We start from the raw sequence: 72,089 nt of genomic DNA, 5'->3' as shown, positions 1-72,089 counted from the left end.
TAGGCGCGGGGCCCCATTCCGGGGAATTGGCCGAATCGGCCTAAAGCTGGCCCCACCTGTGATCAGCTGGCGACTCTGGGTTCTGCAAAAATGCTGGACAGAGCTGCCTCGGCATTTCAAAGGGGCAGAACCTCAGAGCTGAGCTGGGAATGAGCTGCTGAGCTGTGCGGCACTGCCCTTTGAAGTACCCCCACTCCCCCCCCCTTGCTGCCTCTATCTAATAGAGGCAGCAAGGAGGAGGACTCAACTAATCCACTAGTTGACTGATTATCCAATAAGCATTTGCTTATCAGATAGTCAATTAGTCTTTAACATCCTTAGTACACAGAAGTGGCTCCCAGGTCTATACCATGTCTGCGTCTCCAGAAGCTCTCAGTGTCTATATCTCTTGGCTGCTGTGGCCTGGCATGTTGGCCACAAGTCAAGGCCCATCACCAGGAGGTCATTCCATCCCTATGGCTTCCCAGTGTTTCTCTCAATTCTTGGCCAGAGCATCCTTCTCAGGAGAGGTCCTGAGGTGCACTGTCTCCTCTTCCTCTTCTACTGCCCTAAAGTACTTCCTTATTAGTCACCTGCCTGTTTGCAGCTGAGATTCATCCTTCATTCTTCCACCCAGCTCTTCTGCAGCTGAGCCTAATCCTACACTAGGCCTGGTCCACCTTCCCAGTATAACCAGTTAATTCTCTGCCATTGTGGGCCACACACCCCATCACATATCCTGCCTCTCAAGGCTGTCCCTTCTGTGGTAGCTACCCAAACAGACAGCCAAAGCGTGACCACCTCAAAATAAATGGAGCATCATCGTTCATGGAACTAACTTGGATTTTATATTTGCCTGCCCTTCCCCTGTTAAACCTTCATTTTGTGTTAATGAAATCCTCATCCAGGCTACTTGCAAATCCACGCAGCATGGGGAAGGAAGCTGTCCAAAGGAAAGTACTTCCAGGAGCTGAAGATCAGGGAAGCAATGCCACAGGGAATTCACCAACAACAATTGAGCATCAAAAGAAGATGCATCAGGGGAAATCAGAACTAGAAGCTGGAAATCAGAAAAGATAAAGACATGAGAAAACCAATGCTAGGGGGTTGGAATAAAATGATAAAGGAAATAGATACTCCAGGATGTTCTGCTCCGAAGAACAAATCCGGCCACTCCAGAAAGGTATGCTATGGGATGTCAGTGTCAGGCATCGGGAACACATGGAGATCAGAGGAAGTCAACAAGGGAGGTGGGGTTGGAGAGTTGTTTGTGCCAAGGAAGATGCTATAAACAGAATTACCATTCTGGCTGGGTGTCTGCGTGTGGCACATACACAGAAAGTCCCTCAGGGGTGTGGAGTTTTCCAGGTAGGAAGGATCCTTCTGTCAGAAAATAACTCTGAGAGGAAGTTGAAGAGTATGTGCTCTTTGCCTTAGTAAGAGGAACCTCTTTACACCTGGGCTACGTCTAGACTGGCATGATTTTCCTCAAATGCTTTTAACGGAAAAGTTTTCCGTTAAAAGTATTTGCAGAAAAGAGCGCCTAGATTGGCACGGACGCTTTTTCGCAAAAGCACTTTTTGCGGAAAAGCGTCTGCGCCAATCTAGATGCACTTTTGCACAAAAAAGCCCCGATCGCCATTTTCACGATCAGGGCTTTTTTGCGCAAAACAAATCTGAGCTGTCTACACTGGCCCTTTTGCCCGAACGGGAGCAGCATAGTATTTCCGCAAGAAGCACTGATTTCAGACAGTATGAAGTCAATGTTCTTGCAGAAATTCAAGCGGCCAGTGTAGACAGCTGGCAAGTTTTTCCGCAAAAGCAGCTGCTTTTGTGGAAAAACTTGCCAGTCTACACACAGCCCTGGAGTTTCACTGGAGGGTAAAGGAATCTGCTTTGAGATAAAAGCACAAACATGTGATATACACTGTGATGTTTGGTAAAATCCTACATCTGCTCCAAGCTCCTTCTTTGCAAACTTACTGATGCAAAGGTACTTACAATAGATTATTTTTTGCATCAGTCTGAACTTTCACGGAGGGCATGTCTACACTAGGAACACTCCAGGAGCATGCCTGTGTACTACCATAGCAAGATGCTTCTAGTGGGAGCATAGCTAATACTGACAAAGATGTGCTTCTATCAGCATATCTTACACCATTCACCCCCACTCCCCAAAGTTTTATCAGGAAAAGGGTGGTTTGGATGGTGTAGCTGCATCTACATTATATAGTTCCATCAGCACAGCTAAGTGAGGTAGGCTACGTCTACACTGCAACGCTATTTTAGGGTACCGGAGTATCCCGAAAAAGCTATCCCGCATCCGCACAGCAAGCCCATTATTTCATTATTCCGATATCCCTATAAAAATAATTCTAGTAGGCTGAGTTTGCTGCCATTTCACCAATTTACTTGCAAGGTCATTGTAAGAATTTCTCTGTTGCATTTCTGAGCAAAGGATGGACATTTGGTGAATGCACCACCAAGCAACTGGATTTCCTGCCCACTGTCTTTCAGACAACTCACAACAAAGAATCTCTTTTGTGGGGTTTCAGAGCAAATGTTTCACTTATATTTTAGCCCTAAGTACTTACTTACTTACTTACTGCCCGTTACGCCAATGGCGCATAGGGCAGCAACAAAGTCCTTCCACTTCTGTCGGTCGCAGGCCAAAGCACCTATTGTTCCCCAAGTGTGATGATGGTCTTTTAATTCTTGTTCTACCGTTCGACGCCAGGTTGTTTTTGGTCTTCCTCTCTTTCTCTTCCCATCTGGTTTCCAATGGAGTGCAATTTTCGTAATAGATCCGTCTTCTCTTCGTAACACATGACCTATCCATTGCCAGCGTCTTTTCATAATTATAGTGGCCATGTCTTCTTGTTTACACTGAGACAGTAGATCTTCATTGGAAATTTTATTTGGCCAAAATATCCTGATTATTCTTCTAAGATTCTTGGTATGGAATGTAGACAATTTAGTAAGGTCTCGTTGTATCATGCGCCAACATTCTGCTCCATAGAGAAGCATTGGAAGAACACAGCCCTAAGTAGAACTGTGTAAACTGGAGGTCAGATCATACCAAAGACCTCAGGGAGGGAAAGGATCTGGATCTGAATCCGAACTTCAGCCTGGATCTTGTATTTTCCACTGTTCCCTATCTCTATAAGAGGCCTAACCAAAGGCGTGCAATTTGGCCTGCACCTGTACTTGAATTCCCAGACTTTGGCCTAGCTCAAGTGTGAAGTTGAATCTGTAATGAAATCTGAAACCACAAACAATCTGGAAAGCTTGACACTTAGAAACAAAGATCCGCCCCTGAAAAGTGGAAACTCCGCAAAGTTGCAGCCTTATGAATATGGCTACGAAGCTGTTAAATAGTTTACTTTCAAGACTGCATGAAATCAACTGTGTTTGCAAAAATGTATGAGCATTTTGAATGCCCACTTTGTGAGAGCATTTGCAGTGTGTGCAGACTGCCAGCCATGCAGCTTACAATTTGAACTTCATTAACATTATGCATGCAAATTAGGGTTTTTGTGGGCAAAATTAATCATACAAAAATATTCTAATAACAAAGGAAGCCTTATATTCCTGACCATGGTTGTTGAATAAATATTGCCTTTTCTGGTTCAGCAACAAACACTATTCCCATTCCCTTTGTACAGCCATAAAACTACCCCACTATTGCTTTTCCAAACTGGTGTAGCTGGCATTTGGAATGCAACAGCTGGTTAACTCTGCAGTGATCCAAGAGCAGCAGAAGACAGGGAGTGCAGAGAGGCCTGGTGTGTTGTGCCAAGCACCGCACTCGGCAGCTGCTTTGCATTTTCACGCGAGTAAAATGTTTAACTGCTTCGGTGCTGAGTGTTGTGTCAGGTACAGGCAAACAAAGTGCAGAAATGAGTGCCATTCTCCAGGGTGACTCAACCTCGGTAGGTCTCCTAATGGTTCTTTGGTTCCCACTAGCCATCAAAAGGATCCGGGACAGAAAAATATCCCTGTCATAGCAATGAAGTTAGAATGACGCCCTGGACTGGAATTTAATCTGCCCCTGTATCGTATGATTGTTTTTGAAAAATAAGGCTCTTAGTCTAATTTGTGAATAGAGGATGGCTCTGATTGTGCTCTAGTTCTTTTCATCATTACTGATGCAGCCTGCAGTGGCTACAGTGAAACTCACCTAAAATAGATGTGTGTGCAAATTTGCAGCTCATTAAAATGATCACACACAAACTCTCCCCGCACACTTTGGGCCTGATCAGTAACACTCCTTGATACTTTCATCTTGCTCCTCTGCCAACACCCCTGCATGCTGATGAGCAATTGCACTCATTCCCCTGTTTCACCAGCCCTCAAGCCCAGAGTGTTGAGTGTATCAATGATTCCATGTTTTGGTGATGTTCTTACGGGGAGACCAGATTAGGGTACCGTTATTTACAACAGTGAGCATTTGATTACATAAGCAGCCCCATCAAAGTCCATGGTATTACCGGAGTGAATAAAGCCTGCTCAATCTAGCCCTGAATGTGAAGTAAGCCTGCAAAATTATTTATATTATAATGATACCTATTAAGATCTGAGCTAAGACCAAACAAACAAACAGACAGACAGACAAAAAGCAAACAATCCAATTGCACTACAATATTCTCATCTAGGTTTCTTTCAGATGTGGAAATAATCGTTATTTCCTTTATAATTGTATTGCGTCTTGTAAACTCAGTATGTTGATTTCCAACATTTCCTGAGGGATTTACATTGAACTTAGTAGAGGTTCAAAAGCTTCAGAGGGGTAGCCAAGTTAGTCAGCATGGGTATGTCTACACTACAGTGTTATTTCAAAATAGCTTATTTTGAAATAGTTATTTTAAATAGCTTATTTCGAAATAGTCTGTTTGTTTGTTTGGTATTTCAAAATAACGCATCTACTCACAAAATACATTTCAAAATAGCTTTTCACTATTTTGAAATAGCACGTCCACACTGAGTGGACGCTGAATCGCATTTAAGGCCGGCCGGAACCAGGTCCGGAAGGGCATCAGGTCAGGAGTTACTTTGTGTGGCTGCTGCCTGAGGCTATCTGAGGCCTGTGCTTAAAGGCCCCCTCCCTCGCCGGACCTCAGGTTTCGCTGCTTGCTTGCCTCCCTCCATGAGGAACAGCAAAGCATTTTGTCTCTGAGTGCTCTGGTTGCCCTCACTTGGGACACCACAGCACTCTGCAACATGGAGCCAGAGCTGCCCATGGGCACTCTGGTGCTTCTTGTGGACACACTGCTGGGAGCCTGGCTGCACTTTCTGCAGGTTACCATCTGGGAGGTCCATCGGGGGGCTGTCAGTATCCAAGAGGGCCCTGTGGGAGAACTTCCACCCTGAGGAGCACTAAGAGCCTCCCTGGTCCTCCCCACTGGGGGCTTGTGCCTCGTTCCTCCCTCACATCCTTCCACTTACCCCTCCCTAACTCCACTTCCTGATGTCAAATAAAATACACAAACAAAAACTATCTTTATTTAATTAAACTGGGGGGGGGGATGAAACTCTGGTGAGACGGGGGAAGGGAGGCGGGAGAGGGGAAGAGAGAGGCTGCAAGAGGGAAGGGGGAAACCTGGAAGGAGGGAGCTGGAAGGGGGAAACAAGAGGAAAAAGGGGGAGGGGAAACTCAGGGTTGGGGGTCTTGCTGGACCAACTTGATTTTCATGCAAACCTGCTCCTGGATTCGCATGTGGCCTTTGGTGGCCAGGCTGGCAACTATCCTGCCATAGACAGATGCATTCCTCCATCTAGTGTGGAGATCATGGACTTTGGGGGCATCCCCCCAAACCTAAATAAGGTCCATGATCTCCACCCAGGACCAGGAAGGTGCCCACCTTCTCCGGGCCCTGGCAGGCTCCTGGGAGCTGGCAGCCCTGAGGCTGCCAGTGGCTTGCTGGCTCTTGTTTTGGGGCCACTGGGTCAGGGCTGGCTCTGGGCTGGCAGGCTTTGAGCTGGCACAGGCACTGTGGTAGGGGCAACCCCTTTAAGGACTCTGGGGGAGGGGGGAGAGGAGTGTTCTTGGTTGAGGCTGGAGTGGCCACCAGGGCATGTTGGGAAGGCTGGAGGCCCCCTATTTCGATATAAGTGTCTACACAGCACTTATTTTGAAATAGCTATTTCGAATTTGGCGTTATTCCTCATGGAATGAGGTGTACCAAATTTGAAATAAGTGCTCCGCTATTTTGAATTAATTTCGAAATAGCGGTTTGGCTGTGTAGACGCTAGTAAAGTTATTTCGAAATAACTTTGCTGTGTAGACATACCCTAATAGGAAAAACTTAAAAAACAACAAATAGTCTAGTAGCACTTTAAAGAATAACGAAACATGTAGATGTTACCAAGAGATTTCGTGGGCACAACCCACTTCTTCAAATGACCAGAGTGTAGGAAGTCCAGATCCAAGAATAAATAAGGGAAGGGGGGAGGGGAAGAGAAGGAAAAAAATTGAAGAGGAGGAAGAAAAAAGATAGTGAGTAGATAAGCTTCAGAGGGATAGCTGAGTGAGTCTGTAACAGGAAAAACTTAAAAAACATCATCAACCAACCAACTATTTAGTCTTTGAGGTGCTAATAGACTATTTGTTGGGTTTTTTTTGTTTTTCCTGTTAGTCTCAGCTGCAACCAGGAAGTATAAAGGCAGTAAAACAAAGAAAAAATAAAGTGGGGGGAAAGTTCTGTGATAGTTTTCAAATCTCAGGAATGAGTTGGCTTGAGAATTTGGTGCAGCTTTAGCTTCTTCTTGGAAATTGCCCCTGAAACTAAACCCCAAATCTGACCAGCCCAAAACTTGGGAGGGCAAATTGAATCCATATCAGGAGCCGGTTTTGAGTTCTCTACACAGCTTGCACCTTCCAAATAGGATGGATCCTTGCCTTGGAGCTGTATTCATTCAGACTTTGGGATATTCATACTAAGCCTGTCTCACTTGGCTCTGGGAAAAAAGAGAAAAGTGGTACTTAAAATACACATTTTTAACAATTTTAATTTTGAGAAAATGTTGATACATTATGAGTTCTCCTTCAGCTGTTATTTACTAGACATGTGTAGAGAGTATTTATTTATTGCCCTCTGAGGCCACTAGAGAGGAAGGAAAATGCAGTTAGTCCATCACTTCCCCAGACAAAGAATCAGGCAAACTCTTAATAAAGTATCGATGGCACCCCAGGGGACGGACAGAGATACTCATCATGGATTTGCATCCCAGCAGCCAAACTGACAGACTGCATAAGTTACTGCAGAGGCCGCCTGGTCCTGTCAGTGCAAAGAGTGTGATGAGAGAAGAGGGCGAAAACCACGATTTGTACTGCCATGTAGTTACAAGCCAAGCTGTGCATGCAAGAATAAATGAAATTAAAAGATTAATTGAATAAGTGAGTGCAGACTAACAGAGTCTTCTTCCCAGTCTCATTAGCCAGGTTTCATATATATATAATCTGTCTTTTTGTAAATTAAATGTTTCCCTGACTGAGCATATGCCCTGACTGAGAGCCTGGACACTTTGTGGTCCTCAAAAATCCATGGCTCTTTGACAAGAACCGGAGGTGCTGACCAAATACAGACATGGCTAGTTACAAAAATTAGCCTAGGAACTTCAGCTGAATAAGCTATTCTTCTTGAACTCATGTCCTAAATGGCTGTTAAACAGCAGCCTTACTCCACTCCAGAGATGGCTGCATTTCAGTAATGAGCAGAGTAATTCCCATTTATACAGCAGAGGGCTTTGAAAAATGCCGTATAAATAAGGTATCTTCTTAAATAAATTTTAAAAAGCAGACACTAGATATTTCTTCTCTACAGTGAAGTTTTGCTCGGGCTAAATTCTGTCCTTTTCAAACCTGTGCCTATCCCCTATAATGTTAACAGAAATTGCATTTTGCAAAAGCAATTATAAAATTCACAAAATGGGCAACAGAAGGATGGCTAACGGGCATAGGTGTCTGGTAGCCTAGGCAGGGGAAGGCTTTGCTTTCCTAAACTACCAGGCACGGCTCCGCCCACACTCCTCCCCCAGAATGCCTACTGTAGTCATTTGGGGGGGAGGGGAGTGTTGCTGCCCCCAGTGCCCTCCCTGCCCATGCTCCTGGCCAGGGAGGCTGGAGCCTCATGGCCTCCTCCCTCCACTGGTGCTTGGGACAGGGCCTCAGCAGAGGGGGTGGGGCTGTAGGTGGAGGCATACCTCCCCTATTCCCAGTGGCACCAACCGCCCATGCTAATGGGGAGAGGGGACAAAAATTGGAAATGAAAACCAAAATTCTTTAAATAATCGAAGTGTTCCTGTGATGCTGTCAGCAAGTGAATAACGCAATAACGAGCTGTCGTTATTTAATTATTATCCTTCATGATTTGTATTACAGCAGCAAGGTATTGAAACCAAAATGATGGGCCTTGAAGTGCTGCTCATGGCCCATCACGGTTCTGTGTGTGGCCTGAAAGACATCTTGTTCACCTTTGCCCATGAGCAGGGTTGCCAGATTCTGCTGGCTTTCTTCCACATCGTTTTTTTCCTATCCGTATTACTAAAGTGACATGCATGTAAAGCCAGGGCAAGAGAAGCGAGGTGCATGCTGATTGCACACAGCACTCAGCACACAGCTGTGTGCTCCCTCAGCATCCAATCAAAGCACTGCTACGGTTCAATCTGCTCACCCTGCAAATCGAGGTATGCAAGCACAGTTAGCAAAACTGTCCTATCCAAGTATCAGAGGGGTAACCATGTTAGTATGAATGTGCAAGAACAATGAGAAGTCCTGTGGCACCTTATAGACTAACAGATTTATTGGAGCATAAGCTTTCGTGGGCAAAGTCCCACTTTGTCAGATGCACGTAGTGGAAATTCCAGAGGCAGGTATAAATATACAGGCATAAGAAAAGAGTTCCAATCAAGAGTAAGGTTAGATATAACAAGGTCAGTTCAGTCAGGGAGGATGAGGTCCCCTTCTAGCAGCTGCTGTGGAGGTGTGAACACCAAGAGAGGAAAAACTGCTTTTGTAGTTAGCTAGCCATTCACAGCCTTTGTTTAATCCTAAACTGATAGTATCAAATTTGCAGATGAATTGTAGCTCTGCAGTTTCTCTTCCTTAATAATCAATTAGAGGGAACTTTACTGAGCAATGCATGGCAATTCCACCTCTACTCACCCACCATCTGCTTCCATGCCCAACCTTCCCGATAGGTTCACCCATGTGGAACCATAAGGAACACAAAAAAGGGACTGCTGTGATCTTACAAGTTTTCAGAGTGGTTAAACATTTTGGGCACTTTTGTATTATTCTCCCTGTATGTAGTAGTAGCTGGAGACACCCTGAACTTCAGGTTTTCTCAAAACATGCAAATGGTTCTCTAGCTTGTGGGGATCTGGACACTAGTCAGTGAGGGGTGAGGGTTATGGTTTACTTCTTGTTCAGTAGAGCCTTTCTCTGTTCTACATTACAGGAGCAGAAAAGCGTAAGCCATATGAATTACTGTGATTCTGCCATTGAGTCAAGTTGAATCAAGTTGTCGCTGAGACATTTGAATGTGAACCCTGTTTCATACACACCCCTCAGTCTCTCTTCACTCTGCTTACAGGTTCTTGGTGCTGACTGAAGTACAACTGCTCTCCTGTGCTTCCAGTCACCGAGTTTGAAATGTGCTACATACAAGCTATGTAAATCCAACACATTCTCAGTGCTAACAGCAGAGCCTTTCTGCTCAGAAGGTCAGTTGAGCTTAACAGGGCTTTGGCAAAGGGGTAACATGCGTTGGAGATGAAAAATAATAAAAAAAGAACTGTACTTCAAAAAATAATTTTTTGCTTATTTTGTTGAATTGTGGTCAGGCAAATAAAACAGGGGACAGGGTCTTTGCTGAGGTTTCACTGTGACAGGCTGTGGAAGCCTATCCTGTCTGTGTAGGAACATCTGGTATTCTTGGCCTCAGCGCTCCAGGTCTTCATACCATATCCTGCCCAACACTGCTGAAGTAAACCAGGTGTAAGTGGTTTCCACAGGACAGCCAAAACCACATCTTAGCCTGAGAAAACGTGTCTTGAACATAAAGGCTTCCTTCTCAAGGGCCGGAGCTCCCTTTTCCCTACTGGGAGTCAGTAAAAGTGTTTACAGAGGCAGGCGGCCCAAAGGAGTTTGAATTCAGAAATCATGAAAGCTCCGTCCTTCGCAAAATAAACCTTCAAAGGGGATTCAGAACCATCAGCAACAAAACCCTTTCTATTCTCATCTGTGGCAGCCCCCTCCATTCCTTCTTCATGTTTATTTAGCAATTTAAAAAATAAATTCATTGCTTTGAGCCCAGGGAATTGATATTTCAAAGTTTAGGCGGGGGGGGAGGGGTGTTCTTCCATGTACATTTCCCATAATATTCATATTTTCTTTTTCCCTTTTGCTATTTTATTTTAGCTCTTGTTGATAGTTACAGCCCTTGCGCTCCTATTCTAGTTGACTGGTGGGTTCAGTGGGGAAATGTGAATTGACAGAAAGCCAAATCTTCTTCTCCTTGTTTAAACAGCAGGGTCTCAATGAAGCTCATAATTGAATAACTATGTCAACAGGGATTTGGCCCAAAATAGATATGTGGGGCCACATTTGCAAATATCAGCCCCTATATTATTCCTGCAAAGTCTGTACATTGTGCAGTTAACTGCATGTCCTAAGTATGGGATATGAAACTTCTTTAGAGTACAGTTATAGCGGAAAGACAAGTCTATTTAATTTGCAGTAGAGTTAGGCATTAAAAAAAAACAACACACCATTCTTTGTAAAATAAAATAAAAACAAATGCACTGTAATCTGTATGAGGTGCCTCAAAAATGTCTGAGCTGGTTGAAATATATGTTACAAATAATAGTTGTTTTGAAGCTTCTTGGTTGTCTAGTAAATAATTCTGCCAGCGTATGTACTATTTATGACCTTTTGCCAAATATTCAGGTTTTCAATGAATGATTTTAAGCCGTAACCAGCAATTGAATTTGATTATTAATTATTTGTGGGGTGTGATTGATTATTCAAGTCACATGGTATAATATTGTTTCCTGATGACATGGTTGAAACTGTTGGGATTGGTCCTGCTTTGGGCAGGGGGCTGGACTAGATGACCTCCTGAGGTCTCTTCCAGCTCTATGATTCTATGACAGTGATGGGCAACGTGTAATGATTTCATAGGTGCTTTCAGTTGAATACAAAATGATGAGTGTCTCAGGGTTCAATACTATCTTCATGAAACCTGGCAGGTATCTTGTAAATAACAAGGCATATGATACCACATATTGGAGCAAACTGAAATCAATATTTTACTTGTTCCCATAAAATAACTAGGAGTCACCAAAAGAAATTAATAGGTAGTAGGCTTAAAACAAACAAAAGGAAGTTTTTCTTCATGTAGCTCATAGTCAACCTATAGAACTCCTTGCCAGAGGATGTTGTGAAGACCAGGACTTTAAGAGGGTTCCAAAAAGAACTAGATAGTTTCATGGAGGTTAGGTCTGTCAATAGCTATTAACTAGGATGGGTAAGAATGGTGTCCATAGACTCTGTTTGTCAGAGGCTGGAAATGGATGACAAGAGAGGGTTCACTTTATGATTCCCTGTTCTGTCCACTCCCTGTAGGGCTTCTGGAACTGGCCACTGTTGGAAGACTGGGCTAGATGGACCTTTGGTCTGACCCAGTATGGCCATTCTTATGTTCACCTAAATATTGGCAAATGTGTATGTTTATTATTCATCCAGTAATGATTTGTGCTTTCAGAAGAGTGGCTGTTAAGCTACATTGAAAGTGGCTGCTCTCTGACCACATAATGATGGAAAGTGCTGCTGTAAATCATCTCTTTTCAAGCAGTCCTTCAACCACGATGAGATGAGCTACTGTGTCCCACTAGTGATTCCCCTCTATGCCTAATTCAGAGTTGATGAGTTTGTCACAGCCTTAGCTAGAGAGCTGTACCTCAAGATGTCACAATTCATGTGACGAGCTCAGTTCCTGATGTGTTTGCCAAGATGGCAGCTGTCACAGGAGGACAAGACAATGGAGAAGGGTCTCCCCTTTACTAGCCATCTCCCTGCCAAAGGCCTGATCCAAGTTCCACTTAATTAGACATCGGCTTAATTAGACTATGACTGAACTGCCATCACAGAGACTTGGTGGGATAAGTCATATGACTGGAATATCAGTATAGAAAGAGAAAAGTATAACTTGTTCAGAAAGAAGAGGCAAGAATATATATATATATACACACACACACACACACACACACACACACACACACACACACTTGGCCTGAGATCCAGAAGGAGGCAGGAGTCAGATCAGTTCAGATTTGACCACCAGACAGGAAGAGGAGATGAATTAGGAGATGAATTAAGTGATGCTAGAACAAATAACAAAAATATCTAAAACACAAGAACCAGTAATAATGGGGGACATTAACTACCCAGACCTTTGTTGAAAAAGTAATACAAACGCCTACAACATTTCCAGTATGTTCTTGGAATGTACTGGGGACAACTTTTTGTTCCAGAAAGTGGAGGAAGAAACCAAGGAACAGCTATTTTAGACTTGATTCTAACCAACAGGAAGGAATTAGTAGTGAATCCGAAGGTAGAAGGCAATTTGGGACAAGTAATCATGAAATGATAGATTTAATGAATCTAAGGAAAAGGAGGAGTGAGAGCAGCAGAATAAGGGAAATGGACTTCAAAAGAGCAAACTTTAACAAGTTCAGGAAAGCAGTAGAGAAGTTCCCATGGGAAGAAAATCTAAGGGAAAAATCATTCAAGAGAACTGGCAGTTTCACAAGGAGCCAGTATTAAAGGTGAAATTGCAAACTAATCTGATGAGAAGGAAAGAGAGAAAGAATAGTAAGGGGGCAATATGGCTTCTGAATAGCCTATGAATAAAAAAGGAATCCTACAAAAATTGGAAACATGGATAAATTGCTAAGGAGGAGGCATTCAAAAGAATAACACAAGCATGTATGGAAAAAAGGCTAAAGCGCAAAATGAGTTACGTCCCTAGCAAAGGACAAAAAGGACAATAAGAAGAGATTCTTTAAATACATTAGGAAAAAGAGAGATACCACAGTGAAGGAGGAGAAGAGACCCCAGGTGAGCTGGGGGTGGTGGCCTCGTGGGTGGGGGGAGACAGACAAGAGGCCCTGGGTGGACCGGGGGAGGTTACCTAGGTGGGAAGAGAACAGGCCGGGGCAGCCTTGAGATGCCTGGGGGGGGGGGGGGGGGAGGGGAGGAGAACAGGCCCCAGGTGAGGGGTGGTGTGGGGGTAGAGAGAACATATCCCTGTCCCCCTCCTCCCCCCACACACACACATCTCCAAGTCCCTGCTCTGAAGGACTCGGGCAATGCTGGGTAACTCTGCTAGTAGGGTTATAAGGAATAGTTTTGTCAAGAAAAAATAATGCCCAGACAACCTAATTTCCTTTTCTTGACAGGGTTAGTAGTCCAGTGGATATGAGGGAAGCAGTACTAGTGCCACATTTTCATTTTAGTAAGGCTTTTGACACAGTCCCACTTGACAATCTAAGGAAATGTAGTCTAGATAAAATTACTGAAAGGTGGGTGCACAACTGGTTGAAAGGCAATATTCATAACTTAGTTATCATCATTTCACTGCCAAACTTGGAGGATGCACCTAGTGTGGTCCTGCCAGGATCAGTCCTGGGGCTGGTTCTATTTCGATACTTTCATTATCGAGGTGAACATTAAAGTGGGGACTATGCCTATAACACCAGGCTACGAGGATTTGCAAGCGCTTTGGAAAACAGGATTAAAATACAGACTGGCTTTAAGGAATTGGAGAATCGTTCTAAAACAAGTTGAAATTCAGTAAAAAACAATGCAAAATACTTAACTTGAGATGGAAAAGTGATTTAGGTCTAGTGGGTCTTTCCAAAGCACAGGGGGTTGGATTTGATGACTGCTTCAGGTAACGTTCTACCTTGTGTTTCTATGATTCTATGACTGCAATCGGGCAGAGGGATAGCAGGATGCAGACAGCTGTTGAAAGGGAATGGCATTACTGCAGCATACACCTAGGATCTAGGAACATACACCAAAAAACGAGTCGTTAATTAACAAGGTGTAGTTGGAACCACTTTAGGTAACAAGCAAATAACTTCATGCACGGCTAGTGGTGGAGTTACTCAGTGCTGTCTGTAACTTGAACATTGGAGGCTTGTCTAGACACACAGGCAGTGCAGAGCAAGCCAGGTGCAAAGCTACAATTATTTGTGTGTAGCATGCTGCCATGCACTGAAAGTTCCCATATGTGGCTTGATCTATTCTGCTTTGAAATGTGAGTAGATCAAAGCTGATGAGGGAAGTTTTAGTGTGCAGTAGTAGGGTCCACATTGACAGTGGTAGGCACATAAATCTATACTCCAGCTCACACCACCTCCTGCTTGTTTAGATAAGCTCTTGCTCCAACCCATATTTACAGCAGGATGTATGCAACGAAAAAACATGAGAGCAGTCCTGAGTACTGCACACCTCTATTCATACACACCTCCTGACTCTGGTCCAATGGACAGAACTGCTGCTGAGTCCATGGCCAAAGACACACAGTGCAGAGAGGTCTGCACGTGTCCTGTTCTGCACTCTCTGGTTCGGGGAACATGGTCAAGGGCAGGATGAGCCATGCAGCTTAACCTTTTGCCTAGCACATCCACCTTTTCATCAGAGCAAAAATCTTTGGATGGAATAAACATTCACAGAGGAGCACTTGTTTCGCCTCTTCCCAGGGGAATAGTGTGCTAAAACGTAATTCCCCCCCCCCAAAAAAAACTTTTACATTCAAATTTTCTAAGCAGCTCTAGTGAAAAACTTGACATTGCATTTCTATGGCCCATGTGCTGCTTTGAATGAGTCCAACAGTATCTGCTTCGCTCTTCTGTGGTGCTTCATGCATCAGGGCAATTAATCCTATTGAACTAGATTGTCAAACTGGTTAAGCATGCAATTGTTTGCGCAAAACACGTGTCTATCTACCATGCAGGCACAGATTGGTTATAGATAACTAATTAAATGCATTTGCACCCAGACCCCAATATCCATGCACAATTGTCAGAGTACTCAGCTAAAATGCTAATGAATTTACTCTGGTAATGCATCCAAGGGAGCTGAGCCATTGCCCATTACCTTTGAAAACTCATGGTGATTGGGGAAGTCCCGACCAACTGGAAAAAGACAAATGTAGTGCCCATCTTCAAAAAAGGAAGAAGGACAATCCAGGGAACTACAGACCGGTCAGCCTCACCTCAGTCCCCTGAAAAATCATGGAGGAGATCTTCAAGGAATCCATTTTGAAGCACATGGAAGAGGGGAAAGTGATCAGGAATAGTCAACATGGATTCACCAAGGGCATGTCATGCCTGAACAACCTGATTACCTTCTATGACAAGGTAACTGGCTCTGTGATATGGGAAGGCGGTGGATGTGATATAACTTGACTTTAGCAAAGCTTTCGACAGGGTCTCTCACAATTTTCTTGCCAGTAAGTTAAAGTATGGATTGGATAAATGGACTGTAGGGAGAACAGAAAGCTGGCTAGATGAACTGGCTCAATGGGCAGTGATCAATGGCTCAGTGTTTGGCTGGTGGTCAATATCAAGCAGTGTGCCCCAAAGATCAGTTCTGGGGCCAGTTTTGTTCAACATCTTTGTTAATAACCTGGATGAGGGGATGGATTGCACCTTCAGCAAGTTCACAGATGACACGAAGCTAGGGGGAGAGGTAGATAAGATGGAGGTAGGGATAGGGTTCAGAGTGGCCTAGATAAACTGGAATATTGGGCCAAAAGAAATCTGATGAGTTTCAACAAGGACAAGTGAAGTGTCCTGCACACAGGACAGCAGAATCCCAAGCACCATTACAGGCTGGCAACTGACTGGCTAAACAGAAGTTCAGCAGAAAAGGACCTGAGGATTACAGTGGATGAGATGCTGGATATGAGTCAACAGTGTGCTGGTGTAACCAAGTATATTGGTGGAGGAGCGCCAGGTTTTTTGTGAGTCCTCCATTTTGTTTTCCTCTTCAAGATGGGCTGCTAGCCTTTTGGTCACCATCTCCTGTCAGGAAAGGCGGGAAAATGGGTTACATAACCCTAATCAGCCAAGTAACCAGAGGGTTGATAGTTACGTAATCCTAATCTACCCAGTAACCAAAGGATTCATAGTTACATGACCCTAATCTGTCCAGTAACTAGAGGGCTCCTAAGGGGAGTTCACCCTCCCCTCAGGGCTCTTTGTGTGCATGTCATCAGGACAACCCAGCAGTACTAGCAGGTTCTTTGGCTTTGCAGGCTGTCTGGGCCAGAAGCCAGCCTGGTTGCTGACAGCACTTTGTGGTGCAGCAATCTAGTTTCACAGGTGTAACGACTGCTAGCTCAGGGTTTATTTGTTTTAGTTAGGAGTCCGCAGCAAAGCCAGTCATACACACATGCATACACACCATCTCGTCCTCCAGTCTGCACACCGCACGCAGGACAGAGTGTCAAGTATAGAATAAAGGAAGAAAGAAGACTAGATGGAAGAAGACTGTCCACTTACCTGGGACTCTGCAACTCCGTCCTGTCTCTGCTGGTTCCTTTCCCTCACCTACCTCTTTTCTTCAGACATCGAGACAGTGGTAGGACTGTTTAAATCATTCCTGTTTGGGGTTCTGGCTTCACGCCAGGCTTCATTTGTGACAACCAGATCGTATGTTTACTTTCTAAGTTCAGTATTTTGTTAAATAAACCAGTTATTGCTTTAGCTATTTTTGTTTGACATGATTAATGCACGGTGATACAGATACGGTGCAGGTGTAGAAACTGTGTCCCAATAAGCAGGATTCAGTCCTGGTCTAACAAGAGGCTAACAGCATTTTAGGGTGCATTAGGAGGAGCATTGCCAGAAGATCTAGAGAAGTGATTATTCCCCTTTATTCGGCACTGGTGAGGATCTGGAGTATTGCGTCCAATTCTGGGGTCCCCATTACAGAAAGGATGTGGACACATTGGAGAAAGTCCAGCAAAGGTCAACAAAAATTATTAGGGGGCTGGAGCACATGACTGATGAGGAGAGGCTGAGGGATCTGGGCTTATTTAGTGTGCAGAAGGGAAGAGAGAGGGGGGATTTGATAGCAGCCTTTAACTACCTGAAGGGGAGTTCCAAAGAGGATGGAGAGAGGTTGTTCTCAGTGGTGACAGGTAACAGAATGAGGAGCAATGGTCTCACGTTGCAGTGGGGCATGATATTAGGAAAAGCTATTTTACTAAGAACGTGGTGAAGCACTGGAATGGATTACCTAGGGAAGTGATAGAATCTCCATCCACAGAGGCTTTTAAGTCCCAGTTTGACAAAGTCCTGGCTAGGATGATTTAGCTGGGGTTGGTCTTCCTTTTAGCAGGGGTGGGACTTGATGATCTCTTGAGGTCTCTTCCAACCCTATGAGTCTATGATTCTATGAAAATTAAAGACCAAATGTGGATTGCAACTGTAATTGTGCGCCAAAACTGTCTAAAATCTGGGACAGTACGTACAATTTCATATTGTGCTTCATGTCATAACAATAATCTCTACTGCCTTGGAGTATAATTGCAATGAAGAACTTTTTGTGATTCATTCAATGTTTATTCATTCAGTAAACGGCCCTTTGCTGCATTTTTATACTACAAAGCAAAATGAGATAATTGCTTAAATGGTCCAGTTGTGACTAGCTTCTGTCCTCTGGCTTGTTTGTGTGTTGTGGTTTTGGAAACGCAAACTTGTTTAAAATTAGCTCCCCAATAAATCACAGTAACAATGAAGTAAGAGTTTTTTATGTTTGTAATGATGATACATGTCGTAGTTTATTTTTTCCTGTCAGCCTTGATTCTCCCAAATTCAGAGGTCTGCTGCAGTTAAATTTCAAGAGCCTAGAACTTGGGAGGATCCCTGGGAGGATCTCCAAAAAGGAGAACTTCAGAGATTAACAGACGAGACCCAGTAAGCTAAATTAGTCCAATGGATAGAGCCAGGTCTGGGCATTGGAAGACTAGTCCCAGTCTATCTTGGCCGTGTGACCTTGAGCAGTTTGATTCATCTGCCCGTTCCTCAGTTTCCCCGTTTGTATAAGGGTGTTCACAATTATTTCCTTTGTGAAATGCTTTGAGATTTACAGATGGCAAGAGCTTAGTATCACAATTACTCAAAGAACCTCCAAGGGAAAGACCACAGTAAACCCATCAATTTGTTTTGTGCAACACTCCTCGCCTCTCCAAGAATATGTTTTCCGGCTCATTCAGCTCACTTCCCACTGTGGTAGGAGAACAAACAGAACTCAGCTGTAATGAATCTATAGAGCATTCTTCATTCACTCCTTTCTGAAATGTGCAGTAACACTGGTTGAGGTGAGACTGCTTAGAACAGTGTTTCTCAACCTTTTTTTATAAAATACCCCTTTTTCAAAAAAAATGTGCGGTGTAAAAAGTACAAACATAATAAAGTGCTGTAAAACTTAAAACAAAAATTCCGTTTTCTCCAAATTTCAGTTGTGTTGACATACCCCCCAGACTCTTCTCGAGTACCCCTAAGGGTACTCATACCACTGGTTGAGAAACACTGGCTTAGAGGACTGCCATCCATGGTTTCCAGGTATGTCTGCCTAGTTTGAAATCTCAACTTGCTACAGGCCTGCAATTGCATTTATACAGACCATTGCTCTATGGAAGCTTTCTGCATGAAATGATTGAACATCTAGCATGGGGTTCTGTATAGATACTGCATGCATGGCTTAGCCACATAGGAAGTGTACATACTGTACATGCACAAGAAACACCTTAACAAGTTTCTCCCTACATCAGATATTCATTTCACAGGGCAATGGTGATTTATGAAGCACATTTTGGTGTGCAGGTAACCAGATAATGTCTCCATTTAGTAGATGGAAAGCATGCTTCCCTTTATCAAATGTATTTTTTATTGCTTTAAAACCTGGCATTGCTTTCGGAGTTTATTCTTACAGCAGATTTGTTCTTTTTGCTGTGCTTCATTGTAAAAGGGCTTCCCTTTTTTTAGCTCACTAGAATTTTCAGTTAGGTGGCTGGAGAACACATGTTGCATTTAAGAAAGGAAAGGAAAGACAGGCCTATGTAAGGCAACTGATTAGCACTCAGGAAAGCTGGGCTCAGTTTCCACTGCTTAAATACCCATCCTGTGTGCTTCAGTGCAAGGCACTTTGTGTCCCTATGTCTCAGTTTCCCCACTGTAAAACAAGAATAATAATACTCCATTTCCACTCTGTGCCTTATTTTATCTATTTGATTGTAAATTCTTCAGTGAAGAATCTGTATCTTAATCTATGCTTGTACAGAACTTAGCATAATATCAAAAGGGGTCACTAGCACATACTGCTCTATGAACAATAAATACAGATCCTTTTGAAGAAAGCATTGCACATATTCCTACAGCATTTCCTGATGCAGTCTCAGGCAATGTTTTCACTATCAGGAAGATAGATGCTGCAGCAGTTGATCTTTCAGAGTTCAATTTAGTGGCCTAGTAAAGACTTGCTAAATCAAATGCTGATGGCATCCCCATCGACACCAGACCTCATGAGAACATAAGAACATAAGAACAGTCATTCTGAGTCAGAACAAAGGTCCATCTATCTCAGTATCCTGTCTGCCAACAGTGGCCAATGCCAGATGCCCCAGAAGGAGTGAACAGAAAAGGGAATGATCAAGTAATCCCTCTCCTGTCACCCATTCCCAGATTCTGACAAACAGAGGCTAGTAACATCATTCCTACACATCCTAGCTAATAGCCACTGATGGACCTAATCTCCATGAATTTACTTACCTCTTTCTTGAACCCTGTTAAAGTCCTGGTCTTCATACCCTCCTCTGCCAAGGAGTTCCACGGACCAACTGTGTGCTGTGTGAAGAAAAACTTCCTTTTGTTTGTTTTAAACCTGCTAGCTATTAATTTCATTTGGTGACCTCTAGCTCTTATGTTATGGGAACAAGTAAATAACTTTTCCTTGTTCACTTTTTCCACACCTATCATGATTTTATACACCTCTGTCATATCCCCCCTTAGTCTCCTCTTTTCAAAGCTAAAAAGTCCAAGTCTTTTTTATCTCTCTTCATATGTTCCAAACCCCTAATCATTTTTGTTGCCCCTTTCAGAACCTTTTCCAATACTAATATATCTTTTTTGAGATGAGGAGACCATATCTGTACACAGTATTCAAGATATGATATTCTCTGTCTTATTCTCTATTGCTTTTTTTTAATGATTCCTAACATTCTGTTTGCTTTTTTGACTACCACTGCATATTGAGGGGATGTTTTCAGAACACTATCCAAAACTCCTGCTCCTTGTGAGGAGTAAGGGCACTCAATGGGAGCATTTCTCTCGTTGATCTCCCATTGTGGAGACAGCACTGAAGGTCACATTAAGATACTCTGACAAAAAATGTAGTAATGGAGTAGCGTATCTTAATTTGACCATCCAAATAAGTATAGACAAGGCCTCAGAGACACTGGAAATGAGCTCTTTTCAAACACAGCCCATGGACATGATGAAAAGAACTGCCTCAAATCATTCCAACTTTTCTCACTATTAAACAGCAGTCACAGCTCCTTCTCTTTTTGATTTTCTTTTTTTTTTCTTTAACCTGGCAGCCTCAGTCAATAAGCCATAAGCGCCTAGCTAAGAAGAACTGCTGTCATCAGACGAAAAGGCCTCCAAGTCCACTTCCCTAACAACCTATTTTAATAACAAGAGCAATAACGGGATTTATTATGCATGCGGCTCTCTGCAATCATTTCTGAAGAGAAAATTAGTTTGAAGCCTTGGGCGACAGTTGAACTCTCGGAGGCGCCTAAAATAAAATAAGGAAGGGGGAGAAATAATAATAACTGGGAAAAAGTGTGGTGGGGGAAATTACTGGAACAAGCTTGTTGGTAAACTTTATCTCTGACTTGCTCTCCTCCTGCGGGAGGTTAGGAGCTCTGCCTCTTGGGTTCCTGACAGTTTCCAAATGCTGTGATCTCAGGCTCCCTTTGACCCTGTACGCACCAACTGGAGGTGGGCAAGACAGATTGCTGCACTGCATGAATTGGTGCTGGATCGCCCTGACGTTCAGATTTACTGCACAAGTGGAGCTGCAGTAAATTGCAGAAGCCTCTGCACCGAGGAGTAAATCTCAGCTGTATGGATAGGGATTAAAACAGAAAAGGGATTGTTATGCTGCTGGAGAGGGGAGAAAGGGAGCAGCCAGCTGGTAGCACACATTAACCCTTCAGCAGAACCAGCCTTAGACATGTGCCAAAGGGTGGCTTTGTGGATCTCTGTCCTATCAAACTCCACAATAACCCAGCAAAAAGGATGGCTTCGCCCTCGGCAGTAATCACTCAGATCCACCCACACATACCTGGAAATATGATCACGGAAGCCCAGTGCACTCAGGGCTCACAATGGCAAATGCTCTGATTTAGACCAGGGAACTCTTACCAGCTGCGAGTGAGCAACTCCAGCTGGGGATAGGGGCACAACTAAGAGTGGCTAAAGGAAGGAATGATTTAGCATCTCGCCACTACAGCCCCCATAGATTTCCAAAGTCTGCCTCAGGCATGAGATCCCCCTCTTGTCACAGGGTCCCACAGAACCTAGGTTTGGTTCTGCCCTGAGCTGTCCCACCTTACCTCAATGCTTTCCAAAGCTAGAATTAATAGGGGAACTACATGAGGGATGGGGGTTATGCTATGCTCCTTTCACCCAGGAGCACAGGACAACCATATTCACCCTTCCAGATCTCCAAGAAGGAAAGCTGTGACCCATGGATCCATTTGTCATAAACTGAGTAGCTACACTACATTTATCTCTCCTAGTCCACCTCTGCACTGCTCCTTTTCACCAGGTAAATCTGCTCCCATACCTCTGCAGAAGACCACCAGCGTGTAGTCAACCTATGGAACTCCTTGCCAGAGGAGGCTGTGAAGGCTAGGACTATAATAGAGTTTAAAGAGAAGCTGGATAAATTCATGGAGGTTAGGTCCATAAAAGGCTATTAGCCAGGGGATAAAATGGTGTCCTTGGCCTCTGTTTGTCAGAGGCTGGAGAGGGATGGCAGGAGACAAATTGCTTGATCATTGTCTTCGGTCCACCCTCTCTGGGGCACCTGGTGCTGGCCACTGTCGGCAGACAGGATACTGGGCTAGATGGACCTTTGGTCTGACCCAGGACGGCCGTTCTTATGTTCTTATGTCACCACAATGTTAGGAGTTTACAAGCTCCTGAACTGATGGTGAATTCCACCATGTGCATGGGAATGTCACTGAATGGGAGACATCAAATAGTCTTTCATGGGGACTGGCTGTGCCATTGCCAGTCCCAGTTAAGTTCAGAGTGCTATAAAAGCTGTAATGTAACCTGACGCAGCATAATTGATGTGTCTAGACTACAGGGTTTTGTTGACAAAAGTGAACTTTTGTCGACAAAACTATACCTGCATCTACACTGCTGCTAAGTTCTGTTGACATAATGTCGATAGAACTCAGCAGTTTTGTCAACAGCTGTAAACCTCACTCTACGAAGAATAATTCCTTTTATCGACAGAGTTCTGTCAACAGAAGGCATTATTGTACCTACGCTGTCCTTTGCGTCTACACTGCCATGTCGACAAAGCGGCTTGCTTTGTCGACAGAACTGGATGTAGTCTAGACGCTCTTTGTTAACAGAAGCTTTGTCGACAGTATCTGTCAACAAAAGCCTGCATTCTAGACGTACCCAATGGGTGGTGGAAGATGGATAGTAGCACCTCGAGAGGGGACATGGCCAGGATGGCTGAGGCATGCAATTAATTAATGCATCGCTGCTGCAATGCCTTCTGTAACAAATCTATAAAGTTCAAAGCAGAGATTAAAACTACTTTCCCCCGACAGTAGCCCAGTGAAGACAACACTAGATCCATCATTTACTGTCTCCTTCATATGATTTCCCCATGAATCCAGTACTGCTCACTGGTGCAAGGAGGTTCAATTTCTATCAGCAAGAGGAAACCTGGGCATATACATCTGCAGAATGTAAAACCAGTAACAACATGTGCTGTGCTTCCACTAAACTAAAAGCAATTCCTCCTTCTCACAGGAATATGTGAATGGCCATAGTGGATTAGACAACGGGCCCTGTAGTCCAATATTCTGTCTTCCAACTGTCGTGCATGCAAGATGATTCAAAGGGAATAAACAGGGCTATTATCAAGTGATCCATCCCCCTTCATCCAGTCCCAGGGTCTGGCTGTCAGAGGCTTAGGAACATCCAGAGCATGGGGTTGTGTCCCTCATCATCTTGGCTATTAGCCACTGATGGACCTATTTGCCATGATTCTTTTTTCAGTCCATTTATACTTTTGGCCTTCACAGCCTCCCCTGTTAATGAGTTCTACAGGTTGGCAGTGCATTATATGAAGTATTTCCTCATGTCTGTTTTAAACCAATGGCCTATTAAATTAATAGGTGAGCCCATTTTTGTGAGACATAAGGGGTAAATAATATGTCCTTATTCACTTTCTCTGCACCAGTCATGATTTTATAGACCTCTATCATATCCCTCCTTAGTCATCTTTTTTCTAAGCTGAACAGGCCCAGTCTTTTTTTAATGTCTTGTATGGAAGCTGTCCCAGACCCCTCGTCATTTTTTCGTTCTTCCCTGTACTTTTTCCAATACTAATATATCTTTTTAGAGTAGAGGTGACCAGACCTGTAGGCAGTATTCAAGATGTGGATGTACCATAGATTTATATGCCATTTTGTCTTATTATCTGTCTCTTTCCTAATAGTTTCTAACATTCTCTTAGCATTTTTGCTTGCCACTGCACACTGAGTGGATGTTTTCAGAGAACTAGCCAAATGAGTTCAAGATCTCTTTTTGGAGTGATAACAGATAATTTAAACCCCATTATTTGTATGGATACTTAGGATTATATTTTCAAATGTGCATTGCTTTGCACTTAACAACAATGAATTTCATCTGTCACTTGGTTGTCCAGTTGCCCAGTTTTGTGAGATCCCTTTGTAACTCTTTGCAGTCAGCTTGGGACTTAACTATCTTGAGTAATTTTGTATCATCTGAAAACTTTGCCACCTCATCGTTTATGCCTTCTTCCAAATGTTCTACTATATATTTTAGAGAGTTTGTGCATCTGTCTGTCTATCTGAGATCCAGTTCAAGAACTCCTCCTAAATGGGAAGAGCTAAGACCACCACATTTGGTACACAGCTTCCTCTTATCCTAACTTAAAGCAAGTTCAGGGTTTGTTTGTGCCAGGACAATGGGGTGTGCCTGGAATTAAATTGTTTTTCATAAAATAGGGGAGGGTCTGGATCGAGGGACTGTTATGCTACACAATGACCACAGCACGGGGCCAGAGATGGGGACTGGGACAGCTATAACCCCACTGGGCGAGCAGGGGATAGCAGTGTAGAAAGGGACAGCTAGCTACTATATTTTTCGGAGAGTTTGTCTGTTTGTGTGTCAGTTTGTCTGCTGTCCCCCAGCCAGGAGATATGCCCTCCTGCCCTGACTGTGCCCACTGCAGCTGCAGTGGTCATGGACAGATACTTCTCACCTGGCCCCAAGCTGCTGCAGTGAGGACTGGGGTTGTCCTTCTCCCCAGAGCAGCCTACATACTGAACCTCTCATCCCAAGCCCCACCCCAGAGCAATGATTTAAATGACTAAAAACAAAACTTATTTGATTTAAGAACCCGAGCAATGCCAAGTAAATATTCTAGTGTATAAATGTGTTGAATATCTCTGTTCCCAGTATAGATCCTTGGAGGAAATTGTATTTACCTCTCTCTGCTGTGAAAACTGACCATTTCTTCCTACCCTTTATTTCCTGTCCTTCACCAGTTCATGATGCTTGAGAGAACCTTCACACTTATCCCCCATGACTTTTGACTTTGGACTTTCAGATAGCCTTTGACAGGGTTCCTTACTGAAGATTCTTAATAAAAGTATACTACATATACTGGGTGATTTTATCCACATTTGTTGACCTTCCTGAAGGAATTATAATAGATTGAAGCAAAATGCAGGACAATGTAGCACTTTAAAGACTAACAAGATGGTTTATTAGATGATGAGCTTTCGTGGGCCAGACCCACTTCCTCAGATCAAATAGTGGAAGAAAGTAGTCACAACCATATATACCAAAGGATACAATTTAAAAAAAATGAACAAATATGAAAAGGACAAATCACATTGCAGAACAGAAGGGGGATGCGGGGGGGTGGGAAGAGGGAGGAAGGAAGGTAAGTGTCTGTGAATTGCTGATATTAAAGGTAGGGAGAGTGGGATGTTTGTGAGTTAATGGTATTACAGGTGATAATTGGGGAAACTGTCTTGGTAATGGGTGAGAAAGTTCAAAGACTTGTTAAGTCCTTGTTGGTAAGTGTCGAATTTTAACATGAATGACAGTTCAGAGGATTCCCTTTCAAGTGCAGATGTAAAAGGTCTTTGTAGCAGAATGCAGGTGGCTAAGTCATTTAGAGAGTGTCCTTTCTGGTTAAAGTGGCAAGAAACTGTTTTCTCTTTGTGATCTTGTCTGATATCTGTTTTGTGGGCATTAATCCTTTGGCGAAGTGTCTGAGATGTTTGTCCAATGTACATAGCAGACGGACACTTTCGGCACATGATAGCGTAGATTATATTTCTGGATGCGCAGGAATATGTGTTCTTGATCTTATAACTCACTTGGTTAGGTCCAATAATGGTATCAGCAGAATGAATATGTGGACAAAGCTGGCAACGGGGTTTGTTGCAAGGGAAGGTACCAGGGTTGGTATTAGTGTGGTATGTCCTGTGGTGGTTGGTAAGAATCATCTTGAGGTTAGGTGGTTGTCTATAGGAGACTATGGGTCTGTCTCCCAGAGCCTCTTTGAGTATGGTATCCTGTTCCAATATAGGCTGTAGTTTATTGATAATGTGTTGGACAGGTTTAAGTTGGGGGTTGTAGGTGATGACAAGTGGTGTTCTATTGTTGGTTTTCTTGGGTCTGTCTTGAAGTAGATGGTTTCTAGGTATTCGTCTCTAAATGACTTAGCCACCTGCATTCTGCTACAAAGACCTTTTACATCTGCACTTGAAAGGGAATCCTCTGAACTGTCATTCATGTTAAAATTCGACACTTACCAACAAGGACTTAACAAGTCTTTGAACTTTCTCACCCATTACCAAGACAGTTTCCCCAATTATCACCTGTAATACCATTAACTCACAAACATCCCACTCTCCCTACCTTTAATATCAGCAATTCACAGACACTTACCTTCCTTCCTCCCCCTTCCCACCCCCCCGCATCCCCCTTCTGTTCTGCAATGTGATTTGTCCTTTTCATATTTGTTCATTTTTTTTAAATTGTATCCTTTGGTATATATGGTTGTGACTACTTTCTTCCACTATTTGATCTGAGGAAGTGGGTCTGGCCCACGAAAGCTCATCATCTAATAAACCATCTTGTTAGTCTTTAAAGTGCTACATTGTCCTGCATTTTGCTTCAACTACCCCAGACTAACACGGCTACATTTCTATCACTATAATAGATTGGTGAGGCATGACTTCTCTTTACAAAAGCTGTGTTGACACTTCCCCGGTATATTATTTTCATTTATGTGTCTAATAATTCTGTCCAACCAATATATTTCCAGTCAATTTGCCTGGTATTAAAATTAGTCTTACCACCCTTTTGGTGCCAGAATCCCCTCTGTATCCTTTTTACAATTTGGTGTTGCATTAACTATTTTCAGTCATCTCAGACAGAAGCTGATTTTAGTGATAGACTACATACCACAGTTAGATCTTCAGCTTCATACCCGTGTTCCTTCAGAACTCTTAGGTAAAAACTATTTGGTCCTGTTGATTTATTATTTTTTCTTAATTTTTTTCAAAATCTTTTCTGTTGACACGTCAATCCATGACAGTTCCTTCGATCTGTCACCTAAAAAGAATGGCTCAGTTATAGGAATCTCTTTCACATCCTTTGTACTGAAGACTAATGCAAAGAATTCACTTAGCTACTCTGCTATGGCCTTGTCTTCCCTGAGTGCTGCTTTACCACTTCTGTGGTCCAGCATCCCGATTGATTGGCAGGATTCCTGCTTCTGATGTACTTTAAAAAATTACTGTTATTTTTTGTCTCTTGTTATTTGTTCTTCAAATGCTTTTTTAGCTGTCTAATTATACTTCTATATTTTACTTGCCAGAGTTCATGTTCCTTAATTTCCTCAGTAGAATATGATTTATTTTATTTTTCAGGATGTATTTTTGTCTCTGCCTGCCTCTATTACTTTGTTGCTTAGCTATGGCAGCATTTTTGGACCTCTTACTGTTTTTTTAAATTATTGTTTGGCGAGTGTTATTTAGTCTGAGCCTCTAGTTTTCGTGCAGCTTGCAAGCATTTTACTCTTGTGACTATTCCTATTAATTTCCATTTAACTGGAATTGTCACTTTTGTGTAGTAGCCCTTTATGAAGCAAAATGATACAGTGGTGGGGTTTGGATTTTTTTGATATTTTCTTCCCTCCAAAGATGTGAAATGTAATTACATTATTGTTGCTATACCTCATGGTTCAGCAATATTCACCACTTGGTGGAGGACTAGCAATCTAAGCCAATTAACACATAATGGTGCTCCTTTAAAAAGGTAAAAAAACAAGGGAAAGAGATGTGTGCATATATTTGAAGTCTCCCTATGTGTGCATGTGTACATGTATGAGGTCTCCTTCTGTGTGTATGTATGCAAGATAAAGGCAATTTTTTTGGCAGGGAGGGGAGCGAGCAGGGTGCTGGTTTTTAATTCTTGATGATTTTTTTAATGTATTTATTTATTTATTTTTTACTTCTGGCAATGCATGAGTTCAGCTTCTGGAAACACTGTAACTCCAGATGACTGAGACCATAATTTCAAACCTGCTATTAGTTGCTCCTTGCTTTTGGGGCTATGGTTTGAGGACAGATTACTTGCTTCAAATCTGAAGCTCTAGGCCATCCCCTTTGAAATGTGAGCAGAAGCCAGAGAAAACAACGTGTGGTTATTGTTTAAAAAGACATGTTAGCATTAAAATAGATGAGTGCTTAAAGGGAACATCAGAGAACAGGGTCTTCTGCTGAATTCCACTAGGCTCTTGGCTAACCAAGCAATTGCATAGCGATATTTATGGCTTGTATATAAAAAAGAAAATAAACTGTGGCCATTTTGTACCCACATCTTTAATGTTTAACTGCTTATTCATTCTCAATAGCTGGGTTTAATAAGACAGTTATTGTATGTTATTTAAATACCAATTGATTATTAAAAACATATTTATTTATAACTGCATATTAAAAAGTACTTAGGGATGTTCAGCCAATCAGATCAGTAGAGTGGCTGATGAACATTCCTTCCTAACCCCATCATTTTATATATAGAATGGAGGTTTGACTTGTGCCGCGGGACAGAGCTAACTGCCTTTATGGGTCATTTCTTCCTTTGATGAATATTTTGTATCTCCCATTATCATTAATAGTACCTATGAGTTCATACTGGACAGAAAAAAAATTGATCCTCTTCAATGATTCCATTGACTTTGTTCCAATCTGAGGTTATGTGTAGGGCCATGGAATGTTCCCAGTTTTAATCAAATGTGCCTAATATATTCTTTGAGTAAACTCTTCTTTTGCTGCTAAGAGAGAAATAGATCCTGGAGAGGCCTTCTGTTTGTACGGTGTGCTGTGTCATAAACAGCGGCTCTGTGAGGCTGCAAACTGAAATCTTGTTAAGAATTACTCACCTACATATGGATAAATCACCCCTTGATTTGCACTAGTTTCATACAAGGTAATTGTAATAAAGATTATACTCTTTGTAGCTTACTTTTGCCCTGGAAGTTCACATGGAGAGTGGGATAATGATAACATAAGGGACCAGGAAAATGCAGCCACTTCTGGGATGGATCATAGCAAGTATTAAACAGCATGCTGCAATAATACAAAATGCTGTGGGTAAAGGGAAAATTAGGTTAGACAGTGCTTAACTGCCCAAACCGAGCTAACCAGGACACAGACATTAACAGCCTCTCTCTTTGGAATAGTGGCAAGGGGGTTTAATCAGTCGGGCAGTGCAGTAATTCCTAAGCAGAGTTGTTCCATGCTGCAGAGGACATTCCAGGAGGAATAGATGAGCAAAACAAAAAGAAAGCACAAGGGAGTCAGGAAGCATGGGAAGTGCAAAACTTCTGTATAGAGAACACTGCCTACTGGAGCCCCTGAGATCTACAGAGCCAGCCTCCCTGGTTTGGAAGGGAAAGGCAACACAAGGATAAAACAACATGAATAGAACTTAAAGATGGGTTTTTCCTCATTGACTTGTCTCCTGTGATTTTCCTGTGTGAGAGGGCAATCTTTTTCTGATTGCTCCCTCTCTCTCTCTCCACTGCTTCCAAGCAAATCCATTTGGTCCAGAAATGCCCTAGCCAAGCTTGATGTTTCTAGAATCCTTTTCCAAATACAAAGTGCCACTGCTGTAGTGGATACAGATTCTGTTACTCAAAGAAAACTTTAAAAGTAAAAGAGGTCTGAATCCTACCCCAAAAGCAAGAAAATCTCATACAATGTATATAGGTATCTGCTTAGGAAAATGGATCCTAAACACAGGGAAGCATTAAAGAAGAGAAAAATTAGAGAAACCAGGCTTGTCTGAGAAAAAGGAACCCTGCAGAAGTATGATCTCAACAAAATAAGAAATTTGTCAAACTCCTGTATTTGGACAATTACCTGTGTGCAATGAAAATGGCTTGTTTTCCCCACTTGTGATTCCCATTAACAGCTGAGTGTACATAAGGGAGTCACATCCTCAGATGGTATAAATCAGCATTGCTCTATTGAAGTCAATGTAGTTACATCAATTTACACCAGCTGAGTGGAGGAGTTGACCTTGGGGAAACAGCCCCTGCAATGATGCATTAATGCAGTGAAAACCTGACAAATCCTGTTGCACTAAAGTGCTTTTCTTTTAATAGGTTCCTTACTCTTGAGGTGTTCATTTAACTGATGTGAGCATTTTGTGACATTTTTTGGTTCAGTAACTGTAATGTCTTCAATTTGGAGATCTGTTGATAAGGTCACTTTTCCATTGTATTTTCTCTGCTTGGGTTTGTTCTTAGAGGAGGTTTGTTCTTTAACCAAAGAGCTTTAAAAAGTTGGGGGCAGTTGGAGAGAGAGAAAGAATAAATAGTGTGTCACTATATTTCCACAGACATCTAGATTTGATGCATGGAAAATGTATTTGTTCTATTAACATGGATTTGTGTAAGTTTGGTTTAATTAAATGGATTGCTTTTAAAATTTCAGTCCACATGGGGGCCAGCCTTACTATTTTTGAAGTCCATGGAAAAGACCTGACTTACAGCGAGAGCAACCTCTGACCAAGATTTGCAGTTTTGTGGCAACCTCAGTGTATCCCTCAGTCTTAGGTGATTCTTAGGGGCACATTACTGTAGCATCCCAGCTCTAACATCCACCTGAATAATTTATTATGAATATGTTATATGATGAATGTCACCCTTTTATCTGCTCACAAACTGTGAGTGAACTGATCCTGAATGCTATTACCATATTATTTGCTTGCTAGTCACCCAAGAGTTTGTGTCAACAAATTTCAGCCTTGCAAATTGTTCAATTGGAGTATTTGCTGTTTGTGTGATGTGTGACTGGTCATGTAAATCAATAATGCTGTTTCCTAGCCCTGCCACCATGGCTGCAACGGATCCCCTAGCAGCAGAACCATTGAGATGTTATGGGTAGGGGGAGCCAACAGCCATGCCAGGCCTCTGAGCAAGGTAGGAGGGGGTGGCTTTGTACTCCCAGAAGGGGTAGGACTGGGGACAGCCAGACCTCAGCACCAACCAGAGCACGCCATGCTGATTCCTTCCCCTCCCCACAACTCCCAACCTTTAGTGCTGCCCAGAGCTTGCTGCACCAGGCTCCAGAGGTAGCTTAAAGGGCCCAGGGCTATGGGTGCCATCGCTGCTACAGTAGTGGCTAGGAGCCCCAGAGCCTTTGGAATCATCCAGCTCTAAGGTAGTTGCTCCCTATGACCTCCCTCACCCTTTCGACAGGCCTGGTTGGGGTAAGGCTTTGAGAAAACTATGCTGATCCATCGTCCCCCGGTCCTTAGTGGCTAGGGTTGTCACCTATCCAGCTTTGCCCAGAGCTGTCCTTTTTTGGAAGGTAGCTGGCCAGGGAAATCTGTAAGGATGCTCCATGCAAACTGCTGGTTGTGCAGTTTTATGGACTCAGACTTTCCCAGCCCCGGATACCCCAGAGAAGACCCTCCTAGTAATAGGAAGCAGGCCAAGGGCCACAGAATGCACCCCAACAACTGAACAGCAGTAGTTTCCTCAAAGCTGCTCCCAGCTGGAGGAGAAGGGTTCAGATTCCCTGCATCCAGCAACCTACTCTGCTCCCTAGCTTAGAATGTGTCCCTTTAGCGCTCAGAAATTGTTTGAGTTCATCAGTAATATAAACATGTCACATGATCAGCTTTGTCCTCATTCTGCAGTTAGAGAGAGAGCAGCCCTGAGAGACACTTGAGAAGAAGGCCAGCTGCTCAATCACATTGTTCTTGCACCTAGAGAGCCCTGTACTGGGGTAAAGCATTTACAAAACCAGAAATGGAGGGAGGGGGAAGAGAGCTGATTGGGAGTCCATCCACCAATCACTTGTAGGGCTAGAAGTGGGTCATTCTTTCCCTGAAAAGCATTCTGGGTAGGGAAAAACTCTATAAAACTCCTTAGAGTCCAGCTGGAAGTGGCAGGGAAACCTGGAGGAATCTCGATTTGTTGGAATTATAATAGGAAAAGAGCATGTGTGAGACAGAAAGCTTGCTATTATATTTTTTAATTACTCCAAAGTTTTTTATCATGCTGCTTCATTGGACCGTCATTCTGCTGCACTGTGCTACAGGAGCCAGTTAGAGATTAATGCCTTTTCTGAGGCATTTAAATTCGATAATGTTTTTGTTTTTCGACAGAGATAATCCCAAAAGAAGCACCTAGATCTGAACTTTGTATGAGCTTGGAATTAAATTTTGCTGTTGACTCCCAAAACTATAATGGGCTCACTCCAAAACCTGGATTCAACCCCCATTCCTACATACTTCAGCCTCTGCAAGCCTTGGAGTGTTCAGAAACCAGGCCTGAACATGAATTTAGCAACTAGGCCAGGCTCTACTTTTGGGAGAAAAGGTAGCAAGCTCTCCTCATGCTAGGCCCTCTACAGGTGTACCATGAAAAAACAGTTGTTGTTCCACCAGCTTGCTAAAGGAATACACATAGTAGAGTTCAGGCAAGCTACCTTCATGTGAAATACCATTTCCACTTATTAATAGTGTGGTGAGCAGCATTCACCTACAGTTACTCTGGAGGTTTATGTGAAGTGAAGGGTGAAATAACTCCACCAAAAGGCAAAGAGTGAAGCATTCATTTTCTGCTCTTGAACATCCCTGTAGGGACTACACCTGCACTCTTCACACAGTATTTTCCTGGCTAGCTGAATTATTGTGTATCACCTCTCTAGCCCTTTGTATTAATCTCCATTGACTGTGAGAAGAGCTTGTCAAGTAACTAGGGAGAAGAAAAAAAGTCTTTTAATCCAAAAGGCACAATTCTTAACAGCACCTTGCGTACGACTACTACACCAAGTGGAGAATTTGTCAAGAATATAGGGCTGCTGCTAATTGTCTGAATAAATTACAGCTTTGGAGCCAGGAAGCCACAAATCATGTCACTGTAGCACTAAGCCATTCCTTTATGGAATAGGCCTTTTACAACCTGGGAAAAAAATTAAGAGACTTGCCTCACAGGAAAAAAAAAATTAAAAAAGGGAGGGGGAGAGAAGGAAATCTGCTTTGCAGCCTTGGAGCAGCTGCCTCTGAGAACAGGTCTCCCAATCTGTTAGTTTCGAGCAGCAGGATCTGATACCAGCCAAGCTGCCACTGTAGTAATGCTAGAGGTTGAGTCCTGTGAGGTGTTAGAGCAAGGAGCAGGAGCATAAAGAGTTGGAAATTTGGAAAGTGAGGAAGTCACCGAACATCGATTAACTTGTTTGTGGGGGCCATTTGCTGGTGGCGTTTGCCTTCCAAAACACACCCCACCTCCCCTTTCTGTGCAGTGAGGGCATGTCAGCTCCAAAAGCAAAAATACATACCGTGCCTCACACAACATACAGTTGCATGAGATTCACCCTTGTGCCAAGGATCCATATGTGGTGTACTGAGAGCTGTGTTAAAATTGAAACTGTCACTTTACATTTCAAAGATTTTTTCCTATGTCCTGCTTGTAGATTAGAAAGAGCTGTGGGGAAGGGTGCAAGCTGGACCTATGAGCGGTCAGTCTGCAGTCAGCTTGCCTAAAGTAAGAGGTGGTGAATTAGGAGCTTTCTGTTTTAGGGAGCAGCCTGCTTTGACCCTGTCTCTTTGGGGTTACTATATGTTGTTTTCTTGGCTCTAAGAAGAATTGTAGCATAGTGGGGATTGTGTTCACCCTGCTTGCTTTGTTATGTTGTGGGTGCTGTTCTCTTGTAACTCTGTATGTGTGCGCGCCTCAGTTTCCCTGGTCACTACACTGGTGTCCATCTGGGGATGGAAATGTTGGGTGTGGCTCTCACTGAGGGGAAGGCTGCCCCATCTTTGCACATGCACAACAATAGCTCAGGCTGTCTTGTAACCTGAGCCTGGTTGGGGGGGAGCAACCAGGTGACACCTTGCCCTGGAATCTGAACAAAGGAGGGGGTAGAGCTGCTTCCAGGCTGGGGGCCAAGTTGCTGGGAGCAGGGCCGGACGGAGGCATGGGCGAGCCGGGCAGCTGCCCGGGGCACCAACTGATGGGGGGCGCCTGATGGCAGCTGTAAGGGGCGTGCGGCGTCCCTTACAGCTGCCATCAGGCGCCGCGCGCCCAGCTCCTGCAGTGCCATCCTGCCTGCATCCTCGCCGCGCCGGCCAGCAGCACCCTTCCCCCCACCGCCGCGGGGCCCTACACGGCCCAGTGCATGCACCAGCAGTCACAGCTGGACTGGGCCGCGCTTGCGCCGTGCACCCCGGGGGTGGGCCTCAGGCTGCGCGCCAGTGGTCCTAGCCAGGCTGCGCATTCGCCGTGCACCCCAGGGGTGAACCTGCGCACCCTAGGGGGGCAGGCCTGCTCCCCACGGGCAGGCCCACACATGCTCCATGTGCATGGGGCGGCATCACATGCCTGTGCCCGGGGCGCCAGAATGCCTCGTGCCAGCCGTGGCTGGGAGTGGGAGTTCCCTCCACTGGTGGAGAATACAGGGAGGGGGCCCCAAGGCACTGGCCCTGGGTCCTCCTCTCCCCAAGTTGGATTGTACTGGCTGGTTCTGGTTCCTGTGTTAACAACAAGTCTGTGCTATGCTATGTCCCTGTCAACAAATAAAACTTCTCTTCTACCTGCTGGCTGAGTCAGATCTGGCTGCAGATGGGGGTGCAGGGCCCAGTGACTCCCCCATGCTCCGTGATAATAATGTAATGCTACCCTGTGACCTTCCTGCCAGGGTATTTGCAGTTATTTAACTTCTACATGGGCACCATGAAACATAATACAAGGCATTATCCTTGCATAAGCACTCTGCGGAGGGGTGCTTTTCACCCTGACAAAGCACAATTTTTGGACCAAATGTTCAGGCCAGACCTCAGCATAGTGCAAATAGGTGCATTATCAGAATTTTGTGGCACTCGTTGCTATCAGAGATAGGATACAAGGCAAGAGAGCGCATTTGTCTCTTCTAGTTTGCAATTGCAGTATCCTCAAACAATGAGGGCTTGATACAAAGTCTGTGCCAGGCAGATGACAGTCTCCAAATAATTACAGTGGTCTTCAGATGAACGTTTATGTGAGCTCATGTAGTGTAAAAAAATTCTTATATATATTTTTAGAAACCTGTGCTTATCTCCATCTGTCTGCAAGTCCATTTGTTCATAAACTCCTCTTAAGCGGTATGAGCTAGGACTACCAATTTTGGTATGCCGCTTCTTCTCCTAACTTAAAGCAAGGTTAAGGTTTCCTTCAGCCAGGATAATGGGATATGCCTGGAATGTGATTGTTTCATATCAAACAGAAAGGGAGGAGTGTGATAGCAGGGATAGTTATATCCCAGAATGACCATGGGGGGCAGCAAACATAGGAGGTTTTTACACTCTTGCATCACAACAGGGGCACAGCAAGTGTCCCAGTGAGCAGCCGTTAGCCAGCAGCATGACCTCAGTCATCCCACCCTGCCATAGGGAGCATGAGCCAGGTGGCCTGCATGGCCCCAACTGCCCTGGGCCAGCCCCAGAGAGTAGCCAGCAGGTGGCCTGTGCCCCCACCCATCCCTGATCTAGCCCTGAGGAGAAGCCAGTGGATGGCCTATGCCCCCCCTGGCCAGCGCCAGGGAGAACCTAGTGGGTGGGCCATATGCCTCCCCCGAAAAACTGGCCCTGGAAGAAGATGGTGGGTGGGGTGAAAGCCTGCAGGAAGGGTGTACTCCCCCCCCCTCACTCTGAGATGACCCCAGAGAGAAGCCGGAGGGCAGGGTGCACAGCCCCTGCCACCCTACGACAGCCCTGGGGAGAAGCCAGCAGCCTCCACCACCCTCTCCCATGAAGCCCCCCCCTTTTTTATCCCCCTCCTCCTAACCCCATGCCCTGAATCCTTCACTCCCCCCCAAGCGCTGACTCCTGCTTCCCTCACACCGCCAGCCCCCTGCCCTGAAGGACCTGAGCAATGCCGGGTAAGTCTTCTAGTCTACTACATATCTGAGAGAGTTTGTCTGTTTTTCCAGGCTCTCCTCCTAAACAAGAAGAGCTAGGACCAAGGTTCCCTCTATGTTGTGTGGCAGCATGGCCCTGCAGCTGCTTAATCAGCCCTACAGAGCCTCCTGGCTGGGGAAGGGCACTTCTCCCTCAGCGACAGCAGCAGCTCCCTGCTGAGGACAGAGCAGCGAGTCTCTCTCAGCCAGTAGGGGTCCCCCCAACAGGCTGGATGCCACTTCTCCTGGGTACTGCTTAAATATTACTCGTATGGCGCCAATGCTGGCATTGTTTCGGCGTCAGGCTAAAGCCACCCTTTTTATTTGTGCTTTTATTAATGTCTGAGTCTGTATGTGTGTGTTCTTTATATGTTTTTAGCAGGTTTTATATCCCTCTGGGGTCTCATATTTTAAATTTGTATATATATTTGTATTGTGTTTAAACATTTTTTGTGAGCCGCCTTGAATATTTTAAATAGAAAGGCGGGGTAAAAATATTTAAATAAATAAATAAAACCACCCATCGGCAGTGTCTAGACTGCAGGGTTTTTCGAAAAAAATAGCCTTTTTTCGAAAAAACTTCACCTGCGTCTAGACTACAGCTGCGTTCTTTCGAAATTAAATTGAAAGACCGCAGCTTTTCTTTCGACGGCGGTACTCCTCATTTCACAAGGAAGAACGCCTTTTTTCGAAAGTGCTTTTTCGAAAAAAGGCATTCTTGAATGCAAACAGGGCTTTTTCGAAAGAGAGCATCCAGACTGCCTGCGTGCTCTCTTTCGAAAAAGCGGATTTCTTTTTCAGAAGTACTGCTTGCAGTCTAGACGCTCTTTTTCGAAAGAGGCTTGCAGTCTAGACGTAGCCATCATGGGTAATGCTTACTGAGTAACCACTTAACATCCCTACTTCTAACATCCTTAGTTAAAACATAGCGAATGATAAGTTTATATAAGGATGAAGAAAAAATACACTTGCTTGAATTCCCATTTAAAAAAAATACTGAAATGAACTTCATAAAAATAACACTGCATTTTTGAAAAATAAAATCATTAATAAAGCATATACATTTTCCCTTTACCACCCCACCTCCCCAAAATGAGTTAATGACCTGGGCAACACTGGGTAAATCTGCTAGTATGTAATATGTAAATAGATTCAATCTATGTCTGGGGTGTGGATCCTTCTTCGGGTCAGGGGCCACGGATCCACAGAAAAATCAGTCAGGAGCTGCACACAACTGAGAAGTAAAAAAACCAAAACCAACCCTCATTGATATGAGCCCTGTCTGAGAAGGAGAAAGACTCTCCCCACATTCCCCTCACACACTAAAACCTGGGAGGGCCCAGAGTAGTAGATTTATGTGCTCCAGCCCTGTGGTGGGGCAGTAGGACTGCCTGTCAGCACAGGCTCCCCAATGCTGGGGAATGCCCTGGGTCTCGGGGGTCAGATTCAGGCAACCTGGGGGCTGCATCCATCCCTGGGCCTGAGGTTCCCCACCCCGATCTGTGTAATGATTGACTCTTCATCAGGCTGTGTTCATGCCGATGACTACCTGATAAAGCAAACAGAACTATCGGGATCCCTTTAAGGACTCTGTAGGAGGTGCTCAATCTCTTTCCGAGTTTATTAGCTTCTTTGCAGGCCATAGTAATTGCTCACCAGACCCTACAGGAGTAGCTGCCTGATAAAATTCAGAGGCTGTAATGAGGCAGACAGGCATGATAACACAGCAATAAATCACTGCCTTTACAGTAGATGCCTGGGATGGCTGGCAGAGAGGTTTCAGTCAGGAGGACTGAAGCTGTCATGCTCCCATTCCTTTTCACTCAGTATGGATCCCCTCCAGATGTTGGACTGTTCGTGACACTAGATCTGATTCTACTGGAAGGTGGCTACAGAGTAAATGCAGAGTACAGAGGATGAAGCTCTTTCAGAGCTGGTCTTCAGAGGCTGTACAGGGAATTCTTCCATTCAAGGAGTTTTTGTCCTAAACCAACCTACCGTGGATATATTATACATAAAGCTATAAGTCCTGATCAAAGCCTGTGATCTGTGGCCTGATCTAAAGCCATTTATGTCTGTTGAAGTCTTTTCCATTGACTACAATGGGCTTTGGCTCAGGCCCATGGGTAGACCAGGTATTGCTTATCATGATGCTTGTATTTGAAGATCTGCCTCGGAGGGGGGGGGGGGACTTCCCCCCTGTCCGAGCCAGTTTTTCCCTTGCTGCAGCTCGTAATAAAACTGCCTCTGGCTACTTGTTGCTTACAAACTCAGAGTGAGGACAATGTTTTCTTCCACAATGTGGACATCTGTTTTGTATTGATAGGGGATCGCCAGGTGCGTTCTGTCTTCCCCTTCCCAGTTTATTGCTTCAGGTAGCCTGGTCTATAGATAGACGATGCCAATAAGAAAGTCCCTTGTCCACTAAACTCAAGCAAATCTTTTTCTGTCAACTCAGGAGCACTTGTCACTTTATCTTGTAGCTTGTACACATCTTGCCCCATGTCTTCATAGGGTCCCACAGAAACCCAATCCCCATTCTATCATCATTTTCAAAGCATTTAACAATTTATGTATCAAAATCTGTACTCATAAAAGTCTCTCCATACCCAAATAATCCTTCACCTAATGCTCTAGGATGGAATCTCCAAAGGGCTCAGTGTTGGCCGAACTCTACATTCATTAACATCAATGGGAGCGTTATCATTTATCAGTGGGAGCAGAGTCAGGCCACTACTGAGTCCTTTGGAAAAACCAACACCGACGGCATTATTTTTAAAAAGGTGACCACTACTGAACATGCTCTTTCTAATCTAGTTGAATCTGGGCCTTGCCTACAGAACACATTACCTTGCTTGATGCATTGCTACAAAATACCTTGGACTTGTGCACATATTTGTGGGTCAATTGCTGCTCATGTCCATGTAAATCTGGAGTCATCTGTTGAAGTTGGTGGAGTTATTCTGGATTCACAATGGAGTCAATGAAAGGAGAATTTCCCTAAAGGTATCCCTTTTGCTGGTGTAAATTGGAATAAATGAGATTACAATCAGGTTCTCTCACTCAAAATTTGAGGTCTTCTATTGTTAATGCAATCCAGTTCTCGCTGTTGTGTTCCACATGCTCATAAGGCATACACTAATACTCTGTTCTTTTGTTCTTATTCTTCCTCCACTGAGGGTTTATTCGGTCTATAAAGAGCTACTTGTTTTGGCCCTAAACTTTCCAGCACTTACTTGCATCTTCAGTTTGTCCTCTCAGCTAAACCCTTTATTGAAAAGTGCTTCAAGGGGAACAAAATGTACTAGGGAGTGACATGTCTAAAAGGATCTGCTCTCGGGATGGCCTGTCCTCCTTGATAAGGTGGGAAGCTGATAACACTTATTGCAGGAGCATGAGAAGCCCTGGAAAAGCCACATTAGCCCACTAGCTGCATGGGAGGAAAGTGCCGTAGTGACTTGCCTGTTATTTCTGTGAGTCCTGCTGGAGGAGATTAAAATACGAGTGCTCTTGTTACAAAATACTGTTATCTCTGACATGCAAGAGATCGCGACTGAAAGAGAACCATATATAACGCAGGTAGCATTACCCAATTTTTAGTTCCTAGGACAGCCTCTGGAATCTGGATGGAGCCTACCTTGCTTTTGTCCTCCACTACTGTCCCATGTCATCTTGCAGCTCAAGAGTAAATGGTTCTCCCTTCTGTGAACTTTGAGCGTTGCTCCTTAATCAGCCAGTGGAGATGATATTGAGTGATGTGAGAGAATTTTTCTAATCCCCCCACAGCACTACCAGCTCCTAATGGATCCAGAGATGGGGACCAAGAATCAGACCTCACTCTCCTAAGTGGTAGAAGAGAATACCACCAACAGGATAATTAACTACCCCAGGTAGAATCATCTTTAGGAAAAATCAATGGACGACTGCTGATTTTTTAACTGTGCAGCTGGCACACGAGCACACAAATCACTAAGGCATTACAGGTAGGAATTGTCTGATGCAACCTGTTACCATGGAGGCAAAATAAAGAGCATTCAGAGTCACATAGTAAAGTATAGTTCATCTTAAATATTTATAGGGATAAGAACACCCACAGGTACACCAAAAGGGAAAAAATATTTGCAGAAAAGATAGAAAGTCCATGTTTCAGGGCAATCACTAATTGATAGGGGCTAAGAAGAAATTTCCCATGGGGCCAGCTTCCTTCATAAGTGCCCACTAGATATTATGGGGTTTCTTGTACCTCCTCCGAAACACCTGTTTCTGATCACTATCTCAGGGTATTTCTACATTGCAATCATAAGGTGTGACTGCAGCTCATGTGGATGTATCTGAGCCAATTTTAATCTATCCTGTTTGGATACTGGTAACAGCGAAGCTGAGGCATTGCATGCTTTAGTGGGGATTAGCTGTGTGAATCAAGGCTTTCATTTAACTATTCCACTGCTTGAGCTAAACTATAGCTAGCATGGGTATGTTTATACAACCTTCAGTCACACCTCAAGAATGCAGTGTAGACATACCCACAGACAGGATACTGGACTAGATGGACCACTATTCAGTTTCAGAATTGCAAAGCCCATAGAGCTGCAATATCAGGAACTGGAGTTATTCCCCCATTACAAAGAGAGAGAACATTTGTAAAATTCAAATCCACAATTTGAGCCTGGAACCATTTCTACCTTCAATCAATGAACATTTTGTAGATAAGGGACCAACACAACAGGTCAGCATGTCTAGTGCTCATCTAGTTTGTTAGGAGCTAAGGTGCCTGTTGCTTCTGCTGTCTGATCACAAGTATAGAGGATGCATTGTGCCCAGGTTTGGGTGATGCCAGCACTGCTGAATGTACTGCATTTCTGATTTTCCTCAAGGAGAGGGATACCACTTTAATTATTTCTGTATTCTCTCTGTTATTCAGTGTCCATTTGGTACCCATCACTATAATGTGGATGATGTGGCAGAGTAAGCTTTCTTGTTGAGTTAAGAGAAAAAATGCATAGGGCTAAATTTTCTTGCAGCAGTATACATAATAAATCACCACTTTATTTATTTCCATGGTTAGAGTCAATGGAATAGTGCCACAATTCTTTGATCAAACCCTAATAAGGGTTTTAAGATTCCCAAGCTTAAATGCACATTTGGCACTTTGTCATTTAACTCTGGAGCTGCATTTTGTTGGAACTCTCCTACTGTATTGGTAAGAAATGCCATTAGTTTGGCACGATTTATATGGAGTTGCATGGGGTTTGCACTTGTGTGAAGTCAGTCATCACCAATTCCAGTGGGTAGGCCTGTGAGAGACTTTAAATGTGGCAGAACTGCATGATGGGAAAGTGGAATATAGGAAGCCAACACAGAGGATCTTCACACCTGCTTGCCACAGAGTACAGCTTTGCAAGATCTCCCCATGCAGAGGAAAGTTTGAACTATTGGAAGGGCAAGGCTGTTAAATCCAGACTCATCCACCACACAGTCCCTTCAGAAGATGCTAGCCCAAGGATGAGGTCTACTGGAGGCTTCACAACTCAACTGCTTCTTTATGAACTCAATATAAGAATTCCTTCTCCATAACTGGAACTCTCTAGCACACTGCATTTTTAGCCCTGACTATTTGACCATGTGCCTGCATGTCCTTTGCCTTCTGTACCAGATGTTTGATCTCAATAGGCTTTTCCTTGTAAAGAATGTTGTAACTGTACTTTATATTAGTTCTGAGTTTGGTGCAGAGCAAGTTAATTATTTTAACAGATTTTTCCATTAACAGCAGGGGTTCCAATGGTATATGATCAATGCTTCTCATCTTGATATTGCAGGTGACTAATACATAGTTACTGTGAGAGCATGCTCTGATGATGGATTAAAATAATCCCTCATGAGAACAAGGTACTATAACGTAGCACAGCTAAAAGATGGCACCATATAGAGATGAACAGATCAACGATGAAATTCAGTAAAGCACATCAAGTCAAGTGTATTTGGGGCCAAGATGCTCCTCTGCGGCAAAATTTTGGCAACCTGAAAAAGATAATTAGTTTTCTTGCTGAAGAGACTCTTTGCAGTAATGAGAGTGTTTTAAAGATTTCCTTTGTTGTTCAAAAGAAATCTCCCATTATTAGCTGTCCATTTCCTAGATGTGTGGAGTAAAGACCATAATTCTGGGTAGTGCTTTTCCTCAAATGAAAGCATATTCACATAATGAAAAAATGAAATGCAAATATAGAAGTTATTTAAGCCATAGACACTGCATGTTTTTCACAATATGCTCAAGTGACTAGGCAAGAGGCCTTAAAATCAAGAGATGTGGGTTATATTCATGGCTTCCCTACTGACATTTGATAGCGTTGGTTCAGCAGTCCATCCTTATTCAGCCAAACATGTAAACATGTGGCTAAAGTTAAGTGCATGCTTAAGTCCTGTTGGCTGTTAAGCATGTGATTATGTATTTTGTTGAACTGGGGTGAACTTAAACACCTGGTTAAATGGTTTGCTGAACTTAAGCTTGTGAAAACTTGGGACGATCACCTAAAGCCTGCATGCCTTTTTAGCAATGTTTGTAAACTCAGGAGTGTCCACTCAAATTGATATGACCATCCAAGTTTTGAGATACTTCTTAGAACAGGTCTACCAACATTCATTCTTGTTTAGTGAAATGCAATAGAAAATGTAAAAAAATAGAACAAGTAACTGAATGCCTTTCATGCTGAATCAAATATATATCTGAAAACTTATATCTTTCTTAAACTTTTTTTATATTTTTGAGTCTGGACTAAAAAATATCCTGTGTGTCTCTGATTTATTTTCCCAGTCTGAAAAGTATAGTTGCCACGCTTCATATTCCTATAACTGCTGGCTAAATTAAAATTGTATTAAGTGGTAACTTTGAAATATGCATGTGCTGTGTGCAGGAACTGAGACTTTGCAGCAAGAAAAGCTCAAGTTACAGAAGTAGGAAGACTCTCTAATCTTTCTGATTACACAGGAATGAATTGAAAAGGTGATTTACTTAACCGCATTGCTCGCCTGCTTCCTCCCGGTTGCTTAAGGTAATGTAGGGAAAAGATAAAGTTTAGCCACAGATTTTAACCTGAGGCCTCTGCAAAGCTGATAGTGATAAGTGCTTCAGCAAAACACAGAGTAGGTACAAACCTCAATGCCATTTAATCTGTTGTTGATTTTAAAAGACAGCAGTTACTATGTTATAACAGTACCATTCAAATAGTGTATATTATAGTCGCACCTGTAGATCCCAACCAAGATTAAGGCCTCATTGTGCTAGGCACTGTAAAAAATATATAGTGAGGGGCTAGGTCAGGGGTGGACAAATTCCAGCCCATGGGCCGGATATGGTCCACAGGGTTAGTCCCTGGTGGGCCCACACTTCTATATTTAACTGCGCCTCCACTGGTATTGGGCAATCTCAGCTCTTGTTGCTGTTCACAGTCAATGGTAGCAGTGGGAAGTGATGTCCCAGTCTGCACCATCTCCTGCCACTCTAACCCTAGCAAGCTGCTGTTGTGTTTTTTTATTTTATTTTATTGCCCAGGCCTGGGCTAGATTAAAGATGCACTCTTTTAGATTGCAAGTTCTTGGCAAGGACTTTGTCTTTTATTAGGGTTTTGTGCATTAGATTTATCATTGAATTAAGTGCTTAATAGATTTTTTTTAAAGAGGATGGAGATGTGTTTCTAACCCATATAAAGAAGGAGCAGCTCAAATGAATTTGGCATACAAAAGTTACACAGGTGGAAGATCTGAATTGGTCTGAAAGACTTTACAGTAGCTGTTAGTACAGCTTTGTAAAATCAAATGTGTTGGCTTGACATACTGGTCCAAATAAGATCTTCAGGAAATTGTTATAGTGTGGGCAGGGGGAGAGGAATAACTAGATGGGCTAGAAAAACTAGCTTAAAAAAATTCTAGAAAGTTTAAAAAAAACCACTTTTTAGTTTGGGTTTGGGGGATTTTTTGAGATTTCAGAATTTTTTAAAAATATTATCTACGAAGCATTTCTTGTAGTTTTTAGGTGAAAATGGGAAAACAACTAGCATCTAAAATTGAATTTTTGTTCAAATATTGTCACACCAAAACTATCAAAAAGTTAAACTAACTGTGAAAATAATTCGAATTAATTTTGGCAACTCAGTTATGTCTTTACATTTACTTCTGATCAGTGCCTTATTAGTCTCATAAGAAGTTACAGTGTCCCAGGAAACCTAAACCATCACATTTTTAGCTGTTCACTAAGTATAACAAGAGGAAAACATAATTTGCATTCCTAGGATGTGGTTCTGTGAGGTTTATTTAATTTGTTAAAGCAAAAAGCAAAGAATAAATTAAACATTTGTTCTTTTCTGTCTCTTTATACTTATAGCCATATTTGGTAATATCTTTGGATGCCACATTTTTGAAACTTGCAAAAATGTTGGCAAGATTCTCTGCCTTTCTTCAATCAAAACGCCACCCGGAAAAATTATGTTGTGGAACTTCACAAAATGAAAATAGTTTTCCCATGAAACTTTCTACTAGCAAAAACTGAAAATGCTATCATGTGCCAGTTAAAATGTGCTGTATTCTCCTGTTATTCTATTGCAATAGTGACTAACCACTATTCTACCCAGGAGAATTGGTGGCAATTTTGAAACAATGCTGTATTTTTATTTTTATTTGTATGACCTTAGTGTCTAGGTCCCTTGTTATTCATGGTAGAGAGGAAAGAAAAACAGCCTTATGTAAAAAAATGCTAGTGAAATTTAAGGCCCTACTGAAGTCAATGTCTACATTATGCGGAAAATTGACACTGCTATAGTCAATCTTTCAGGATTCTATTTAGCAGCTCTAGTGAAGACCCGCTAATTAAAATGGAGAAATTAACCCCTTTGGTGCTGGTATTTATGTTCCTGATGAGGAGCAAAGGAAGCCAATGGGAACATTTCCTCCAATCGATCTCCTGCTGTGAAGACGGTGATTTAAGATATAACAACTTCAGTTACATAATTAATGTAGGTGGAGTTGCACATCTTAAGTCAACCTTCCCCATTAGTGTAGATGTGCCCTGAGAGTCTTCAGAGGCCTTTGGCTCAGTCCTTAAGTTAATTGTTGACAAAGCTACACAAACATTATTTAAACATCTGTGGACAAATTTATTCTTGGATTCATGAACACAACTCCCACTGAACCAAATTCATAACTGTCCTGTTGCCCTCCTTTCCCCAACTAGACTACAGAGATTGTTCCAGGGCATGGACATGCTTGGGTTGTAACCAGAGTATTCTTATGCCTTGGCAGTTTTCTGCCTCTAAAGTAGCCTATAATGACTATGAAAGCTGGGGAGCAAATTAGAGCTATTCTCAAGGCTACCCTAACTTATATGTGGGAGTCAAGCCAGCTTTGAACAGTCCAAGACATGAGTAGGCACAATTGGCTGGCCCATTGATTTCAGTGGGAATGGCACCTGTGCCTCTGAAGGGAGAAACTGTCTGATAATGTTTAAGACCAACATTGTAGAATGGGTGAATGTCCTTATTAAATATTCTTCCAACAACTCAGCTTTATCAGAAATCATGGAACAAATTTAGCTCTCAGTTACATGCATACAGTCCTACTTTCATGTGCAGGCGGCAGGTTGTACCAGCGAAACAATTCCTGAAAGAGAATATGAGAGGATTTAAAGTTTAGCCTTCTCACTTTCCCCTCTTCATTCAAGTAATACTTCCAGGACTTCAATTTAACAAAGAAATATAAGCCATGAATCCAAGACTGCACCCTCTGGTATACCCACACAAACAGGAAGGTGTCACAAACAGGATGGAAATTACCTAGAATATCCTTGCTATAGTGTGACATTTTTAGAATGTGAAAATAAATGTACAGCAGTCGTGTCTATTTTTGCACTGAGAGTCAAATCATGCCTTCGGTTATTCCCATAGGCTACGTCTACACTGGCATGATTTCCGAAAATGCTTTTAACAGAAAAGTTTTCCATTAAAAGCATTTTCGGAAAAGCGCGTCTAGATTGGCAGGATGCTTTTCCGCAAAAGCACTTTTTGTGGAAAAGCGTCCGTGGCCAATCTAGGCGCGGTTTTCCGCAAAAAAGCCCCAATCACCATTTTCGTGATCAGAGCTTTTTTCTGGAAAACACTACTATGCTGTTTACACTGGCCCTTTTGCGCAAAAGTCTTTCGGAAAAAGACTTTTGCCCAAACGGGAGCAGCATAGTATTTTCGGAAAAGCACTGACGATCTTACATGAGATCGTCAGTGCTTTTCCGGAAATTCAAGTGGCCAGTGTAGACAGCTGGCAAGTTTTTCCGCAAAATCATCTGATTTTGCAGAAAAACTTGCCAGTCTAGACACAGCCATAGGGTACAACTACACTGCAGTGCTATTTCAGGATATTTCTGGTGTCCAAAATAGCTATTCTGCAGTGTAGATGCACCCTTAGCTCCCATGTAGTTTTCTGGTGTAATTCAGGACAGAATTTGCTCCACTGTGTAACCGAATGCGCTGGGATAGATTGTCTATAAGCTAGTGTGAGAGGGTCCTGTCCCCTCCCCGGGGCTCCCTGCCCCTTTTCCTTTGTTTTAGTCCATTATACCCCCACTTGGGCTGTGTCCAACGTGTTTATCACTCACTACACCAGTCCCACTCGGACTTCACTGGGGCCCTAGTGCCTCTCGGAGCACTCCTCGCCTTCTCAACGCGGGGCGGGGAGTAGGGGGACCTGGGCCCGCCCTCAACTCTGGGTCCCAGCCCAGGGCCCTAGGGAGGGGGAGAGATCTTTCTCTCCACCTCCTGTGGTCAGTGGGGACACCGCCTGAAACGCACTGACCCACAGGCCCAAAACCCTGTGCTGGGCTTCTTCCTACTCACCCTGTCTCACTCCGGGGCTAATGCATTGCACCTCAATCGCGTCCTGCCCTGGACTCTTTTCCCCGGAGGCGTTCATCCCCCTTGGAATCTGGACACTCCCCGAGCTCCCTCCTCCCCCACCTGGGGGTTGGCCCATTTTAAAGCCCTCGCCCTTGGGGTTGCCCCACCCACAGGGCATGTCCCCACTGGTGCCTACGCCCCCGCCTCTTGCCATGATAGGCGGGTTCTCCCCGCGGGTACCTGCGGGTGCTAATACGCCTACACCGGCATCTGACCGCGGCACCATTCCCCTGCCGGCTTTTTCCCAGATGCCAGAGTGCCTGCACTGGCATCTGGCTGAGGCGCCATGTCCCTGCCGGCTCCTGCCTCCGGCAGCGTGTCCCGGGCTGCCTCTCCCAAGTGCACAGCCCCCGCTCCCACCGCCGCCGCTGGATCTCCCCGGGGAAGTTGGCGTTCCCGGGTGCTCACTGCCATAGGGGACCTGCGGTTTGGGGATGAGGAGCCCACTGGCTCCGTCACAGCTCGATATACTGATTAAGGACTAGATTGGAATACCTCCCTTGTATTGAATCATAGAACCATAGACCTGGAGGAGACCTCAGAAGGTCATCAAATCCAGCCCTCTGCTCTAGGCAGGACCAATCCCAACTAAATCTACCCGGCCAGGGCTTTGTCAAGCCGAGACTTAAACACCTCTAGGGATGGAGATTCCACTACTTCCCTAGGTAGCCCATTTCAATGCTTCACTACCCTCCTAGTGAAATAGTTTTTCCTAATATCCAACCTGGACCTCTCCCACCTCAACTTGAGACCATTGCTCCTTGTTCTGCCATCTGTCACTACTGAGAACAGCCTCTCTCCAGCCTCTTTGGAACCTCCCTTCAGGAAGTTGAAGGCTGCTATCAAATCCCCCCTCACTCTTCGCTTTTGCAGACTAAACAGACCCAACTCCCTCAGCCTCTTCTCATAGGCCATATGCTCCAACCCCCTAATCATTTTGGTTGCCCTCCGCTGGACCCTCTCCAATGGGTCCACATCCTTTTTGTAGTGGGGGGCCCAGAACTGGACACAATACTCCAGATGTGGCCTCACCAGAGCCGAATAAAGGGGAATAATGACATCTCTGGATCTGCTGCCAATGCTCCTCTTAATGCAACCTAATATGCCATTAGACTACTTGGCTACAAGGGCACACTGTTGACTCATATCCAGCTTCTCATCCACTGTAATCCGCAGGTCCTTTTCTGCAGAACTACTACTTAACTGGTTGGTCCCCAGCCTGCAACAATGTTTGGGATTCATCTGTCCCAACTGCCGGACTCTGCACTAGTCCTTGTTGAACCTCATCAGATTTCTTGTGGCCCAATCCTCCAATTTGTCTAAGTCACTCTGGACCCTATCTCTGCCCTCAAGCGTATTTACCTCTCTCCCTAGCTTAGTGTCATCCGCAAACTTGCTAAGGGTGCAATCTATCCCCTCATCCAGGTGATTAATAAAGATATTGAACAAAACCGGTCCTAGAACCGAACCTTGGGGCACTCCGCTAGAACTGACCACCATCCTGACATCGAGCGGTTGATCACTACTTGCTGGGCCCGGCCTTCTAGCCATCTTTCTATCCATCTTACCATCGATTTATCCAATCCACATTCCCTTAACTTGCTGGCAAGAATATTGTGGGAGACCGTATCAAAAGCCTTGCTAAAGTCAAGGTATATCACATCCACTGACTTTCCCATGTCTACAGAGCCAGTTACCTCATTATAGAAGCTAATCAGATTGGTCAGGTACGACTTTCCCTTTGTGAATCCATGCTGTTTATTCCTAATCACTTTCCTCTCTTCCAAGTGCCTGAAAATGGATTCCTTAAGGATCCCTTCCATGATTTTTCCAGGAACTGAGGTAAGACTGATGGGCCTATAGTTCCCTGGATCGTCCTTCTTCCCTTTTTTGAAGATTGGCACTACATTTGCCTTTTTCCAATCATCCGGATTTCTCCCGACCTCCACGACTTTTCAAAGATAAGGCCAAAGGCTTCTCAATGATATTTTCCAACTCCCTCAGTACCCTCGGATGCATTAAGTCCCTTACTCCTCAAGTGGTCTCACTGAAATCACAGGGGCAAAGTACACATTAGCATAAGGTTCTGAGAATCAGGCATATAATAGGCTGTGACAGGGCGCCTGCCCTGCAGCGGCCCTTTAAGGGCAAAACTCAGGCCTGGAGCAGGGGCTGGAAGCAAAGACCCAGCTGGGGCTGTTAGGGCTAATGAGAGCCCAGCTGGGGGATATATAAAGAAGCACAGTTTGCTTTGGAGGGAGAGAAGTGAAGAGCTGGCAGCAGAGGAAGCAGGAGACTCCCAGGAGGGAAAACAGTATTCAGGTGGCCAGGCAGGTCTAGGAGAGTGCCAGCTAAGGGGGCCTGAGGCAAGACGCGGGTCTTGGAGGGTGGTAGCAACACAGGCCAGGTAAGCAGGGCATCAGATATACCCCAGTGCTGGTGATGAGCGGCCCGTACAGACTGCAGCTTGCCCGGAGATGGGCTAGATGAAGACAGTCAGTGGGTCACTGAGGCATGGTGGGAAGCTCACACCCTGACATAGGCCATAATAGCTCAAAAGGAGTATGCACCTATCTATTGTAACATACAACTCAGTCTAGGGTCCTGAGGCACAGCCCTGTGAGGGAAGGGGCACAAAGAGCTGCACAGAGGCTTTGGACTCATTAGTCTTAGGCTATGTCTACATTACCAAGGTTTGTTATAAATTGTGATGACAACCAAAAGTCAACAAAACAAAAATTGTGTTCAAATATGCTCCCTCTGTTGACGGATCATGTCCACACTGGGGACACCATCACTGACAGTGTGAGCAATGCACTGTGGGCACATATCCAACAATGCTATGTTGTGGGAAGGCAGAGCTGATCACACCTTGAGATTCCCTCCAAGTTCTCCCACAGCCTCTTCGGCTACTGGGAGTGGTATCATGAGTAGCTCTTTGAGCTCTCCCTGTTGAGGAATGTCAAAGCAGCACAGCAGGCCCCTTCTCCCTGCATAGCCTGCTGCTGTGTTCCTAGTAGGGCAGAACAGCAGCATTCCAATGATTTGCTCTTTGTTTATTGATCAAAGGCAGCAGCACACTCAGCTGTTTTGAATACGCCCTAGAGTTTTGAAGGGAGGGGGTACATGCCTGCAGGTCAGCAGAGATCAAAACACAAAGCAAATCCTTCAGGACAGTGATTGTGGCATACTGGCAGAAGCCAATTCTGTTGCCAAAAGAACCAGCACTGGCTCTTTGTCAGCAATAAAGGGAGGGAAAAAGACAAAAACGTCTCCTGTAGGAGTGGAAGTTTTTGTCACTGAAACTAGGCACTTTTCCCTGCAAAAGTCGCGTTGCAGTGTACATGCTCTCGCTATTTGTCGCTAATAGGCAGTTTTGGGTGATAAAACTTGGTAATGTAGACAAAGCCTTAGACAACTGTTCCTTTCTCTCTCCTTACTTACATTGTACACTGGCAAGTGTCATCAGCTACACTGAAAATGTGCTTGCTGTGTTTGCACCTTGTGACAAATAGGCATGAAACCCAGTGGCATAGCAAGGAGGGGGGCAGTTGCCCCGGGTCCCCATGCTAGAGGGGCACAAATTTAGTTCCCCTCTGCTCCCCCTGTCATTCCTCGGCTCTCATACTTCTCCTCCGCCCACCACTGTTGGCTGGTGCCTCCTCTTTGCCCCCAGCCCGATCCTCCTTCATCTCCTCCGGCGGGTTAGTGCTTGTGGGCGCCCAGCCCCGAACTGGAGGGGGTGGGGGAAGACGCTTCCCCCCCTCCTCCTAGGGCCGGGCTCAGCCATGAGCCAGGTTCAGGGGCCCCACCATAACACCCTTGCTATGCCTCTGATGAAACCACAAACCTTGATCTAAAGAATCCCCAGATTTTGGAAGACATTGGCTCTATCTTGTCTACTTATATGGTCCTCATTACTTACACTCTGAGCACCTCACCATTTTAAAAGACTAGCCCTTACAACATACATATGAGGAAGGATAGTGCTATTATTTCCATTTTACAGATGGGCATCTTACCAAAGATAACATCAACCATCTGTGCCAAAGTAGGGCATTGGACCCATATCTTCCAAATACTTGCTAGCATCTTAACCATCCTCCCTCTGTTAGAGCTGACTTTGAACTTCACTGCTGGCCCATTTATCTAGCAAGCCACTTGCCCCTTCTGGATTCAGATACCTGAATGTTGTGAGAGCTCAGATATGGGAACAGGGACTCTTCCCAGTTTTGGTCAAAATAGTGTGTTTTGTTTTTTCTTTACAGTTTCTTTTTTCCGGGAGTGAATAACTCAAAACATTGGTTTTTCTTTTGAAAAACATGTACAATATTTTTGCTGCATTTGCATTCTGATTCTTCTGAAGCATCTTAATGAAAAATACATAGCAGAATACTCCATGCAAGTTGCCTACGATGCCAAAGATCAATAACAGTTTATTTGATCACTGACGGTGAATGCTCTTTCAATTAAGCAGGTCGCATAAATAACACTTTGGTCCCAATGTGATTTGGAAAGGTTGCGTGTGAAGTAAACTGGCTGCAGAGTTTCAAAATGATTAGTGGAGTGAAAAACCACCCAAATGCTTGGATGCGAAGTCAAACCTTATCAGGATTTTCTGACTCTGCACTCCTGCTTGTACACAGCAAAAGACTAGACATCTGCATGAAAATGTATTCTAGGGAGATTTCCAGACCCAATTTGGCTGTTTCCTAAGATTAGCTGTTCTGACATTTTTGCTGCTTGTTTGAGCTAGAAACCAGATGCAGGATCCCCCCTCCCCTCCTCCTCACCCCAGTAAATAAAAATGATCTTGGAATTAAAAACTTTTACCAGATTTTTTCAAAACCTCAAGAAAATTTCCAGCGAACTTTTTGGTGAAGATATAGTTGGTCCTTGTTTCCTCTGGCCTGTATCTCTGAACCTGACGTCAGTGTTCCTCTGTGGTTCACTAGTTGGAGCTGATTATACCACTCACAGTAATTTAGCATTTCTGCAAAGGTCGATGGACAGTGACATTAAAAGTGCTGCACTAAATCCTCAAATGATAGAAATCTTCTTAGTTCCACTGAAGTCACTTAAGCCATACGGTTGTGCACAACTGAGGTAATGGTCGCCTGTACCAGAGAGGGACATTGCCTCATGCTTCATACACCAGAAGTTGGGAAGATGTGTGAGAATATAACTATTCACATAGGCCCCTTCTTTGTTCACTGAGTACTTGGGCTGCCTGAGTAATCACCAACAGGTATTTAAGACCTGAACCAAAATGATGGTGGCTGCATTCAACTATCTACTGAATGTTAAGGGCATGGTTACACTGCAATGAAACACCAGAGGCTGGTGTGGGCTTGCAGGGTTCAGGCTGTGGGGATATAAACTGCAATGCAGATATTTGAGCTTGGGATGGAACCCACGTTTTGGGACTCTTCCTGCTAGGACGGTGCCAGAGGCCGAACGTCTACGTAGCCTTGGGCTGCCTGTGGGGAAGGGTCAGCTGACATGGGCCAACCTCAGGGCTACATCTAGACTGGCCCCTTCTCCGGAAGAGGCATGCTAATTTCTAACTTTGGAATAGGGAGATCCGCGGGGGATTTAAATATCCCCGGGGGGATTTAAATAAACATGGCCGCCGCTTTTTTTCCGGCTTGGGGAAAAGCCAGAAAAGAGCGTCCAGACTGGCGCGATCCTCCGGAATAAAGCCCTTTTCTGGAGGATCTCTTATTCCTACTTTCAGGTAGGAATACTTTCAGGTAGGAATAAGAGATCCTCCGGAATAGGGCTTTATTCCGGAGGATCGCGCCAGTCTGGACGCTCTTTTCCGGCTTTTCCCCAAGCCGGAAAAAAAGCGGCGGCCATGTTTATTTAAATCCCGCGGGGGATATTTAAATCCCCCGCGCATTTCCCTATTCCAAAGTTAGAAATTAGCATGCCTCTTCTGGAGAAGGGGCCAGTCTAGACGTAGCCCAGGTGTTTTGTTGCACATGTAGACATACCATAAGGGTGATCAAAACCCAAATGAGACCAAGAGCACAGTTTGTAATTAACCCATCTCATTACTATAGAGTAAATACAAAGCCTGGCTCAAAACACCCCAGATATTCAGGAGTTCCGAATGCTGATCAGATTTTTTTAACCTCTCTTTCTTACTTTGATTTTGGCTTTGCAAAGTGCACCGTTGTCCTTTTCTCTTTTAATTTCTCCACTACCCTGTTTCGGCAGAACATCATGGGGGAGGGGAACAGATTTCACAGCTTCTGAGAAAAAGATCAGAGGCTCCAACCCTGTTTAAAAATTCCAAAATCAATATAAATAAATAAATAAATGAAGCCCCAGGAACCCCCAACTTCACTGAGAAGCCCTCAGTTCAAAGATAGCTGTTCCGGGAGGAATCCACAGGCTCTGCCTGTCGATAGAAACATTGGAGAAAAAACATTTTTCTCCCTGCCACTGAGAGATGAAGAACTTTGTAACTGCAATACAAGGTGAAACTTCAGCCGGGTCTGTAGGATGCTAAGGGCTAGGGAAGAGGGGGAGAGGAGAAGGAAGGTTCTTTTGCTGCAGATTAGAGACCTCACAGTAGCAATCTGGCAAGGGCTGGCCTGGGGCAAATGATGAATCATCAAGGCCTTGCAATGAATGAGACTATGTGCAGCTACGGGGCCTACAGTGTTCAATTGGCAGAACTAGCCTCCTGTCCCAGTTCTGCTCTTGCCCCAGCACTTGCCCCACTCAGCCTGGTTAGTGCTTCTGCCAGCACCCAGAATCAGAGGCCTGGGGGCTTGTCCCACTCCTGCCAGGACTCAGAATCAGAGGCCTGGGCGCTTGCCCCGCTCCGGTGCCCCTGGATTGGTGCTGGGGCTTGCCCTGCTTAGTGCCCTTGTCAGGGAGCAAAACTGGTGCATGGGAACTTGCAAAAAAGCCCTGATCCCAGCTCCCCAGAGAGAGTGCCAGAGCCAGGCAAGCCCAGCCCCCATGGCATGCCCTGCCCCTGCTCCCCAATAAGAGTGCCAGGCACCAGGCAAGAATTGTGGGGCAAGCCCCAACTCTGCTCTGCAGCTGAAGTGACAGGTGGTGCACACTTCTTCAGCCTCCCTTTTTTTCCAGGGCCCCTGGGCAGAGCACTTGTTGCTACCCTCAGGGCTGGCGATGGAGAGGTGGCCCCGATGGCTTCCACCCCCACCCTCCTGTCGTTGCATATCCACCCTAAAGCAGGGCCCACCCAAGTGTCCCAGTCTGTTAACACCACTGATGGCAATATTTTAGAGCTTCAGCACAAGTCTGAGGCTGCAGAACTGGGCTCTGATCATATGTCACAGGGTTGGGGGTAGGGGGAGGAGTTGCAGTGGACATATCCCCTGAGATTGCATTGAGTTCCAACATCCCCCATTGTCTTTCAGGAGCAGCGATGCTGGATGACCACTCCCAGCTTGATTTTCAGACCCCGGCCTGGGTCTCATTTACCCAGAAGCCTGCCATGGATGGGGACACTGCTGCACAGAACCAGAGGAGGCATACAAGTGAACATGCACATGGTTTCCATACGTGCAGATCTGTGTATGCAGACCGGTCCCAGCTTCCATGCCTGCAGCAGCCTGTTGTGCGCTCTTGGTCATTTTGCTCTCTGTTCCTCAGTTTCCCCTCTCACTCTGTATCACTCTCATCTATTTAAATAATTAATTTCTGGGGGCAGTGACTTTATCTCTCTATGCCTGTCCATTGCCTAGCTCTCATATTGCTCATTTCCTCAGTGCATTTCAAGGCACTTTACTAAAGAAATCAGTATCACAATTCCCATTTTTCAGTTAGGGAAACTGAGTCATGGAATGGTGCAGAAACTTGTGGAATGGCATGCCACAGGCCAGGGGCAGACCCTGGAATTAGAATCCAGGTCTCCTGAGTCTCAAACTCTGATCCTGGCTTGGGCCTCTCAGTGCCACCATAATACAAATCATAGTAATTGCACAGGTTTTTTGAATCTTTTTCACATTTTCCCAACACTAATTTTATACTGTACAATATAGTACAGTAGACCCTCTCCTCTACTCACCAATAGCTATGCCTAGAATTTTTTAAAACTAAAATAGCAACTGACAAGGTGAATTAAACAAAGAGAATTGAAATGATTACAAGTATATTTTCCTTCTCAAAAGAGAAGTCACTAAAATTGTTTTCAGTCACTAAAATTAATGGGCTGGATCATCAGCTGGAGTGAATCAGCAAAGCTCCACTGAATCTAGTGTGTAGCATCTGATTTTCTCCAGATGAGACTGTTCCTGACCCAAGAGTTCAAAAATCTGCCATATTTTTAAACTCAACATTTAATTGTAGTTTTAATCTTATACACTTACCCTGCAAATACTTAGACCAGAAGACAAGTTGATGCATCTGTGTTAATTCCATTGATGACAGTGTGACTAATCACGTGAGCAATATTCATCTCATATGTCCTTGTAAGAGATCTGTGTCTATGTACTGGAAAAACTTTTTAAATGATTTGATCCATACTAAGGATATGATCCTGCAAAGTAGATGATGGCTGTAAATATACAGTCAATCTGTGCTGACACTTAAAAATACAACAAATTATAAGGGGAAGTGACACCAATACTTACATTAACTCGCCTAACACTTTCCATTATAAAAGACTCTTGAAACCTTTTGGGGGTGATGGGAAGAGAGGGGAAGCTATAACACTTCTGTTGTTTGCAGCTACCCTTTGAAATTCAGCAGGGGAAAAGCCCTGAGGTTACAGATGTGCTTTTTCTTTGCTCCGTGAAATTCCATTCAGGTTTTGCTAAGCTAAAGCCTTTTGAATTCCCATTTCTCTTCTTTAACTCGGGGTCTTCGGGGAAATTTTGGCAATAGGCCAAAATAATAAGTGAATATTGTGAAAAAAAAAAATCAGGCTTCTGTTGCCATTAAAACAGCAGCCGCACCACCACACACTTCACTGAGATCACCTGGGAACTGCTTGCAAGTCAGAGCACTGGTAGGGGGATAATGTGGCAAATGTTCCACACAAGCACCTTCTGAACCTAGCACATGGTACCTTTGGCCCATTCCCTCTTCTGTTTCGGATAATAAGCTTCTTCTGTGGCCAGCTGCTGTTCTGTATCTCAAGTGAAAGAAGTCAGTGTGGAAGGCTCAGGATTCAGATACTGCTGCTGATGCACAATCATAGAACACTAGAACTGGAAGGAACCTTGAGAGGTCATCAAATCCAGTCCCCTGCCCTCACGGCAGGACCAAGCACCATCTAGATCATCCCTGACAGATGTTTATCTAACCTACTCTTAAATATCTCCAGTGATGGAGATTCCACAGCCTCCCTAGGCAATTTATTCCAGTCCTTAGCCACCCTGACAGTTAGGAACTTCTCCTAATGTCCAATCTAAACCTCCCTTGTTGCAACTTAATCCCTTCGTGTCCTATCATCAGCAGTTCAGGAGAATAATTTTTCTCCCTCCTCTTTGTAACATTCTTTTAGCTACTTGAAAGCTACTATTATGTCCCCTTTCAGTCTTCTGTTTTCCAAACCAAGCAAACCCAGTTCTTTCAGTCTTACTTCATAGGTCATGTTTTCTAGACATCATCATGTTTGTTGCTCTTCTCTGGACTATCTCAAATTTGTCCACATCTTTCCTGAAATGTGGTGCCCAGAACTGGACACAATATTCCAGATGAGGCCTTATTAGCACAGAATAGAGCAGAAGAATTACTTCTCGTGTCTTGCTGGGCTATTGTTGTTCCACATACTATTTGTTTTTACTTTTTCCCTAAAACACACAAAGTAACATTATTTACAGTTGCCCAAAAAATCAAGAAATGTCATATTTGTAATTGCCCATGCAACTATAATACAGCCTCTGTGAACATAAGTATTATGACAATCAGGGCCGGCCAGGTGGGCGGCACCGCCCCAGGTGCACGGCGCCTGCGTGGGCCCACCCCCAGGACGCATGGGCCCTCCCCCGGGTGCACAGCACATGCGCGAGCCTGCCCCCCCTCCGCAGCGCACGGGCCCGCCTCTGGGCGCACGGCACATGTGCGAGCCTGCCCCTGGGGTGCGTGGCCGGGGCCGCCCAGGTGGGTCACGCCCGGCCACCGCCGCTGGTGCGCAGCCCAGGGCCGCCCAGGTGGGTCATGCCTGGCCGTGCAGGGCCCCGCAGCCGCGGGAGGAAAGGCACTGCGGGGGTTAATGCGGCCCCACCCCCGGGCGGCCACTGCAGCCCACCGGGAACCAAGCGCACGGTGCCTAATGGCAGCTATAAGGGGCGGCCCTTACAGCTGCCATCAGGCGCCTCCCATCGGTTGGCACCCCGGGCAGCTGCTCAGCTCAGCCACCCCTTAGTCCAGCCCTGATGACAATCTTTGACTTAGGCTCAGAAGGGACCATTATGATCATGCAGTCTGATTCCAGGACATTAGAGACCACAGAGCCTCAGTCACCCACTCCTGGAGTAGACTCCCAACCTCTGGTTGAGTTACAGCAGTCCTAACATCCCTCTAACCTCTGGCTTCATTATTGGTACACAAATTACTCTATATCCTTCTCTTTGAATCTTTTGTTATCACCCATGTCTCACATCTGTACAACATGCTGCTAACAAAAGATTTGAAGAGAAGGATATTGGCATTCGAGAGGAGTTGTTATGGAAAGATCCTGAGAATAGGATAGATGCAGAAGGTCACTAATGAGGAATTATATAGGAAGATACAGCCAAAAGAGAACCTACTGCAGAAGGTTATATAACAGAATAACCTGCAGAATGAACGATGAGCAAAAAGTTAAGACCCTGGTATTCAGCATAATGAATGGTCCAAGCAGGAGAGGCAGACCCCACAGAGAATGGGTAGACGATATAGCAGATTGGTGCGGAGCTAGTCTGCAGAAACTAAGCCAATCTGCACTGGACAGGGAAAATGGAAGGAAATAGTGAGGGAGGCATCGGACACCAACAGGTGTTGAGCCCATGGTTTTTGTTGTTGATGATGATGATGAATTGCTCTATAAACCTGCCCTGTACCCCATGCTGCAGAGGAATGAAAAGCCCTTCTTCTCCTTCTGGGTTTCTGCCAATCTAACCCAGAGGAAAATTCCTTCCAAATTTAAAGTATGGCAATCAGTTAAACCCTGAGCATGTAGGTAAGACTCACCAGCCAGACACCTGGGCTGTGTCTACACTGGCAAGTTATTCCGGAAAATCAGCCGCTTTTGCGGAAAAACTTGCCAGCTGTCTACACTGGCCGCTTGAATTTCCGGAAAAGCACTGACGATCTAATGTAAAATCATCAGTGCTTTTCCGGAAAAACTATGCTGCTCCCGTTCGGGCAAAAGTCTTTTTCCGGAAAACTGTTCCGGAAAAGGGCCAGTGTAGACAGCACAGTAGTGTTTTCCACAAAAAATCCCCGATCGCGAAAATGGAGATCGGGGCTTTTTTGCGGAAAAGTGCGTCTAGATTGGCCATGGACACTTTTCCGAAAAAAGTGCTTTTCCGGAAAAGCGTCCTGCCAATCTAGACGCGCTTTTCCGAAAATGCTTTTAACGGAAAACTTTTCCATTAAAAGCATTTCCGGAAAATCATGCCAGTGTAGACGTAGCCCTGGGAAATAATTCTCTGTAATAACTCAAAGCCCTTCCCATCTTACATCTCATAACCATGTACTGGGGATATTTGCTGCTAGCAGTCACAGATCAGCTACCTACCATTGTAGGCAGTATCACACCACTCCCTCCATACACTTTTCAAATTCAGTCCTGAAGCCCAACTGCTCCCTTTGGAAGGCTGTCTCAGAATTTCCCTCCTCTATTACCTACTATCTTTTTTCACAGGACCCCGCCTTGTCCGGTACACAGGATCGATGCACTAGGGGGCATAGTTAAAGTTATATGAGCTTGACTTTGAAACCTAAATAATGTTGTTTTAACTTAGTTTCTGATTGTTGTATATAAAGCCGAGTGCTGATTTTTCCCCTTGAAGGCAAATTGAGTTTAACATTTATACAAAGTTCAGTCATGTGTCTTCCAAACTATGTTCAACTTAGTAGAATAAGCACTTTTCATGTTTGTAGCCAAAGCACTGACCAGTTCTGCCACATGATCTTGGGAGATTGCCTCCAAAATTGCCTTTCCCTGGGGAAAATTTGCTTCTGTGGACAGCAGAGATATTGGGAGCATTTTAAAGAGACAAAAAGCCAGAAAGGAAGGCAAAGGTGTAGGTTAAAGGTTAACTTTAAGGCAGTGGCTTTAATTTCTAGTTGTCCAGTACTTCTGTACTTTCTAACACCCAAAAGTTTTGGGTTAATAACAGTGAGTTTTACCTCTAGAGAGCCACTTCATGATCATTTGCCTTTCTTTATCAAGTCAGTTGATTCTGGTCTACAGTAGAGCTCTCTCATCAACCCCACCTGGGGAAAATGTGTTTTGGAGGCTTTTTTCCTCAGGATACGTCTACACTGCAGGCTTCTTGTGCAAGAAGCTTTTTGTGGAAAAGATCTTCCGCAAAAACTTCTTGAGGAAGAGCACATCCACACTACAAAAGTGCATTGCAAAAGCAATGCACTTTTACACAAGAGAGCATCCAGTCTGCATGGATGGTCTCTCAAAAGAAAGCTTTGATTGCTATTCACAGAATAGCCATCAGAGCACCTATGCTTTTGTCAATTGCCTCTTTTTGTACTAATCCCCTCTGTTGCCCGTCCACACACCTTTTTGCGCAAGAACTCTTGCACAAAAAAAAGTTATTCCTCATAGAAAGAGGAATACCTACACTGCAAAAAAAAACCTGTTCTTTTGATTTACTGTAAATTTATTTGCACTAAAATGCACTTGAGGTGTGGATGCTCCATGGGTTTTTGCGCAAACCCATGGAACAAACCCTGTAGTCTAGATATAGCCTCAGATACCAATCAAGCTTTAAGAATGTACCGTCTGGGAGCCAAAGATGACTTTTCAGTTCATGGGAATGCTTGATCTTTTTTCAGGAAGAGGTGTAGTTTGGCCTTTATCATCAAACACTGGCCTATCTAAGTAGAGACGACAACCTCAGATGACCATTAGTCATGTCTTTTTTCAATCTATAAACTTCCTTTGATGAAAGTAAATGAACAGACCTCCTTGTGGCTGACATTCCATCTCAAATACATACCCTCTAGCAGCCTGATGCTAAGATTTCTATTCTCCTCTGGACATGACACATCTCATGGGGTGCATTGAGACTGCAAGCACCAGGATGTTACGGATCAGTTTTTAGACCCTAACGCTCCTGGCCTGTGAGTTTTAGTTATGTCATGTGAACTATAATCAAGATCATGTTCTTGGTCTCCTAAGGAGCCCAGTGGCTTAACAGAGCCACCAGTTAGTGCACTAAAAGGTGACAAGAGAAGAAGGAGATACATCAAGCATTTTAATGATCACAGCTATGATGTATTTGAAGGCTTCAATATCTGAGATATAGGTGAGAGGATTATTCTGGGTGGGGTGGTTGAGATTCTGTGGCCTGCACTGTGCAGGGGGTCAGACTAGATGATCATAATGGTCCCTTCTGACTTTAAAGTCTATGGCTACGTCTACACTGGCCCCTTCTTCGGAATAGCCATGCTAATTTAGAACTTTGGAATAGGGAAATGCGCGGGGGATTTAAATATCCCCCGCGGGTTTTAAATAAACATGGCCGCCGCTTTTTTCCCGGCTTGGGGAAAAGCCGGAAAAGAGCGACCAGACTGGCGCGATCCTCCGGAATGGGGCTTTATTCCGGAGGATCGCGCCAGTCTGGTCGCTTTTTTCCGGCTTTTCCCCAAGCCGGAAAAAAAGCGGTGGCCATGTTTATTTAAATCCCGCGGGGGATATTTAAATCCCCCGCGCATTTCCCTATTCCAAAGTTCTAAATTAGCATGGCTATTCCGAAGAAGGGGCCAGTGTAGACACAGCCTTGCAGTCACTAGCAACACACCATAAACGAATAGCACCTATTTCTCTGCATACCGCTGTACATTATCATTCCTATTCCATCTATATATTCATATGGCAGATAAGATACATTCCACATAAATGTGGCATACAAAATTGGCATGGATGAATATCTATTCAATACATTTAGTTTCATATGGTGTATTTTAGATGCATGGTATGAATGGGGGAGCAGGAGAATTTTGCACACATCAACACTGCATTGCCAGCAGATCCAGAGATGTCATTATTCCTCTTTATTCGGCTTTGGTGAGGCCACATCTGGAGTATTGTGTCCAGTTCTGGGCCCCCCACTACAAAAATGATGTGGACGTATTGGAGAGGGTCCAACGGAGGGCAACCAAAATGATTAGGGGGCTGGAGCATACGACTTATGACGAGAGACTGAGGAACTTGGGTCTGTTTAGTCTGCAGAAGCAAAGAGTGAGGGTGGATTTGATAGCAGCCTTTAACTTTCTGAAGGGAGGTTCCAAAGAGGATGGATAGAGGCTGTTCTCAGTGATGACAGATGGTAGAACAAGGAGCAATGGTCTCAAGTTGTGGTGGGAGAGGTCCAGGTTGGATATTAGGAAAAGCTATTTCACTAGGAGGGTGGTGAAGCACTGGAATGGGTTACCTAGGGAAGTAGTGGAGTCTCCATCCCTAGAGGTGTTTAAGTCTTGGCTTGACAAAGCCCTGGCTGGGTTGATTTAGTTGGAATTGGTCCTGCCTAGATCAGGGGGCTGGACTTGATGATCTTCTGAGGTCTCTTCCAGTTCTATGATTCTATGATAACACTTTTGGTGCATTTCTCTGCCCCCCATCTCAGCTGAGAATTCTTTGTGGCAGGGGTCATTTTTTGTTGCATGTGTGTGTGTGTTCATTGCCTAGCACCATGAGATCTCAATGCCAGATAAGGCTCTCAAAGAGCTACTGCAATATAAACCATTATCATTTTAATGGATGGGGCTACTATGAAGAATTAAACATTTATTTAGGGGAGAAAGTGAGGAGGATCTTTAATGCCATTGAATGTGCTCTCCTTCTGCCACAACCTAGCACAGATTCTTCCATTTTCCACCCCTACTTTCCCCAAAATTGCACCTTCCTGCCACTGGGGCAAGCAAGCCTCAGTCTGGATTCCACTTAGAGTTCCTCACAGACAACTAAGTTGCGCCATTGGCATAGCATCCCTCCTATTTTTTGCTGGGAATAATAATAATATAGGTGAGAGAATTATTCTAGGAGGGGTGGGTGAGATTCTGTGGCCTGCACTGTGCAGGGGGTCAGACGACATGATCATAATGGTCCCTTTTGACCTTAAAGTCTATGAGTCTATAATAACGCTGGTTGCATTATTCCCCTGAGGAAGCAAAAAGGGACTGTAACCACCCTTGCGACTCTGGCCCATAAATGGCTTTATCACAGATTTGTGATGGCATCCATGAAACAGATACTAGCAGCCATTAAACCAAAATCCGGGGGGGAGGGGACGTTTATTTTTAGAGTCCATAAGAAAAACAGCTGCAGCACTTTCTCAAAGTAGAATGGCTCCACAGAACAGAGAGAAGCCTGTCTTACTGCCTCAGGATTTTCCCACTTAAGAATTTCAACCTTTCAAAGTTCCCCTGTGCAAGCCTCCACCTCCAGTGCACTGCCTCATGTAATTCTAGAACGTCGTGGAGGAAACCAGAATTATTTTTATTTACGGTTGAGTAAACCTTTAACATTTAACAGTCAGGTGTTTATTTCACTCCCCAATCGGCCTCCCGTTCCAGTAATACTTAGCAAGATCCTCCTCTGATGGAGGGGAGGGTGAAAAAATATGCTTCGGGTTAAATGCACTCAAGATGGAGAGCTCTGGGAAAACACAATTTTGAATCTACTACCACTCACCCTCCCACCTTGGCCCTCCCCCATAGGAACATGACAGGAAATAGTTTAAGGGTAGGGAATTTTCAATGAAAATATTATTTTTCCATCTGCCCACTTGTACGCCCTCGCAGGTTGTATGGCTAAATGACATTCAGGAATGTGCATCCTTCAGGCTATTTGCTTGACTCTCTTCTCTCGTGTTGCTTTCACAGCAGAGCAGCAGGTCCTCCTGGCTCCCAAATGTCACAGGAGACACTTGACCTTTATGAGCGTGTCTTGACTTTTCAAAGTCATTCATAACCCTAGTTTAAAACTGCAGCTCCTGTAACTGGAGGAGACTGACCCCTCTCAATAGACTTTGTTCCCATTTTCCTGGGAGGTGCATCTAGGCTGGGGTCCACCCTGGTTCCAGAGCTCTTGGATAAAAACAACAACCCTGAAACCTACAAAAATTGGCTGATATTGCATGCAGCTTTGCAATTCAAACCAGATGCTTGCATGCCTTCCTGCCCACGCTACCTTAGCCCACGCTTATCCGTTCCTATCCTAACAGGATGTTTCAGCTTTTAGTACCTTGAGCCATTTTCAACAAAAGCAGTAACAGGAGAGGGACGTGCATTCTCAGGGATGACCTGCAGCAAGCTGGAGACTTCAGCTGATGGCTGCCATGTTGTTCTCCGTTTTCCAGGAAGGATGAATTTCTTCCAGGTGGCTAGCAAGTATGAAGGCAAAAGATCTGATATATAGTGTGCATCTGTGAGGAGGAAGAGAATTGGCTTGTTAATTTTGGAGAGTAGGTTCAGTGGGGTGGAGGGAAGGGACAATCAGTCATTTCTGGACCAATTTCTCCTTTCCTGCTGGTCCATGAAAAAAAAAATCTTTGGTCTACCATTTAATTTTACCTTCATGATAAGCTATACTGTACTGGTTAGAGGAATCCCATATTGCACTGTTGATTCCCCTGTGTTCCAGGGTATCTGTTTTCTGGTGCTGTTGGTTATAAAGATGCACCCTAGTTAGGTGCTCCATTAAAACCTATTAGAATTCTTGCCCCTGTCAAACCCTGCCCTGAATTACACCTCTTGGGGTTATGGGAATTCTAGTTAGCCCCACCTATAGATGCAGATGCTTCTTGAACCTGGGCGTGCAGAGAAAGTTGTGTCTGAGTTGGAAATGCCCAGAAGACAATTAACTCCACCTTGTGTTGGAGAGAAGATATAAAAGGTAAGCTCCATCAGGCAGGTTTTGCTTTTTGCCAGATGGGGTGGGGTCATCAGTGGAGGGGAGACTAGACTTAACTTCTAGGCTAACAGTGAGGGGCAGAACTTCTTTCAAAACCAAATCTTTCAAAAGTCAAACACCCCGCACCCCAAATCCATAATTAGACACCTAAATAAGCGGCTAGATTTTCAGCCATACTGAGCACCCAGAACTCTCACTCGAATCAGCGGGACATGCAGGTACTCATCCTTAAAATAGTCAGGCAATTTTTTTATCCCTAACTCTGGATTTAGACATTTGCCAAAAGGACCCGAGATGGCTGGAAAATCTGGGACACCATTTGAACAGCCTTCTAATAAATGAAGGGAGTGCTTTGTGTCGCGTTCAGTTCAGTACCTTGCCCTGGGAACTGAGGTCAGGCTAGTTTTGTGGGACAGAGCCAAATGCAGAGTCTCAGTGTCCAGTGTCTGTCCTGGGACTGCTTGCGTCTATGCTATGCCTGTCTCTTTCACACCCAAAGAATATTAGCCAGGGTAATTAGACATATTGGCAAAACAGAAACAAAAAAGACACATGCTACCAATTTTCCTGTTGTAAACTTATCAGCTTTTTTTAAACCATGAAATGTGATTACTCAATGGCAAGAGTTTTGAAACCCTTTGCTCGTTATAGAGCAAGAAAAAAAAACTTAGTTTACTACACAAGTTCATCAGAAATGTCACACACACACACACACTCACAAATACACACACACACACACACACGTATCCCTGTTATGGCATCACAGCTGTGAATATACAGCCTGCCAGAGCTGAATAACCCATTAATCTCCTTGTGGAAAATTAACCAATAAATTGCAGATAATTAGCTGAGTATGAGAAAAAGCAGGGAATCAGACAGCTGTTAGTTAAAGCATGATTTGGGCATGTAGAAACAAGGTGCGAAAAGACATGCAGGGATCAGAGGGGAGGGAGAATGGAAGGCTTGAAAGAATAGAGAATGGAGAATCTGGGAGAGTGGCTACATACGTTCACATGTAAAACTGGCTTAAGCAATTCTATCCAGGAGGCATTTCTGATTGAGACCTGTAGAAGGCTCTGTAGGGCCTTTAGAAAAGTGCAGGTCATCAATCCAAAAAGAGCAGAGCTGAGGCCAATTGAAGCTGAAAGGATTACAATTAGTCACTAGCCTAGGAAAAGAAGCAAACAAAGCTACAGTGCACACTCATCACCATGTCATTCCTTTCCAAGCGTACAGACACCAGTCTTCACAACAAAGGAGATTGGCGAGGCAGCAATGAGATGCAGGCTGTCCTCACTGTAAGTCCAAGATACGTTCCAAAAAACTTGGACTTATAGCGAAACAACTTAAAATGGGGAATGTTTTTCCCATGGCTGACTTCCATGTGTGCAAATCCGGTGGGTTGTTTTTTTTTTTTTTTTTTTTTGAGCAACTTAAGAGCGGGGAATGGGAGGACTTATAACACATCAGTTCCTACAAGCATCAACAACTTTATTGCGACTTGTATCAGGGACACTCTGTATACAAAAGAATCGGCAGTAGTGCCCCAACATATCTACTGCCAAGAACTGCTTGGTGTTGTCAGTGCTGTGTTGAACCCAAGAGCCTAACCAGCTCTGAATGTGCTTCTTACATCTCTTGCAACACTTGCTTTTTCTCTTTCACTTTGAGTTTTACTCAGTGGTTTTGAATGGGAGCAAGATGTTCATCAGAGAGAAATGAATTAAATTGAAAGGAATGAGTCTTACAAGTGAAGCAACAAAAACAATCCGGAAGGATCTCAAAATAGGTCATAAGTAGCTTGGGGTCCAGCAACCACACACATTCCAGAACAGGCAATGAAATGATATTGAGATACTGCCCCTAAACTGTGTCACTTTTAGGCAAGTGTTCAAGGTTTATTTCCCAGGCCAAATCAAGGCTCTTGATTTCAGATTTGGACTCTAGATGCACCAGGAAGCTTAAAACCTGCCCTCACAAGGTTTCAGCTTCAAAGAGGACCCACTGCGGGGGCATGAACATGATGCCTCTGCCTCTCTATGAGGGGATGGGGGAGCCCTCTTGCCACCATCAGTCTAAATGGGGAGGAGGACAACACTGCAGGCATAGGGCTTTGGAGAAAGAGCCATGCATACCTAGGCGCAGAGACTGCTGGTTCTGGCTGCTGTACACAGACAGCCCTTCTCACTCCATCTGCCTGAATAGCTTCCAGCCTGACAAACACTGCCTGGGTAAGCTAATATCTCCACTCCAATTCTCCCTAAAGTCTAGTCCACACTCGCAGAAAGACTGCTGGGTCCCTGCTATTTTCAAAATAACCGAGGAGCTAAAACCATGGAACGATGGGCTTTCATATCCACATAGCACCTCACCCAAATTACAGAGGATGTTCTCAGGGTTCCAGTGCAGGCCTATCTCTAATATAAATCAGAACTGGACTCCTGCTACTGAAAGAGATCTCTTATCAGGGCAGTTCAGCAACACACATTGCTTTCTCAAGGCAATCAGTGCTTTCCCCCTCATTTCCTGTCATTCTTTTAGTAACTGTCCAAAATGCAGATATCCTCCCCCAATGGAGCGGAAAACCATACTCTAGCTCCTTTTGGAATTAGTTGGGCCAATAAAGAATGATAAAGGATCTTCATCCTTTATCGTCAGTCAATCTGATGCCAAAGTTTGTAAATATGTTAGTAGATATTGTTACTTCTTAGTTTTGCTAGCATCCAGTAAAACACTTTTCAGCATCCAGAGGAAAAAAGAAGGCATTCCGACTTTCCTCCCCAGTCAGAGTACATTGCTTAACTCTTTATCAGCCTGGGTCAAAAATCAGTGAATTGTAATGGTATTTAAGATGTAGCAATATAAAACCTATTTTTACACTAGATTTACCCTGATTAGGGATAGGTCTGAACACTGCAGCTTCTCACCTATGTCCATATTTTGTGGGGTTTGGTGTCTACTCATTGTACTGCCTTTCCTAAAATTGGAAGAAATTTGGTATCAAGCTTCTGCTTTGGCTCAAATGTCAGTGGTATTTTGAACTGGGTTTCCATCTCTTCTTCAGCTCCTTTTAAAAATTTCCAATTGTATTAACTAAAGCTACAAGTCCTTCTTCTGAGATGCAAGCGATATGTATTTGCCCTGCTAACTTACACAAAAGCACACTTGCAGGTTCACACACACCACCTTAGATTTCTAAAGCAATTCAGTTTCACTGGGGCCATCATGTCCCCCAAAATAGGGCTTTTTTCTGATGCACACTTTCAACAGTTTGGCCCAATCTGTAGTTGGTGGGAATGGCAGAGAATGAAGAAGGATGGAGCCGATAGATAAGGCAGTAGCATGAGCCGCTGAAGAAGTAAAAGGATAGATTAGATGAGTACCATGGATCAAGCATTTGTTGGGTTTGGAACATCTACTAGGGTAGTTACAAACTGGAGTCTGGTAGGAAACCAGTCATGATGATACAGGAGAGAAATAAAATTAATACTACATCTCAGAGGAGTTGATATCAGGCTCTGGCATGTGAAACTCATCAAGTTTAAAGAACAGCGACTCAATAAAAGTGAGAGTTGTATTAAGGAAGAAAGTGATCAAGGAATAAAGATTTCAGCAGTCAATGTGAGGAGGAATCCTGGTGAAAATCATCATTTGGTTCTATCCTAGTCACTACTTCAATAAAAGAAGGTAGTAACAACAGTAGCAAGATAGGGTTAAAATGTCTCCAAGACTACAGGATAGCCTTAGCATGACACTTCTCTCCACTTCCACTGCTCTGTAGATTTCAACTATGTATTTTCAAGCCTTTTAATTAAAGCATAACAACAACAAGAAAAACAAGCTAGAAAGGAATCCTTATGATTTTTTTTGTTTGTTTGTTTTGTTTCTAATCACCAGCAGGCCTGACATAAGTCTCTTCCAAGTGACAAAGCTCAGAATGGTCTGAAAAACTCATTGGGTCTGCAAGTCTGAACAGGTCTGCTGGTCCCCAGAGTACAGACTGCTTTCCTCAAGTGATCCAAAGCCCAGCAGTTTCTCAAACACCCGAAAGTCTCAGACAAGACAAGTTACTGAGTGTACTGTGTTCTTTCGCTCCAGCCCCCTCTGGGACAGTCGGATTGTTACATGTAGAGTCTTGTGGCAGAGGGGAAAAGAAAAGACAACAGAGCTCCCAGACTGATAGGCAGGGTTTGTGGTTTTGTTAAAGATGCTGAATCAGAGTTTCAAAGGGAGGGAGGTACAAGAGGATGGATCATGCTTGGCAGGTGCCTGCAAAAACACACAAACTCTTGTATCTGTGTTGCTGGCAGGCAGCACTTGGCTGCTGCTGTTGCTTCTACTCTTCCACAGGTGGTTAACATCATTGTCAGACACAGGCATGCTGGTTCTTGTTGCTTTACCCTACCGACAAGAAAACGCTCCTTTGAACAAATCTAGGCAATTTGAAAGGCTAATGAAATTCAGCATCCACCCAGGCTACAGCAACAGATTGAATTACAAGCGTCTTTGGCGATAATTTTGTCCTGCCCAACTATTCTTTTCATCCCAGATAGCTTCTTACCATTGATTACCCTAAAATAGTTTTGACAGCACTAAGAGCTCACTTACTGATAGAAGGAAGCAAGTAAAATAGTTGGGGCTATTTTCTTTACATGCCAGGGATAAAATGCTTCAAAACGTTTTATGTAAATCAAATTGCATTGAGGATAAAGAGAGCTTTAGAAAGAAGGGTCATTGGACTCCAGGAGGTATTGTCGTCATCACGTTACTCAGTGTCACGTCACAGGGATTTGATGGGAGTCTGCATTGCAGAAGCAAGTAAGCAAATTATATTTGAGTAAAAGCTTTTCACATTCTTCTGCTGCCCCAGTCAGCGGGTGAACGAGCTCACCTGCGGAGCAGCTGTTTGTAGACTGTGAATGCTCGGGTCTTGGCTTCACAAACACGCTGTCCGAGCACAGAATGGCAACGTGACATGAATGAGCTGATAATGTGATCAACTGTTAGCATTTTAAAGCAGCAAAATGTGTCCCTATCCATAATTTACCCCTGCAGAACTTTCTCCCTGGAAAGTTTTGCTGTGGCTGGGCACTGATCCCATATTACGACATGGCATGCATGTGAGAAGCACCTAAGGGAATCGCACATTTGCTTCTGTCCATGCAAAGGAAAAATATTAGTAAACACTCGACTGGCAGCATTTCTCATAAAAAGCCCCTCCTACATTCACAAATATGTAATGTGTGTCTGAAATACATAGGGGCCAGGTTCTGAACTGACATGAATCTACATAGCTCCAATGAAGTTAAAAGAGACTATTTTACACCAGCTAGAATCTGTTGTTACACTAAGGTACAACAGACTTAGTGCAAATATGGGTCTATTTCCTTGCCAGGTCACTAGATGGTGTGCAACTGATTTCCAGAGGAAGTTACACCGCTAAAGCTCTGCTAGGAGGAAGTGGAATAGAAATGGTGTGTGGTAGTTGCAGAGCAACAGGGAGTAGCATTAGTATTGCTTGTAGGTTAGGATTAATGTGCTCATGCAGAATGTGGGGAGGGACGTTCATATCACTCCTGGCCAACACATTATGCCAGGTTGAAGCCAGTGCTTTTGTGGCCTCACTTGTGTAGGCATGACATTTCACAAGAGAAATACATAGAGGCTGTGTCTACATTGGCACCCCTTTCCGGAAAAGGGATGCTAATGAGACACTTCGGAATTGCAAATGCCGCGGGGGATTTAAATATCCCCCGCGGCATTTGCATGAACATGGCTGCCGCTTTTTTCCGGCTCGGGGTTTTGCCGGAGAAAAGCGCCAGTCTAGACGGGATCTTGCGGAAAATAAGCCCTTTTCTGGAAGATCCCTTATTCCTACTTTCAAGGAAAAGGGCTTATTTTCCGCAAGATCCCGTCTAGACTGGCGCTTTTCTACGACAAAACCCCGAGCCGGAAAAAAGCTGCAGCCATGTTCATGCAAATGCCGCGGGGGATATTTAAATCCCCCATGGCATTTGCAATTCCGACTGGTCTCATTAGCATCCCTTTTCTGGAAAAGGGTGCCAATGTAGACACAGCCAAAGAGTTAATTCACTGTCATCTATTTTAATTCAGCTAAATGACACAATCCATTCCACCTATCATCAGAAACATTGTCTAGCTATAAGTCATAGACTGTCACAATCCATTGATTGTGAGGTTGGCTCCCAGTCCCCGCCGTCTGAAGTGTTTGTCACATCATAGGTTGTGTCGCGTGTATCAGGATCAGACATATCTGATGCTGAGATATTTGCTTTAGTAAGTATGTAAATACTTTACATGATTATAGTCCTTTTATAAAAGGTCAAAGGGATTTAAAACATTCATCTTCCCACCCGCTCCCCACTCACAATGAAGTGGGTATTATCCCCTATTTGATAGATGCAGAAACTGAGGCACAGAGAGTAAGAAGACTGAAAATGTTCCATCCCTCCCCCACAAAATATTATTTTTCATTGGCCTAGACATTGCTGTGGGAAATACCTGTTTTAAGTGATTTTTCTTCAAAATTTCCAACAGAAAACTGATTTGAAGGAAGGGTGTAATTTATTTTGGTCTTTTGATGCTGGAAGCTAAAATAATAGAATTCCTGGTTTGTGGGATTTTAATTAAAAACAAAACAGAACAAAAATCCAGGACAAATGCTGATGGAAACAATTCTTCTTCTTCTTCTTCTTCTTCTTCTTCCTTTTTTTTTTTTTTTTTTTTTTGTATTGGTTGAAATTATCCATGGGAAGCTCCCAAATAAAAAAGATGTTTCAACCAGCATAACAAACCAACAACAGACCCAGAGACAGAGAACTTAGACCTACTTTTCTCCTCTGCTGTGCTTTAACCATTAGATTTTGTGTCATGCATCTTAGCAGTGACAAGAAAGATCATACAGAAAAGAGCCACAAGAGGCAAACGTGGTTTTGGTCATTTTTCATATGTTTCTAAGTTTGCATGAGTGTGACTATGTGGAGTGGTGCAGAATTTGTCAAAAAAGATTTTAGTCAAGATCTTCCCAAGCCCAGCCAAGGCAAAATGAAGACAACTACACCATGAAGAGACACCTACTTCAGCTACCATGAGACATACTGATGCAACAGCAGAACTGATTAACTCACTCCTTTTAGGCAAAGCACATCTGAAAACCTAATATAGATGACTTTATTTATTTATTTATTTATTGCTATAGAGGCCAAATGGATGGTATATGAGATTAGAGAAGCTGACTCCTGGAATCTGTTTGACCCTGCTATGCCTCAGTTTACCGCTCTATAAAACATAGACAATTTCTACACTGCACAGTACTCAAAAGCAATTAATGTGCTTTGAAACTAAGAAAAAGGGCTATGTAATAAAATATTGTTAGTATTATTATATTCTGAGCCTGCCTTCTCTCCCAGATTTAGAAGGTAATGAATGTAGGGTACAGGGCAAAGGCAAACAAGTTGCCACTTACACAGCACACATAAGGAAGACAGGAGGAGTGACTTGAACTTTCCAGATGCTATGGTGATGGGACTGTATAACTTGAAAGAAACCTACTTGTCAGCCGGCATATCTAGGATCTTTCAACTCTATATGCCGGACTGCCCCCATTTTAAATCAGCATTGCCCCATTGACTTCCATGATCCTAGGCCAGTATCTGTGGGACCTGGAGGTGTGTCCTTCTATCACACATACATCACCTTGGACATTTGCCAAAGTGCTTCTTTGGAAATGGCATCTAGGCATTTCATTGTTCCCTGGGCAATGGCTCCCAATTCTTGTTTCCTTGGCTCATCAGTGAAATCAATATATTTTTCAAGGTGGCAGGTGGAACTCAAGCTGGGTTATTTTTGCTTTATTCATCATCCTCAACAGGAGAGATGCTGGAATGAGAGCTCAGCAGACAATTTTTATTGCACCTGCATGAGGCATCACAGAATACTGCTTGATCTTCAGCAGGTATGCTGGACAGTAGAGAGTCAGTACATATGGCTCATGAATCAAGGGGAAGAGATGAATGTTCTAACAATGCACCATTGGCAGAGTCACTCTAATCCATAGTTTGGGAAACAAATCCTAGTGGGTGCAACTCTTTCCTGTAAGGTTACTGGCTGTAGCTGAACTGAGCATCCTAAATACTATCAGCTTGTAGAAATACTCTGGACACTAAAGTGCACAGCAACCGTCTAGATGATTAGCATGGCAGGCAGAATGATTGCCTTCCAGTTAAAATGCTAAAAGCACCAGAAGTATTTCACCAG

The 72,089-nt window shown here is 44.0% G+C and overlaps 1 long non-coding RNA gene across 1 annotated transcript; it reads left to right on the top strand.

The window, feature by feature from the left end:
- Positions 1–35,327: 35,327 nt before the first annotated feature.
- Positions 35,328–54,424, top strand: LOC142818793 (uncharacterized). Its single transcript, XR_012896445.1, has 3 exons — positions 35,328–35,795; positions 42,722–42,810; positions 54,145–54,424. It is a non-coding gene; the product is annotated as an uncharacterized LOC142818793 (long non-coding RNA).
- Positions 54,425–72,089: the final 17,665 nt, after the last annotated feature.

The sequence above is a fragment of the Pelodiscus sinensis genome, chromosome 18 (genome assembly GCF_049634645.1).
Source record: "Pelodiscus sinensis isolate JC-2024 chromosome 18, ASM4963464v1, whole genome shotgun sequence".
In the NCBI taxonomy this organism is placed as follows: Eukaryota; Metazoa; Chordata; order Testudines; family Trionychidae; genus Pelodiscus; species Pelodiscus sinensis.
The sequence above is the reverse complement of the archived record's forward strand: the minus strand, read 5'-3'. Positions and strand labels throughout refer to the sequence as shown.